General features: G+C 40.5%; 3 protein-coding genes across 3 annotated transcripts; 1 reads left to right on the top strand and 2 right to left on the bottom strand.

Annotated features, from left to right (window-relative positions):
• Nucleotides 1-33,942: 33,942 nt before the first annotated feature.
• On the bottom strand, nt 33,943-43,879 carry ATPSCKMT (ATP synthase c subunit lysine N-methyltransferase). The gene is made up of 5 exons (XM_014872320.2): nt 43,691-43,879; nt 42,993-43,264; nt 40,948-41,085; nt 40,157-40,207; nt 33,943-35,343 (listed from the first exon to the last, which is right to left on the bottom strand). Exons 2-5 carry the CDS (start codon nt 43,257-43,259, stop codon nt 35,146-35,148), a joined length of 654 nt encoding a protein of 217 aa, XP_014727806.1. The 5' UTR covers nt 43,260-43,264; nt 43,691-43,879; the 3' UTR covers nt 33,943-35,145.
• A 103-nt stretch (nt 43,880-43,982) lies between these two features.
• Nucleotides 43,983-52,060, top strand: CCT5 (chaperonin containing TCP1 subunit 5). The gene is made up of 11 exons (XM_014872321.2): nt 43,983-44,213; nt 45,166-45,226; nt 45,318-45,482; nt 45,974-46,172; nt 46,923-47,115; nt 48,011-48,160; nt 48,487-48,606; nt 49,003-49,188; nt 50,153-50,290; nt 50,664-50,844; nt 51,776-52,060. The coding sequence occupies exons 1-11, from the start codon at nt 44,109-44,111 to the stop codon at nt 51,901-51,903; spliced, it is 1,626 nt and encodes a 541-aa protein (XP_014727807.1). The 5' UTR covers nt 43,983-44,108; the 3' UTR covers nt 51,904-52,060.
• Nucleotides 52,061-67,991: 15,931 nt separating this feature from the next.
• Nucleotides 67,992-70,334, bottom strand: LOC106850776 (serine/threonine-protein kinase SBK2-like). Its single transcript, XM_014872360.2, is given in 4 exon segments — nt 67,992-68,973; nt 69,215-69,417; nt 70,108-70,322; nt 70,324-70,334. Coding segments are annotated over 4 exon segments (999 nt in total). The 3' UTR covers nt 67,992-68,403.
• Nucleotides 70,335-72,089: the final 1,755 nt, after the last annotated feature.

The raw sequence follows: 72,089 nt of genomic DNA, 5'->3' as shown, positions 1-72,089 counted from the left end.
ATGGCGTTTAGCAGAATTACATCGAGGAAAATAATGAATTACACAATATCCTAAGCATAATTCACATGAAGATTTTCTCTACAAATTCAACCACAAAAGAACCTTATGGTAAACACTGAATAATAGTCTCTAATTGAAATTCAAGTTTATCTGTAGCACCCAAGTGATTAAAACTAATCTGATTCAGAATTGTTAAAGGAAGGCACCTATGCAGGATTAATACAAGGCACAGATTTCAGAAGTCGAAATCCATCATCAAGAAGCCAGGTCATTGCTGTGCTTCAGAGCAGCATATACATAAAAATGTTGCATATGAACGGAAATATTATTATATGGGTACCACTGTTAAGGGAAAAATATTGGGTTTATGTAAATATGTCGCTCCTTTGCCCCTACAAATGAAAAAAAAAAAGAAAGCCCCAGAGGCATATGAAAATAATTATGATATGAATCTTCTCACTTGTAAAGGCCCATAGGATTTCTTAGTTCTGATGAAGCTCAGAAAATCCTTCAGTCTATTAACCTCTTGCAGAGTAAAGAACACTAAATGCCTGAGAAGCAATCAACACAATTTATTTGGACAGCATTTTCTGCAGTCTTAAAGAACATTTCTACTCTAGACACAGAAGTACGTGTTCAGTAATGGAACCTCCAAATCTTGTTATTCTTCTTATTTATTTATTTTTAGAAGCTCTTCATCTCTCCTAGGAGTTTTCCCCACAGTAGCTGATGTAGAGGGCATTTGTACACTTCATGGGCATTGTAAGCTATGGACAACAGCAGGGAGGCAGGGTCTTCTGGCTGCATGGGTGTAACAGTGTGTCATCCCAGTCCATATGGAAAAGTCCCAAAACGTGGCAGAGAGGTATAAGCATCACACTGGAGACCACACGGAGCTTGGCTGCTGAGCACTGCTAGGAGCAAGAGGGCCAGTGGGATGCACCTTTCACTGCCTGCTGCTCCAGCAGGTTCTGGAAGGGTGGGAGCAGCTGCCTGTGGAGATGTATGGGCACTGCCAAGCCGGGAGGTGCTCTGGCCTGTCACTGGGTGCTTGTCATGGGTGGGGATGCCTGCCTGCTCCCTGCCAGCTCACCACCTGGGCTTCGGGAGGACTGCCTTTCACCCATCTTTGCATCCTGATCCAGTGCAGCTGGGGCTCTGCACCTGTCCAGCAGGTGGGGATGCTGTGTGAATTGACATGAACAGGTAACCAGGCTGACCGCCAAACCACGCCAAAATGCAAAGGGTAGATTCACCTGGTTACCTCACTAACAACGCTGGGCGGCACAGACACGCAGGGACACGGGCTCTGCTGGCTCAGCTCATCCCAGCAAACACAGACACACAGGGTCCATTTGGCTCAGCTCATCCCAGCCAAGGGCATGGAGGGGCTGCTGCCAGCCCCAATGTAACAAAAAGCTTTGCACACGCACATAAGTTTTTCACAAGGCTGCCTGACACAACTTCAGTACTGCCAACAGTGCCAAATACTATCAGTTCCCTGCTAATCATTTTATTTTACTGCCAAACCTCCAAATCAGGCCTTCTTTTTTCCATATATAAGTAATATAGATGTTTTTTGAAATAACTGTGATGTGAGTCCCTTCTAAACTTTGATTTGCAAAGCTGCCTGGTTTCTATCCCAAACTTCTCTGAGGGTTTTGGACCCTGACTTTAACCCATAAGCTCTGACTAAACCTCAACCTCAATTCTTCTCCAAAGACTCTTCTCTGTGCTTTCCCAAGCCATGGCAGGCCTTAGCAGAACTCCCTGCCTTCACTAAATGTTAAAGAAAAAGAGAGAGAAATTATCTTTATTACTTGTCAGCTATATGGACTCCCCAGATTGTTCCACCCTCTCTGCTCTTTTTGCTTGTGCTCCAGACAAGAGCACAGGACAGGGCAGGAAGGAAGGTGGATGAGTTCAGCATGTCTCTGTTGCAGACTTCATTTGATGCTTCTGCCTCCAAAAGTTATCAAGCAAGACAGCAGAAGGCACTTTAATTTAAAAAAAATATCAATTAGACTGGCTTCAAAAATTGAGAGACAAACTGAAGATACTTGTTCTGATTAACATCTCATAGATTTAAAAAATTCAAAAGCTACTCACCTCAACCAGATATTCAGGAAGCAAGTGTCAAATTTAGGTCTTCTCAGGAGAAGCAAGCAGGCTCATGGCAGGACACAAAAACATAGCCAGAAGCAATACTTCATGAAGCACTTTCCACACAGATCTGCTTTCATCCACAGAGCTGTGCTGTTTAGTGGCCCCTGCCTCAGGCAGAAAAGGATGATAAAAGAAATAGCACAACATTCAAGAAAACAGGGAAGGAAAAAAAAGACCCAAACCACTTAACAGAGCAAAACTAAGACACCTGGTGATAAACACTGAAGAAGCAGTGCCCTGAAAATTGGTTAAGGCAGTTTCTCCCCCTGTGTGCTGAAAGGCAGCTATCTGTCATCTTCAAGGGGCATATAATGGCTGCTGCAGATACCATTTTTCAACAGTAAGGTGTGGTTAGGTCAGTTGGGGCATTAAAAACGAAAAAGGATAGGAGGGAAGGGGGGGTGGAGCTCCATCATATCAAATATTTCTGTCTCATTGAGTCTGTGAAGACAATATTACATTAAATTCAAATAGTACATTGCATTTCAATATGGCAGCTAAAAGTTGGGGAAGGAATAACTGAGGAAGGAGAAATTTTAAAAGGACAAAGAGCTAAAGAATTGAATTTTTGTACAAAAACTGAGCTGGCTAATGCCTGTGTAGGAAAAAAAAGTCTTTTGTTAATGATAACAACAATGCAGTCCAATAAATCAATGAAAAGGGCAACTGGTGGAGAGTTTATAGAATTTTAAATTGAAAGAAAGCCCACACAGGGAATTACCCAAATTTCCCTGCAAAATGTACACCATTTAATGCCATGTTATGCACAAAATATGCCATTAAAACTTTTCTAAACTATCTTTGATTCAATATCTGTATCATATAGCTTTTGCATTTGTGGATATCTTTAAGAATTTTATTTTGGAATTTCTAAAATACTAGTTTCTAGTGTTTTAATTAAACTTCAGTCAAGTAACAGAACTAACATCACTTTTCTAAGACACAAGTGCACATTGATATGCTGTATACATCGTTCCTTTCAGTCATTCAGAAAGTTGGGCATCTGAAACATGAAGTAAACATATATTTGAGATAAAACTGGAATTGGTAGATTTACATTTTAGTTACAATGCTGCACTTCTGTACTGTGATCTTTTGCTAAAATATGTTAGTATTCTGCCCATTTTCAATAGTATGTGCTTCATTTCACTTTTAAATTTACTAGTGTTTACTCTTGTAATTCAAAATAAAGAATATAGAATTGCACAGGAGCACTCTGAATAAATTCAGGATCATTTCTTGGTAGAAACATGGAGAGAAATACAATTGTTGGCTTCTAAGAATGGTAAGTGCTTCCCTATTTTTGGTGGGCTGACCCTGACTGGATGACACTCACTAAAAGCTGCACTGTCATCCTCTCCTCAGCTGGGCAGGGGAGAGAAAATATGACAAAAGGCTTGTGGGTCTAGATAAAGGCAAGGAGGGATCATGCACCAGATACCACCACAGGGAAAACAGATGCAACCTGGGAAAATTGATTTAATTTATCACCAATCAAATCAGAATAGGATAATAAGAATAAACCCCCAATCTTAGAAACACCTTTCTCCTGCCCACTCTTCCTTTCTTCCCACGCTCAACATCACTCTTGAATTCTCTACTACCCTTTGGTGCAGGAGGACAGGGAACGGGAACTGCAGTCACTTCATCCCATGCTGTCTCTGCCATTCCATCCTTCTCAGCAGGACCCTTCACACTCTTCCCCTGCTCAAGCATGGGGTCACTCCCATGGAAGACAGCTCCCCATGAATTTTTCCCGAGTGGGTCCTTCCCACAGGCTGTTCTTCAGCAGCTGCTCCATGTGGGTCTCTTTCCTTCAGGAACAGGCAGCTTTACTGTGGGTCCCCTTCAGGGTCACAGGTCCTGTCCTGTAGCAAACCTGCCACAGCATGGGCTCCTCTCCCCACTGCCCCTCAGGTCCTGCCATGAGCCTGCTCCAGCCTGGGCTTCCTACAGGGCCACAGCCTCCTTTAAACATCCACCTGCTCTGCTGTGGAAACCCCCACGGGCTGCAGGTGGATCTCTGCTCCCCTGTGGAACTCCACAGTCTTCAGGGGACAGCTGCCCCACCATGGTCTGCTCCAGGGTCTGTGGGAGAATCTCTGCTCTGGTGCCTGGAGCACCTCCTGCCCCTGACTCAACCTGGCTGAGGTCTAACTCATGGGCAGCAGCACTCTGAGACCTGAGTTCTGATTGCAGTGTGTTAAATTAGGACTGAATTCTTAATCAGTTGTTATAAAAATTAGTTCTCAACAACATTCTGAGTAAAGTATCCGTTTCCCCCACCCAAAACACAATTGCTTCTGATGCCTGATTTTGGTGTTCAATGTGCCCTGCGTTGCTCTCCTTTAGACTTAATCACTGTATGCACATACACAAATTGTTCTGAGCCTAAAAGCCCTGCAGCTAAATGCTGAACCATTCCAATACTCCTTGATAAATAAAAGACAGACACACTACAACAGATGTACTACGTTTGGGTGGCCAGTAAAATTCATTCCTTTGCTGAAACCACAATCGGAAAGATCGCATTTTCTAACAGAATGGCCCCCGTGTCATTATACAAGTAGTATATGTAGTTCTGGAAAGTAAGAGTTTGTTCAGGAGGGAATGAAACCACAATATATTAAGGAGAAGCATGAAAATAGTGAAAGGATTTCACATTATGCTATGAACATTGCAATGTTTTAATCTGTCCTGCTAGCAGATAAGTGTGAAAATGGGGGACAGAGGGATGAGTGTTTAGCTTTGATTAAAAGACCCCCCAGAACAAACTGAACTTCACAAATGTCTGTGAAATAGCATGAATTTTAAAAATAGATATATGACTACTTCAGACACAAAATTCAATTTATTGTGCTACCTGAAGAATCAACAATATAGAAGCTGTTGCAAACTATTTATTTTAAAAAGCTGTGAATTAAAACGGCAAGAAATAACCTCTGCCACAAATACAGAGGACTTGCAAGAAGCTATTTCAAGTAGGACAAAAAAACATACATTTTGTTAACAGGAAAGAAATCTCATATAACAGCTTATGAAAATGAAAACAAAACCGTGTCCAAGGGTATTTAATTTGTCTCTTTATTAAAATATACAAAAGGGATTAATAGCCATTCTATTTAGCTTTTGAAATTAAAATATTAGTACTGCTGTGATATCTTCCAAAACCTAAATGGAATGCAAACTTAATAGTGCTCCTCTGATCAAGTTATGTTCAATTACACATGCATGATACACCCATTCATAGTTAACAGGAATAGAATAAATTCTGCCTAAATTACAAATTGCACGCTACTGTTTCTGCATGTTATGGATTTTCATTTAAAAATAGCCCTTCTTGTGAGAAGAGTAGCCAGCTAAACAAGAGCAGATAAAAGAAATTCAAAAAGGAAATAAAGAAGTCAGGGGAAAGGTAGAAGGAGGCAATCTATTAAAATGCTACACTAAACCAGTATGCAAGTAATTTTCCCAGTGAGAAGATCCAAGATAGAACAACTGGGACTGGAATTAAAAGTCATCATGTCCTGCTCTGTGATAAATGTTCTATTAACTTTGTAGGCTTTAGAGCAATATTAACGGCTGCAGAATAGTGGGAAGATAAGAATCCTCCTACTCAAAAACAAAACCAGAAGATCTTGAGGATGAAAGTGCTGATGCAAATATAATTGCAAAAGGTGTCAGATTTTTACACTTCCAGTAACAGCCTTTTGCTGAATGAGTTCTTGTCACACATTCGAATCTTGCACAGAAATGAAGAAATTTTCACTGTGGCACCACAAAAGGTCTGCTGTTTCCAACTAGAGAGCTCAAGAAATTGATCGAGTTCCTGCATATTAGGAAGACCTATACTTGTAGAGAAAATTGACATCAATATTTCTGTTGCTTTGAATTATTTATCAAAGAACAGAAAAAATAATTTTAAAAAACCCCAAACCATTTATAACTATAATGTGTGTAAACACTTGCTTACCCTCTTGCATAAGAATCTCCTTGTATGAAAAAGCAAGCAAGCAGAGCCTGGAAACGGATGAAAGATCAAGCCTTTCCAGACGTCATGAGGGAGCAGCCCTCAGGAGCAGGACAGATGGCAGCTCAGCAGAAGCAGCAGGTCCAGGATGGCCAGGGAAGCCAGGCTGCCATCCAGCAGAGGACACATCAGAGCAGACCTGGGCCAGACTTCTCTGCAGCCACCCCAGATATTCAGGCTGCCAGGCACTGCTTCCCTCAGATGTCCAGAGCAGGAATCTGATATCATTGGCCTCTTTTCTCAAAGAGATCTGGAAGGAAGACTGCAAGCAGCAGTACTAATGTGCTATTTGAGGCTATTCCCTGAGAATGAGGTCTAGCAAGAAGGCTTCTGGTAACACCTCCACTGCACACCTTTGTAGGACATTAGACATTGTAATCCCTTGGTTCAAACCTGATGCCTGGGCAGCTGCAAAATTCCTGGTTGCATCAGTATTGACAGCAATTAAGTCCAATGAATCTGTTGTAAAATGTGCAAAACAAAATACTGCGAGCAGCCACGTTCTTTCATTTCTCCTCACAGGATAGCTGGGAATCTCAGCTAGCTGGAACTGCCCACAGAGCATCCCAGATGAGCCAGTTTCAACAGATGTTGAACAGGTTGTTCTGGTTATTATGTCATTTGGATAACAAAGGTCCCAGGGAGGTCAAGATAATGCTCTCAATGACTTTGTAAAGGAGAGTTCAGCCATTATTTTAAGGTTGTTCATATAGGTGCTACATGTGGAATTGAGTAGATGGAAAACGTAGAATGAAGGGGAGTTGTTTTTTTCCAGACAGATACATTGCAAATTCAAAGCATACTATGGCACTCGGAGAGAGCTGGGCGACAGGATATTTTCCCTAATGTGCACTTCAATAAATTCATGTACACATCAGAAGAGATTGACAGTGTTTTCTTTAGATGAATAGTTTAGTAAGCTGCACTTAAACAGAAATACAATATACTAATTACTGGGGAAATTCTTGCTGAAACATTTTAGCATTCATTTTGAAAAGCCTGGCCATAAGAAGAAACAATGAACTCAGACCAATTTATAGCGTTTGAATTACACTGCAGAATTTCCTCAGTATCAGAGCGTTGCTGTAAAACTGCATTTAGTCAGACACCACAAACATAGCAACTACAATGTACTATTCTCTTTGCATCATCTCATTTATTGCATTTCAGTGTTGAAAGTCAAAAAAATGGGAACACTAATCAATGAAGTGACAGTGCTAATCTATCTCTTCTTCTGAATTTTGAACAGAGTATACCTCCAATGATTACAGGCTCACAACTTTACTGTTACTCAAAAAGCATGTATGAGATAGTACATTAATTGTGATCTAGAACTATCCCTGTAAACCAAGTGTCTGTTTTATAATTCACTTTGATTTTGCTAAAAGAGAAAGCAAAGTGCATTATGCAGCAAAATCTCTAGCTTTTTAGAAGTTTACACTCATTTACTAGCATTATGTCAAACTGATAATTAAGCCTGGAATAACAGCACAGCATTACTGGGCTGCCAGTCCCAGTACTGTTTAGTAGATTGGCACCTAATCATCTGTATGTAGCTCCCAACTGTGCTCCATCAGACATAACTCTGGTCTAAAACTCAGGACACCTGGGTTCATCTCCTGACCTGGGGCAGTGCACTTCCCATTAATGCAGAATGAAACTAAAATTGTCTACTTTTGAGAGATAAGATTAGAAGAAGACAGGTTAAACAGCAAGTAGGCAGCTACACTTGTTAGCTCCTTTTCACTTCAATCTCACCAAACTTCAGACTATTTCCATGCTGCATCTCATCAATTCCATGCTTCAATCTCCTACAGCTTCTGCTCTTCCCACTCTTGCATTCAACTCTAACAAGGTATCATTCAGTTTTTCTGCACCTCTCCCTCATTCCAGAGGAAGCCTGACTTCTTCCATGCACACAGTGGAAATATTTGTATCCTGGGAGTCACTCCCTGCAGTAGTCTTCTCTCTGTAGGATAACTACACTCTTGGTTTCTGGACTTAGGAATGTTTGCACCAAATGAGTCCCAGAACTGCAGGAGGCAGAAGGATGGTCATATGGCTAAGGCAGTTCAATGCCTTCCTCAAAGACCTGACTTTTATTTGGTCTTTACCTCCTCGGTACTGGAGCTCTCTTCAGCAAACTAAACTCACAGCTGATCACTGGACATTCTGTGCATCCATTTGCTGAGATCCAGTTTTACAGAAATGCTGATGAATTTGCTGAAATGCAACAAGATACATCCAAAGACACTACATTTTCATAAGAAAAAATAGAAATAGTTCAAAGTACTCTGAGTACTTAAAAGAACATACAGAATTAGAGAATTTTAGGTTTAAATCTCTTTGTACCTTGCTTCATGCTCTGCAAAATAAAGACAGTTTATTTCCTCTCTTAGCATATTTTTTTCACTGCATCGCTGTGATACTTGTGAAACTCATTCTACAGTAGGAAACTTAGTTTTAGAAATTGTCTCTTCAGGAGAATATCTGAATTATTCATTATATAAGGAACTAGATACAGTATGGAGGGTTTGCTATATATTTTTTTTAATTCTTGCCATTCAAATATAACTCTCAGTGCAGAAAATTCACTTCTGTTTGCTGAACATTTTAAGGTTTGTACTTCAACATTATCCTAATGCTGAAATAATTTTCATTTCTCTATTTCCTAGTTTTTTACTACTTACACTGCCCCTCTGCTGTCATAAAGCTCAGCAAGCTTTATATCACAGGAAATAAAGATATAAAATGGCATTGAAATGAGAAATCTTTTTGAATATTATAAACTATTGAGTTTAGTTTCAAGTTCAGATTAAGCTTTCACAGTAACCCACATTTTATGTGCTCCTACTCATCCCATCTCAATTAAAACTTGTACATTTGCCAATAAAGATTTCGAGATCAACAGTTCATTTATCACATTTGCTTGAGTTACTGATGTCTAAATCACATGCCCATTCCAGCTACTTACCACACAGCCATTGGAAGGACTGATTAAAGACCATGGTTTCTGTTGCCAGTGACAACTATGATAAAAGTGCTTAAAAGAAGGAAGAATTGGATCTAGTGCCATGAAAATAATGTGCTGAAATATAGCAAAGTTTTTCAATCTCAAGATGAAAGTATTTTTTAACGTGACAGATGCACTTGCTCTGATAAAAATGAAATTACAAAAATAAAAGCCTGGCTTGCTAAACACAAATCCTATGAGTTAAGAAAAGACAAACAGCGAAGTACCTGTTTAAAATGAAAAATGTTAAATATTCCAGTAGCCAAGAACCGAAAAGAATATTCGGTTTGTTTTTACTTTTCCAAAGAAATGTTGTCTTTATGTTCAGAATTGCCACGAAAAATAATTACAGGAACACATGGCAGTGAGCAAGGAAATAATATGCAAAGAGAAACAAAACAGTGTGCTGCAGAGGTAAGCATTCCTGTGATCATACTGACAGAGTAGTCCAAACCTGCTTGCTTCAGAAAACTCAGTGCTCAACTGTGAACAACTCTTCCTTCTTGCTTGCAAGACTAAAATGTTTGAAATGTTGGAAATCTATCTCTTACATTTTTTGGTTAAGCTGGTCATGCCTTAAGCAGCTGCATAGCACATTTAAAGAATGTAAACCTTTCATCCCCTTTGGCAAAAGCTCATACTACAATGACTGAACACTTAAGCAAAGAGGAGAAATCAAATAATTATATGTGACTCTCCAAGAGAGTTTCCAGGATAAAATGAAGTCTGCAAGATTAGGAGAATTCACACAACCTGTTCAGGGAAAACTCTTGAGATATTTGTAAATGAATGCCTTGAATGAAAATGCCTTATTTTATTTTTTTCTTTCACTGTAGAGGTATCAGGAGGGAATAAAATGCACTCCCTCTAGAAAGTGCACATCTCAAGCATATTTTTATTATTCAAATAGACATTTTCTGACCTACACCCTCAGTTTCCTATACTTAGCAAAGTTGCTCATGGCTTCACTGAAGTTTCTGCCTGCAAGTAAACATGTGGAAACAGCACACCAGGAAAGTTATGTGACAATAATAGCCATGGAAGATAGCTGAAAATCGTCCAGTTAAAAATTCCTGATTTTAAATGGAGCACATGGCATTTTAGTAATTGGGTCACGATCATTGAGTGTTTAAAGAAAGGTGTGCCCATATGCAAGCTTTTCTGCATGGTTGTTTGGTTTATTGCTTTACCTTTACCCACAACAACAAAAAAACCCCTAATCTTAGATCCTACAACGGGTTAAGAAAATACCAATTTTAACAGTTACTCTTTGTTACTGTCTCTATTACTGTGTGGACAAAGGTACAGTTCGGACTGAGAAACAAACTCAGAAAAGCAAGTGCTCATTTTAGGATTTACTTCTGGTGAGAGGACTTATTCTTTGTCAAATAACATATGGCAGTGTTAGATTATTTAGTCATTGGTCCAAATATACTTTTATAATATTGCTCTTTTTTCATCTGCCAGTAAGGCATTAGCTATCCACCTCCATGCTCAGGACTCAAAACTATGTTTACTGTACTGGTGAAAGTTTTTGGCATAACATCAGTGTGAACGTACTCAAATATTTATATGCCAAAGTCCTGAAGGCAAATACAGACTATGACTTATCCTGTGGATGCAATTACTGTGTCCTTAATTCCGTGCTAAGCTGTGACCCACGTACGATTATCCGGCCCTTCTCTCCTCTCCCCTCCAAGGTATAATTGAAGAAAACCAAGCACATGGACCCAAAGAAGTTGGAAAGGAAGAGCAGCACGCCCAGGCCCCCCTGCTTTTCAGTCCAGACAGACAATGTTTAATAGTGTATTTAGACAAGTAACTGAGCTATGTGAGCAATGTGGGAAAAGAATCTCTTGGCAAGGATGAACTGCATCTACAGCCAATAGACTTTGCTAGTAAAGTCAGTATAGATTAGATCTACATATCTCTTTCTTTACCAGTCCTCTCTTAACTTAAATCTGCAGTCTCAGGAGATTCTTAAACTTTGTTCAAATGCGAAATCACCTCTTGAAATGTGGACTGAGCAGCCCAATAGAAAAGATGTATGCTTTGCTTGGATCTCCTTTTTGCAAAGGAAGTGTCTGGGGCTACCTGCAGCCTCAGAGGAGTTTGGTCAGCTTTTAAAAACTTAATGCAAAACCAGAAGAGAGGAAGGAGAAGGGAAAATGCTTTTCCCCCCATGTGGTTAGACTAATACGTCTGAACTCAAACTTTCATCTCAGCAGCATTTCATGAACTAACCAAACTGTAGCATTTTTGAGCAAAACAGAAACTTGGACTCATAGGAAAAGAAAATCTGCAGTTAGAAATTGTAACTGGAACTCAGAACCCAAGAGAAACAGAGACATCCAAAAAAATTCCTACAGAGTGAATTGTTCCTTCTCTAAACACCCAATTCAGAAAGCAAATAAAAATGCAACATTACACTCTAAATATTTTCCCTGTTAAATGTTTCTTCCAGAATTTGATGTCAGTTTTGGAGAGAAAGAGGTTTCTCCTATCTCATTTTCCTTCTTCAGATTATATGAGATTTGTCTGTTTCCCAGTCAACAAAAGGGTCTTTCTGGTAACATGAAACCCACTGGTAGCATGCAACAAATAAATAAATAAATCACATTTATATGAGTGTGATTGATTCAGTCTTTTGAACTCAGATAAGGAGACCTTAATCCTAAAGTAACAAAAACCCAGGGGTTTTACTATTTGGAGAGTGGAGCATTCAGCCAAGGATCAATGAATCAATTGATCAATGACCAATGAATCATCAGTTCTTTAAGTAAGTCAAGCCTTTTAAAGACCATATGGGATCTCCTAAAAAACCACCAACAACAAAATGATCAACCAAAAGCCCCCTCTTGTTAAGTCTAGAACTTCTTGAACTACAGAGATGAACAAATTCCTTGTAACTTATTCACTGCTAACAGTGTCTCAGGATATTTAAAAACATGTCCATATAGGAAAATATAAACCTGCAAAAGGTGAGTTTATATAAATAAAACTCTATGTTATTTTTATTATGTCCTACATATTTTGAAGACATTAATTTCATCAAAGTAAATCTGATGCTTTGTCCAGGAGAATTAATGCTCCAGGAAAGGTCATAATTTGTTGTAATTTTGTAATAAATTTAAATATATTTTCCCAGGCTTTCAAGTAGAAAAACAAAAGCAACATAAAAATATATTTATTGTTCCATTTAATTGCTTTAATTAATTATTTTTAATTAAAAAATAATTAAATCTCAAATTTATTTGACATGTTATCCAAATAGAAAATTAGACTTTTGAAAACAGGCAAAATTGAGATTTCCCAAAATATGAGTGTGTAACATCTCAAAATAGCTTTTCTCATTACTATAATTTGCATTTCAGCATTTCCCAAATATCTTTTCTTATATCTCTATGTTTTTACTGACAAATCTGGATAAGGACAAGCACAGTTAATGACATAATCAACAAGAGGAGCACCAGTAGAAGTCAGACAGTTAACAGGATTTGGATTTCAGTGCCTTAGGTGTCTAGCTCCTCCTGAAAAAAATGTCAGGCATGGAAATTCATTCAAGAGCACGTGTCAAGGTTCTTAATATAGATCTAGACCAATGTAAGCCATATACAATATCATAGCATTTTAAAACACCTGATTAAAAGAACATTCTTAGCCATCTTCAGTACAGAAAGATAAAGAATTAAAGTTTACCTTACATCCATTTTATACTCATTTATGAAATTATGCCATTAAAAAAATACCTTGATATAGAGCTGTTGCCTTTTACTTACATGAAAGAAGAAGGGGAAATTTTGGAAGAAAAAGGAATTAAGGCATTTCCCATTGTACAAGAAACCAATGATCAAACACAAATAAATAGCTTGGCTCCAGCATGCCCAACCCTACCATAAAAGTGAAGTGGAGAACTGGGGAAATCATTCCTTTTCCCTGCCCACGAACCATGTGCTAAGTCCTCTTTAGCTTTCTCAGGGATCCACAGACTTTTTTTTACAGTGTACAGACTCTGGAAAATTAGCTATACCTGCCTTAATTCACAGGTTTGTATTCTACCTTCAGCATAGAATTGTATTTATCTCCCCAAAGCTGGAAAATAAGGCTAATGCTGCAATAAAATGCATCCATATACAAGCTAGGGTCTTTGTTTGTCTCTGCTAGAAAAACAAATTGAAGCAGTACTTTACTTTCATAAAGTAAAACTCGGGGAGGTTTACATAGACCTTGATTTCCCTTTCCTCCATATTTTCCCCTTTTCCTATCAACATGTTTGGATTGCTCATCAGAGTAATGCTCTCTCCAGATAGCTCAGAACAAGCTTGAGTTACCTCAAAAGCAAAAGAAGCATTTTACTGAATAAACAAACAATGTCCAGGATCTTTCTTTATGGGAAACATTGGGCTGTGTAAACATCTAACATCATCAGGCTTTGTATTCAAGACAATAATTAGAGTGGAATAATATTTAAACTGTGAGACTATTTATCTGTGCATCAGATTTTTTTTAAGTTCAACACAACTGAGCAGTGATCAACAACAATAATACATACTGGTCACTAGGAAGTTATGCAACAGCTTTCTGAAGGTAAATCAGCAGACATGCAGAACCACCATCAATGCCAATTAGTAGCAGCCTGGTCATGTGTTTGTCCCATTGTAAGTGGCACTCTAAAGGATGCTGAGCTTAATAGTTGCACAAAAAAAACCTTGCAAATGTAGCACAGAACATTTCAAGTAAAATGGTAACTTCTTCAGCTTGAAAAGATACTAGAGAGTGAGAGCAGAGCAAGGTTTACATAGCCATGATCTGCTCAGTACAGAATTTAATGTTAACTTTGTATTCCACTGCTAATTTTACAGCACCAGCAGTGCCATTCTCTGCTGTTAAATTTATGTCTGATAATTCAGCAAAAACAACTAACACATCCATTTGTTATGCTAGCCAATAGAAGAACAGGCAAGTGGGTGCACTTAAAACTTTACAGAATAGGAAATTGAGTTCAGAGTACCCTGATGTCATAAAACACCTTTATGTTCTTTTCTGAGAGAAAAGGAAAAATATGTCAAAAGCATTAACTGACCTTGTGAATGCAAGATCCCATACCAGCAATTACAGAAGCCTACATTTTTTTCCCCCATACTTACTAAAATGTAATTATCGGCTGTAAACACAAATATCCATGACAATTTGAAAGATGAAATTTTTAGACAAATAAGTAAAAAGCCCATAATACAAAGCCATATAAATGCCACTAATATTGGTACTAGCTTCATTGCTTATGCTTAATAATTAACTAAAGGTTTGAATTGTAATTTAGCTTTAATGGACACAAGCTTTAGGTTGGAAAAATACTACTGAAATAAAGGGCTTTGGTTTTGTTTTTTGGGTTTTTTTATTTTTACAAAAAGCTTTGCTTATGTTGTCATATTTATTACAGAAAGCACTTTACCCATTTCAGGGCTGTTGTTGAATTTCAATAGCTTGGACAACAGAGACTTCTAAGGAGTTTAAGGTAAAATAATGTAAGTTCTGATCCCATCCATCACACTTTCCCCACAGGGACAATATCAAAAGTTCAATATCTATCCATGGGGGTCTAACTGTGATTTGGAAAAGTTCATGAGATTTTTGAGAAATTACATTTTCTTCAGTCTTCACCACTTTCAGATTCTCTTATACAACAATTTTATTTTTATGAAGTTAACTACAGTTGTGAACTGCAAGCCAATCAAATCTACTACTACTACTACAAGCTGAATTAATCAGCAAATGCCAGAAAGCATATTCATCACAGCTACTGGTTTGCATTCTGATACCTGCATGATGGTTTGATATTTATTCTTCTGATCCATCAGCTGGCACAACATGCTGCACAACACAAAGGCTACATTCGGCATCTAAAATGTTGAGGCAAACATAATTAAGTATATGCCTTGTTTGGCTTGACCCTCAACACGCTAAATTCAATCCAATATAGAGACATACAGCAGAAAGATGGTTCAAAGAAGCATTTTACTGAAATAGGCAGAGTAATTATTCAGCACACAATCATCTTGATAAATTTATATGACCTATCAGAGCTGTCTCTTCAGAAATGGAAAAATTATGGGAAATATGGAACGTAGTGCAATGTTCAAATAATATATTTAAATGCAAAAATATGCTGTGATTCTATGCATTAATCTAATTGGAAAGCTAAGCATGTTTCCTTTGTTTGATGCCAAAAATATATTATTACATAAGAACAATTAGCCATTACCAGAAGACATTGTTTTCACAGAAGAAAATGTGATCATACAATTACCCAATCTTCCCCTGCTCACATCACAAACCTTTTAAACTTTCCAAACAATTAAGTTTTTTAATTCTCTGAGCACAAGCAAAATGAGGTATGTCTTCTCTGCCTCTTCCTATGAACATGTTCATGCAACTATTTAGAGAAAAGAAAGATGAACCAATTTGGGGGAAATTTAAAAAAAACATGACACCACTCTGAAATCACATATGAGGAATCTCAGACCAAACATAACCTTTTGTGGAATTTGGACATTTTGGAGTTATAAAAGATATTCTCTTCACCTAATATTATCGTTTATGCCATCAATGTTAACGTGTTGTACTCCTCAAAAATTAGTTTTTGGTGCCAGACAATGGCAGCTCCTGGTTTGGCTTGCAAGTGTGGGTGTCACAGACGTGATTTTTGACATGTAGAGGAACTTAGGAGCCAAATTTCTACTAGTGTCATTACCTTACTTGAAGCAAACAAAGATGATGAAGAAATGAGCTCTACAAACACCTGAGGGAAGCATTTAATGGTCTCCACAGACACATAGCTGTAAGAGAAAGCAGAAGACTGAAAAGTATTCAAGAGAGATTTTTAGATGAAAATGTAAATGTTTTGGAGAAACCAAGGTATTTTGGAAGACAAAGATTCAGAATCTAAGCAAAGAACACAGAAACAAGTAGGAATGGAAATTACAGGAAAACAGGAATATATTATAAAAACCCAAGAGTAAAACCAGTTGTAGAAAAGGCAAAGTGCAAAGAGACAAGTCTCTTTGCATTCCAGCTGAATGCTGGTTGCAAACAAAATAAGAATAGGGAAAATAAGGAAGCTAAGTTAGGAAAATGAGTTTGCTTTCTAAGTATAAATTTGCCCTTTCTCAAGAGCTCAGGAATACTGAGGTTTCTGCAATCCCATTCCCGTCCCACAAACAATGATCAGAAAAATGCAGCGAGAAAGCTGCGGGCTGGGCTGCAGCTGCTCTCAACATTGAGTAGCAAGGCAAATGAAGCCTCAGGCAACAGCACTGCACTGACAGAAAACTAAACGGAAAGTGTTGTATTAATTACCACGAAATAGATATGTTATGGGAGTCAACGATGCCTGCAAGATCCTGTCATTCTCTGGTCCTAGGCAGTTAAGTGGTTCAAAGATCTGAGTGCATCTGCTCTGTCTCATGCTAACCACCACTAGTAAATCTTTCTAGAGACCTTCAAAAGGAAAACTCAATTAGAACATTCTAGGTTTAAGAGGAAAATCTCAACATTTCAACAGCACAACTTTCAGCTGCAAAGAATTTCAAGAACCCTTCCCCTTCCCATGACAATCTTCAGAAGAAAAAACAAGAGCTGAGCTGGGCTAAAGTTTCTGCTAAAATCTGAGCCACTTCTCTTAACAGAAGACTACATACAACAGACTAATGTATCTACAAAAAACAAATATATATATATAAATGCATTTGGCAATCTTTGGTGTTGGCTCACTCTAATTCCTTGCTGCACACAGTCTTAGCACTGCCTTCAAGGCCTGGCAAATGGCCATGGCCTGGCCTCGATGTAGCTGTCCCATTCTCTCAAGATGCACAGAAATGCCCAGAGACACTTGGTTACTGACTGAGTAGAGTTGGAGGCTCCTTAATAAAAGGCAAACTCAGTAAAGGAGAAAAACAATGGAGAATAATATAAGAAGTGAAGGGCAGAAATTTTGTAGTTAAATTCCTGTTACCTGGAATTTAATAAAATATCAGTGAAATGGTGTTAGAAAATACATCTTAAGAAAAAAAATCAAGGTAATTTTAAAAACTGTACATGCATGAGCTATGTAAAGATGTCTATCATTAGATTTTGCTGGTAACAGATCAGAATTTACCTTCTGTACATTTAAGGAAATAATCTTATATTGAGGCAATGGGTTTTGCTTTCCCAAATGACTTTTTTTCCAGGTACCCATGTTTTAAATGAAGATTTGTTTGGTAAGGCAGTGCTTCCCCTTGACTATTCAAATTAATCCTGAACCTAGTTCCACTGGGCAAGTAAAATTTATAAAATATGTTGTATTTAAGACTGAGTATTGGTTTTCACAGTTTCAGTTGATTGTCAGTGGGAGCAGAGGCACCCTCATCCTTTCAAAGCAGTTCATACATAGCTCTCAATAGAAGATGAGGATCATTTGCAGCCTCTCTAAGTACTTGACAAAACATAAAGCTCTTGGGGACATGTGAGATTAAGCCAAGCACAACATTTAACATATTATCATAATCAACACAGGAAGACGCTTGTCTAAATATAATTGCCAGACCATTTAGTCCTACACTTAAGCCCAGTGTCCGAAAGTTTTCCAGTTTTCAAATCTGTGTATGACAGGCTGTGTGCCCCCCACATATCCCATGGTAACACAACAGTATCAAAGAGTGGGCAGGAGAAACTTCGGAGCAGACTGTTAAGTGACCAAAGCAAGAGGCTTTCACAGAGGAGACTGACAGAGCTCACACCACAAACCAATGGTTGCCAAAGAAATGCCTGTAATTCACGTTGGATATGTGCTATCCAGATTTTTTACAGCAGTCAGAAGGTATCGTGCAGAGTTTACAGCTACTGTAAAATCTCCTTTAATGCTTATGGCTCCTGAAGAGGATGCTTAACCTTCGATAACCTTTGTGTTCTTCCCTCTTTTCTGCAAGTACCACTACAGTTTACAATGTCCAAAGAACTGCCAACTATCCTAACAGAGGTCCAAGTAAAATAAATTCATGACTGCATAAGAAAAACATTGGACTTTTATAGAACTATTTAAAACATAAGTTTTGAAAAAATGAAAGATAAAAACTTATGCAAGTAGTTAAGTATTTGCTGTTCTGCCTTTTGGAGTTATTTGCCCACAGCTGAAATTTAGGCCTTTAAAAAATAACGAACCTAAGAACTTCAGTATAATTTCATCCATACTTACATAATTAATTTCAAGACATATGAAGAGTAATTATATTTTTTAATCAATTACTAATTACTATCCTCTCAGACTACAAATTGCCAGACATAACACTATCTCAGCAATTATCTGAATACTATTAATGGTTTATTTGAAGTGCATTCACCTGCCTGCAGTAACATAATCTTCCATCTTCATCTTTAAAAATAAACTAAACTAATAAAATAAACACAAACTCAGTATTCTTATACCTTATTGGCAGTTTACTGAGTTCAGATGATGACCTTTATTCACTTTTCGAATAACCTCACAGAGTTATCTCTTAATTTACTTATAAGCATTTTCCAGTCAAAGATCAAACATGCTTCAAATGTTCTGAGGATTGCACAAAAGTATAGAGCATTAACACAAACAAAAGTGCCTTCTGACAGACATCCATTTTGTTAAAAACAGATGATATCTCTCACTGTCTAAGCCCATATCTCCAAAATACAGCTAAAAACTTTAATTTCTGGTTATATCAAAGATTATCCTCAAGCATACTAAGAAAACAACAGCTGCTGTTATAAAATTTGCATTATTTAGAAGATATTATGATAAGCTTCTATAATTCCAGGAAAAAAGCTTTAAAGTTCTTATTTTTGTCCTCTTTATAATGTCATCCTTGTTTTTTATGGTTATTGCCCATTCACTTTTTTAGAAATGAACATTCTTTTTTAAAAAGTACAAAAAGTAGCTTGACGAAAATTTAAAGGAATCTCTGTTTTTTCTGCAGAGAGAAAATCAACAATTCTCTCCAATTTTTGTGCTTACAGTACAACAATACTAGAAAGAAAAATCACCTTGCTGAGATTGCTCTTCAGAAATAACAATCCTTTATTTCCCTGCACCAACATCAAAACAGAGATCTTTTCTTATGTATCAGATTTGAATGCAGTAAATTGTTTGATGTCAATGTGGTTTCATAATTTCATGGAAAAGAAACTACAAAAAATGCAACTGAGCAGGCAATGGTTGAAATCAACTTTTTGCAAGTGTATGTATACATAACCTCAGATCACTGGTGTTAAGGCAAAGGTTTCCTCAACATTTCATTCTGGAAAAAGCTATTTAACATAAGACTAAAACATGAGGTGATAGATTGCATGAATAGTTCTATTTTAGAAATACATTTACACTTACTGACTTTCCATTTAAAGAAAAACAATCCAAAAAGTGTAACTGCTTGAAAACCTTGCAACTGCAGACTTTTATCAATAATTACAGCAAAAAATATGATTCTGTAAACAAATCCTCATTACTTTTTAATGATGTGCAAATGCTCAATGAGAAAGTCTTTGGCAGGATGGGCAAATTAAGTGAAAATATTTATGTTACAAATGGATTTACACAGGAACACTTCATAAGAAAAAGCAAACAATATAACACACAGGAACTGAGATGCAAGATTTATTTTCAAATTATAACCTTCTTGGTATTATTCTGGTTTTGTTTTCTTATCATTTACATTGATGCGACTAGCACATTTACTGCACTCTGAAGTTCTGTTTGTTTCACAGAGTCACTTCATTGCTACAATAACTGCAATTTCAAATGTTAACACACTTCTCATTCTTTCAATTTTTACCTCAAACTCTCTGCTCTTTAGCATCAGGGTTTATTACTTTTCAAATAACATCAATCTTCACAAAGCAGCATCATGGTTTCGAGTGTCGTTCAATCACAGATTTGAATTCAATTTGTGGAAAGGAATTGATGAAACTGTTGAAAGTTTTCAACTAAATTACATGAAATATTAAATACTTCATTCACCTTCTTGCTATGAATGTAAGATGCAAACTTGTGTAAATAAAAAACAGGCACCCTAATTCCACCTACTGATCAAGCATACTTAAACAAAATTCATCACTCTCTTGTCTTAGAAAAGACTAGTTAGATATTTGATAATATCGTTAATAATTTTAGAGATAAACTAACATAGACTTTTCAGTTAATTACCACAAATTACAATGTTTTCAGCTGTAACACCGTAGTAGTTAAAGTTTTGTCGGGTTTTAATCTTTGTCATCCCAAAGCACATTAAAAGATAAAATATTTCAAAAAGCAAAGAAGAAATTCCTCATATTTAAAATATAGTGGACAACAATAAGTATATGAGCATGATATTGCAAGTATTCACTGTGCTACAACAGAATACATTACTGAGTTATACATTGCAAGACACTGTAAAACATCATAAAGGACTACATATTAAGAAGCTTTTAATAGTGTTCCATATTTAAGTTTTTATATCAACTATTTTATTCATACCATAAGACCAGGAGATGGAGATAACTTTTCCAGTTTAAACATACCACATAATTGGTAGTCAGAGCTATATGGATTTAGAGCATGATCCAAAGCGACACTTTACTGGACAGCAACACATTTATCTGTCTCTTGTTGCCACTTAAATCAAAAAAGGAAGATTTACTATGACAGAAAACAAAGCCTTAGTGTTGCTTTAAGTGTTTACAGGCAGAAAATGACCAGGCTTGGTTAGACCATGGTACTAATAATGCCATGGTTGTGAGTCTGATCCTTGTATGGACCATTCAGTTAGGAGCCTGACTTGATGATCCTTTGGTCGCTTCCAGCTCAGGATGTTCTGTGATTCTGTGAATCTCCTCACACAGCCTGAACAAGCAGATTGTGCAGCTCTGTGAATAGCCTCAGGAAGAGGTTTGTCCTCATCACCAGTGGCATCATTAAAACCTGAGGCCTGAACAAAGCAAGGACAGCCACGCCCAATGTTGGCAGTGATCATTTCCTTCATTCTTCACCCACCATGGCAGTGAAGTTTTGAGGAATAAGTGTAGTGGGTCCCTCCTTGGATTAAGCTATTTGAAAGATCTGGACATTTGAGACTCTGCTGAGGGAAACCTGGGGTTGAGCAGATAAGGAAACCTGGTCTGACTGAGGGTGTGGGGTGTGTAATGGAGAAGGGACCTCAGTCCCAGTCAGATGGTGAGATAGTGACTGACAGTGTGAATCCTGGATGATCAGACAGGGAAGTTTCCCTAATGTGATGGAGGACAGTGAGCAGACAGCAGTTCCTCAGTTGGAAAATGCTGGAGCAAAGCCTTTCTAGGATGGAGAAGTTTCCATATCCCTTCTATACCACAATAATGCATGGACAGCCCTGAGCTGCTGGAAATACGAGGAACATAGGGGACATGAGAGTGAAAGATTACTCCTCTGGTGGCAGAGGAATTGCTTCATCATTGGTTAGGATCTTTCTGCCAAAGCTGTCCTTCAGTACCCTGAGATGTGGGATTCCCAATTTGTTACCGTTTCATTGAATCCTGACAGAGTAATTTGAGGACTTCACTATAGCTCAGTAGGATCCAGCACAGCTGTGTGTGATCCTGTAAATCCTTACACACAGCAGTTGTCTTCAACCTTGGTATTGAGATTAGCTTCAATTACAATAGGCCAAAGGACAAGGAACTGTTCAATCGGCTAAAAGTCAGCAAATATAGAAGAGTATTAGGTCCAGACCAATAACACTTCAGGGGGATTTATCACTAGGAAAAGGTAATTAATACCTTGAGTCCCTCCACCTAGATGTATTTCAGGAGATAGAAAGCTAATTCTCCTTTGTAAGTCACAAGAACACTGCCAACTATAAATGTCTTGCCAATAGCAAGTAAAAGACTCTGAACCCACTGACATTGCCAGCCAGTTCTGCTGCATGGACTTTAGAGAAGGCTGATCCTTCTCATCATATCTTATAGTATTTGTAACCACATCTTGTGTTTGGATTTGGCCTGCTCACACACACCTAGCTTGTTTCAGAAAATAGCAGTAGACAGCAGATAAAAGAATTTGATCCTTCCAGAAGAGGCAGATGCCCATGTGAAAAAATCCCTGTGTGATCAAATGGGTTCTCCTTAGTAGTTGGATATGCACTGGACTGAGGCTTTCAGCTGCTCTGGCATTTTTTTAATGCAAATTGTAGGACTTTTTTTTTTCAGATAGTCTTTATCAGCATAATCACTTACTATTAAGGAATATCTTTATATAGTTATAATAGATGGTGTAACAACTCTGTAATAAGGAAAACACTTTAAATAAAAGAGATACACATTTCTTTTCTATCTCTGTTCAATAAACATTTTGAAAGCAGCTACCATAGAAGGTTCTTGCTCTTCAGGGAATATTAATTGTTTCTCAATTCAGTTGGCCTTTTTGCATTGCCCATTCCACTCTTGGCCCTGGCTGAAATAGCATATTGATTTTTATTCGATCTTAGAGCTCTGGCTGTACAAATGTGGCATGACAGAATTACAGGCTGAACACCTGAGTGATACTATGGCTGGATAACACCACCTAATTGCCAGTAACTACTGTTCTTCCCAGCAATTTTTCCTGTTTAATGTAATTCTAGTGGTATTAATTACATTTATTAAGATATTGAACAAAAATAGTATTCTGCATAAGGTGATGCAGAGGGAAGTCTTTCAGTCTCAGGGCTAGGGAAGAGTTGTCACAAATTTTTCAATTAAGGGGAAGAAAACCCAACCAAATAATTCATGTTACTGTGTAGAAAACAGTCTCAAGCAGCCTTTCTTATATACCCATTCTGAATTCCTTTTTTATTTGGCATGACTGATCTAATTTTGTGATTGCTTTTGTGATTCAGTGATCAGATGCAGAAATCAGCAATGCTGTTTATTGCATTGTTGCTGCACTAACAAACTCTGTGTTTACTTAACTAATAGACAAGGTATTTGATTACCACGACACAGAGGTAGTGTACTTGTTCATGCATTGTTCACTACACGTTTTCCTGGGAGTGGTAAAGAAGGTATTTTGTCTTGAGTTTGCTCATATTTAGAAATTGTGTCAAGTTGTTGTCTCTTATTTTAGAAAAATCAGACAAAGCAAATAATCCAGCCAGATTCCATGCATGATGTCAGCAGCCTGTTTTTCAAGTGCTGGTTTGTGACAGTTAAGCTGATCACTTCTGAACCAGAAGATCAAAATAGTAACTGTATTTAAAACTGATGCTCATGTCAGGTAAAAATGAGTTTAGGATTGTCATGATAGAAAGTTACAGCAGCAGGAGCTGTTGATGAGTCATACCAACACAAAACTTTTCATTCTATTTCACGAGCCATTTTGACAAAGGATAAAGTTATTAAGGCCTAAGGAAAATATTTCTTCTCTCAGATCATCTCATTTGTACCCATGAACAAATATAGAAATAAAAATGAGTAGTAAGAACATGTAGGCTTACTAACATAGGCCATGACAAATCTAATGACATCATAAAAATCAAGTTTCATTTAGTGAAGTGTCCTCAGGGTATTAAGACACAGCCCATGAACAAAGGCTCCAAAAATATATATATAATGCAAATAAAATGGTAATATACAAAAGTCACAACACCTATGCTAGATTGGAGACAATTTATGTTTAATACTGCCATTAAAAACAGATTTAAGTCTGGAACTTTTCTGTCATAAAAGATAGAAATCATCAAAACAGAGAACCAGATCAAGTTTCACACAAAAATAGACCAGGATGTAGTAAGAAACACAAAGTCATATACTTCAATACAAATAATATGTTTAGCTGTGGTGTGTCTAAACAATGATAGAAGGATCCAAATGCAGTTAAAAGCAGAAACTATGAGACATCAAATACAGCAAGAGCTAATAAAAAGATAAGACCAAAGAAATAAAACCATGGTCATGAATCTCACACAGACAACCACTGTAGGTGATATGTCTTATGTAAGCAGTAAGAAAGAACTACGTGGCATAAGGGAGCATCTTCCCCTTCCATCTCTGGCTCCATCAGTTGTGAAAGCACACAGGTACTGCCACCCTCAGGAGCAGCAATTTAAAAAATACATTCTTCCAGCTGCAGACACAGGCATGCAGTTGCTGGCTTCATTAGAATCACAGCATTGGCACCAATTACTTTTGTGGTCTTGAACAAATTAGTTCTTTGCTACAATTTTTGCAGTTGTAAAGGGTGAAGATAATATGAGCCAATCAAAAAAAAAAAAAAAAAAGTGTTTCCAGATTTATTATTCAGTAGCAGTTTGAAAATAAATACTACTGTATAAACATTGCATTTTACTTCAGGGCTCAATGAAAACAAAAAACTAGCATTCCAACTTCTATCTTCTATATCTACATTTATTTCTTTTAAACCCATGCAAACAAATTCCCTAAAGCTAATAGGCTTAACACATACCTACTGAAGGGAAATCTAGAAATGTCATTCTCCAGCCTAGAAATCTCCATTCAGTAGCATTTAGCTTGGTCTGTTCCCAGAGTATTTGTATCAGAAGATTATTCTTATATTTTTATTATATCAATACATTATGATATTTTTACTGACCTAGAAAATAAATTATGCTATTGTGAGGACCAAAACTTGGTTTTCAACAGTTCCCCAAAAGGCTAATAGATGAAGTTCTGCTACTCCAAGACTCCATACCAGAGCCAGTATCAACCCCCTCGGACTAACCTTAAGCCATAGATAATTATAGAAAGTCTTGGTGGAAAATCAAGATGTTCCTAATTGTGGTCCTGACAAAAAGCTTCTATATCAACAACAGGAATTAAAGAGAAAGTGTTCCCATCCCTACTGGTACAGGATCTTTGTGCTGCTGAGAGGTTTTCCAAAGAGGAAGGGAAGTCCCTCAGTCCAAGAGCCTTGCGCTTAAGTTTGTGCTGAAGAGGAAGGATTCCAAAGTCTTTCACTCTAGTGAAGGAAAATTTATAAATAGACTATGCCAGAAACTAACAGCAGTGTAAAATTAAAGAACAACATTCTACCACTATTAGTCAGAGAGTAAAATTGAGTGAATTTATAATTTGCTTAGCAGAATTCCTAAACTGGGGGAGAGAGAAAATTCAGCAGCACTAAAGCAGTCTTTGTAAAAGCCTGTGAAAAACATTGGGACTGTGTTCCATCAAGCTAAGACAGCAAGCTTCAGGAAATCTTCAGCACCCTGAGCTTGCTCATTTTAGTGCCTTCAAAGACTTTGAGGATTTCTTAGGCAGACCCCTGACTGAGACAGCTGAAGCTAAAACTGAGCCTACTCACATCAAAATGTAAACTGAGCAGATCTCAGTAGGCCCATGGCCTAGACAAAGCTGGAAAAGAATGTGGTCATTTGTACCAGCAGCGGAACAGCAAATAAACACCTCCTGATGGATGAGGTTAGGGTGGGGGGCTGTTTGTTCAGGGGGGAGGAGGGATGGGGTGTAGTGATCAGAGAGGACCTAACAACAGTAAACACAAAGCAAAGTTCAATACTTTTACTGAAATTTGCACATCCGATTATCTGCTGTGGAGCTTGAGCTCCAGTATCCTGGGTTCAGTGTTGTTTGGAGCACCCCAACAGGAAAGTAGCAGCATTCACAACACTGGTACTTACAAGCTCAGACACTGAATGACCTGTATATCCAACACCAGGACAGAAACACTGTCTCACCACAGTAATAAAGGTACTCAAGGACAATAAAACATCTCCTGGGTATTTTGCACAGAAACTGAAATACACGTGTATTGCCAACATAGATTCTTCAGACATATGACAGAATAGAAAGATGAAGGATAAGCAACATCTGGTTTTATGCCTGTGGAAATTAATTTTTTACCATTCAGACTAAAACAATACTAGAAAATTGATCACTATTGATCACATATTCTGAAACAGATTAAAGGCATGCTTCAACATTTAATTTGTCCTTACATATGCAAGTATGACCCAAGTGGAAAAATGTACCCACTCCAATCATCTGATGTTCACAGTCTCTCAAAGTACAGACAAGTATGAGGAAAACAGCTGTAGATAAAACTTTATGAGAGATCCAGCATTCAGGTTTCCTGTGCATGGAAAGTACTTAGACTACTTAATATTCCAGCAGTAGACAAATAATCCTGAGAAGAGTGTTATTTGATCACTGTTTTTATTAGAATAAGCAAACAACCTAATTCAGAGTGTATGCCCAGAAGACTCACAAGAAGCAGTAACTTTTTCGAAGTTACTTAAACCATTTGTAAAGTCATTCTGGATCTGACCTATGCCATATTTAATGCTCTCTGATAAATAAGAGCCAGTTGCTGAAGCTGATAACTTTTTTCATATTAAAAGCTGTTTCCTTATATTTAATTTCTGAGAATGATAAAGGCAGCTTCCATTTTAATATGGCAAAGTTGTCACTCTAAATGACTGTTGTTTTTTGGGGTTTTTTTCATTTGTGGGGTGGAGGAAAGGTCAAAAAATTATCTCAATTGTTTATCTATTTATTTACAGAATCAACACTTCAAGATGCTCATTAGCTACATTAGCTCAGCCAATAATACCCTCCTACCAACATACTCTTTATCAGAACAATAACTGTACTGAACAACTTAGATGAAGGCAGAAGGCAGTCTGAAGACAGCTTTAAAAATAAATTTCTTTTAAAGCATCCCACATAGTGCTGTTTTGCTACTAGCCTTTCATTCCCTGACTTGGCTTGACACATCAGACTGCCCACTGAAATTAAAAGTGCCTCAATGGCAGAAGACTCTACCATCACCGTCTCTAAGTAACGCTAGTATTTTTCCATGATGATCGCTATTTCTCCCTTTCCTGTTCAAACTCTTCTTAGAATTGCTTCAGTGTGAGACCTGTGCTTGCAAATAAACTTAATTGGTATTGATCACACCCACAAAGCTTATTTATGTATTGATATAAAGGTATTCAGAGTATAAGTCTGGTTTCTGTGTACTGAAAAGAAGGAAGCAGCAATAAAATATACATGAACAAAGATAATGAGGGTTCCTGTGCACAATTCAGAGAATGGCACATTTGGAGATATAAATTACTTTGATTTGTGTTCACTCTGAAAAACTTGAAAAAAACAGGAAAGAAAGAAAAAGAAGTATACTTTCAAGAAGACCTACACAAAATTCAGGGGAAATAAATTAAAAAAAAGGACATCAAGCCTTAAGGGCTGGAGGGACAGAGAAGGCTCAGATTTTGGCTATATCACTCATATTTTTGTCTCGCAGAGCTCACACTGATTCTCCTCCTGATAACTCCTTTTGTGTCTTCTCTTCACATCTACATTGTCCAAAACATGTCAGGAATCAAAAGAGCATATGCAAGAGAGACACACATTTCTGCATCTCTGAACCAAAGCTTTGACATGGACAACTGCTGACATTACAGCCTTAAGGAGTGTCACGGGCTCTGTTGGCTTTTTAGACAGGCTTCAGTGGCAGTTCATAAGGTGTTTTGAAGATGTAATTTTAATGTTTAAGCAAATTCTAAACCAAAAACTGTAATTATCTGAAAAGCCAGAATTATTAGAATGCAATGGGAATGTGCAAAACCATGAGGCTGTTCTCGTATAGCAGAACAAGAAATTACATGCTCATCAGAAGAGACAGAGAGGCTCGTACACTGCAGAAGTTCAAAGCTCAATAGTCCAGGCAAGCAACAACAGAAAGAAGGAAAAGAAAACGCCTTCTTCATTTTGATAAGCTCATTTCCACTTAGCTAGTATCTTACGTAAACCCGTATTTTTAGTTCAGGGATTCTCAAATGATGATTTCAGACACATTAAAATTTTCCAATGGAAGAACACAACCACGGGTAGCAAATAGAAACCTGCTGATAGTAGATCTATTTTTTAAATTACTTTTTGTGGATTCCTCAGAAAGTAGCCACAAACCTCAGGTTGAAAGCCTGTAATTTACTGCTTCTGACCTTGCAAAGACCTCTTTGTGCCACAAGTTTTATATGACCTTCAAGAACCTCCTTTACTTTTAAAAACCACAACATACACAGTAAGCTGAAAAATATCCCTGTGCATTTACTGGTAAGCAGGCTTCACATAATTTTTACCAATGCCAGCAGTTCATAGGAGTATATCACAGTGATTGTTCCAGCTCTACACACCAACTTGCAGAAAAAAACTTTCATCTGACATTTCAACCAAAGCCTCTAAATAGAAATACCAACATTATACTAAGAGAAAAAAAAATCAGCAAAAGTCACACCTGAACAAATAACCCAAATCCAAAGAACTACCGAAGGGATAAAAGGCCTGTATTCATTTGCCATGTGATGAAATATAATAAAAATGTGAAATTAGGTACTTAAAACTACTAAATAGCCAGAATTGTTGTAGACCAAGGCTGTTTTTCAGCCTAAATACCATTGGTGTGGATGTGTTTTTCTTTCATATACTGGAAACAAATGTCATGCTATGTCAGCATAGACTACTAAATAAATCAAGGTTAGTTAAATACATGTTAAAATGTTAGAGAAAAATAACATTCCTTAACATATTTAGTCTTCCTGCAAAGTGGCTAGGAAAAAAAAACCAAAAGGAAACCAATTTGCAGGGAAAAAAAAAACAAAAAGGAAATTTGAAGACTGATTAATTTATGAAGTTAGTCAAATTGTAAAAAGACAATATGAAAAATCAAAGCAAACACTTAAACACAAAGGAGAATTCAGGAAAAGGATGGGGGAAAATGGTAGTTATCCATGTATGTCTTCCTCAGTAAAACATACGAGGATTAACAGAATGATTATCATGCATAGATAAAAGCTGCAGAATGAGTATTTTCAGTCATCTTGCACAAGGGTGATTTTTAAGTTAAACGCAGATGCCATACTATCTTATCAAGGACTCAATAAATCTTCTAGAAGAAATGTATATTATTTCTGAAAAGCAAGTTGGGGCTACATTTTAAAACTACAGAACTGCAATCTTAGCAAATGTAAAAGAAAAATAATTCACTCACAGCAGAATTTTCTGGCATTAAATCTGATGTTAGGCTGCCCTCTTCAACCACAGAATCATTGAATATCCTAAGCTGGAAGAGATCTGCAAGGACCACTGAAGTCCAATTTCTGGTCCTGCACAAGACTATCCAAAATTCAACTACAAATTTGAAGGACTCATGTCCTTTTTTGAATAAATGCTTCAGTAATTGTAAACTACAAAGGTGAAACTGTAGAAGTATGAGGCAATCTATCAACAGTGTTCATCCAAGAGCAATGGCATCAGACATGAACCCATTTCTGAGTGAATGCTCACTACAGCCAAGTCATGGCATGGATTCTCTGATGCAGTGAGAAGTACACGCAGATGATGCAAGTCTGTCAAACTGCTTTTGAAATAGATCGAAATCTATTGCCCTACTTGGGCTATAAGATCCCCTTTCTCCTCTCGTCCCTTAGCTCCAAATATAAATGGTAACCAAAATGCTGCCTTTGCTTACTTCTTCTACAGTTCTTAAAATGGTATTACAGTGGTGAAATTTCTTAAAGAACACACACTAGAGAAAAGCAAAGCTCAAGTCATTGATAAATTATGCAGAATTCAGGAGATCTCTGCTGCTTTCTGAGCTGCATCCTTCATGAAAGGTGAAAGACTTCTCCAAAGCCTGGGATTTGGAACTCTTTCTCCACAGACCATGTTCATTCAACTGGCTTAATTTGAAACTGGATTCTGTATCTTCTTACCTGGCTACAACTCATGAGTCAGAAGAAAACAGTAGCTCAGAGAAAGAGAACTAACTTCCTTGGTGCAGTACTAGATTAAGTAGCAGCATATAATCAGACCAGAGGATAAGCCCAGAACTTCAACATGTCCAGTAATACAGAAATGCCTACAACCCACAAAACGTGTACATTTCCCAAACAAATCTGGTCAAGTTCGGTTGACACTGCTGTGTGGCTGTAGTGACTGTGCAGTTTACTGAACAAGATGCCTGTCACACGGCTGTCTCACAGCCATACCTACCTCCTTCTCTCTATAAAGCCAATTTCTGCAAAATGGAAATGGAAAACTACAAAATTAGAATTGCAGCACTAAGATGCTGCCTTTATTCAATTCATCTTGCATCAAAAAACCTGTTGGAGCCAGTAAGTCAGGAGTCTCTCCGATTTCATCAGAAAGAGATCAGAGTGCAGGGATTGAATTGAAGCCTTTGGATGGAATGAGTGAGTATATGGAATGAGTAAGTAACTAAATGGAATAAGTTTTAAGTGCTTTTAGTAAGTAAAAGGTCTTAGATGCCTGAGAAGCAGTACATGTTCTAGTGAAGGCTGATAAACATACTAGTGTTTCCTTGGAGGCTCCAAGAACCTAGCTTCAGACATAATAGAGTTAGAGTTAAGAATATTGCTTACATTTTTCACTTAGAACAAGATAGGCCATGTACATAGTCTATACATAGTCTGGCGTGCTAAAAAATTAGAATTCTAATAGGTTAAGAAGTAGTGTTTGGAGTTTGTGTCTTAGCTAGTTGGAAGTTTCTATAAAAAAAGATGCATCAGGGAGAGCGGGGGCTCTATGCCATGGCTTTATGCCATGTGCATTTTGCCACTGCTTTTTATGCCATTGCTTTTGTCACTTGCTTTTATGCCATTACTTTTGCTTTGTTTTTGCTTTTGAGACTGATGTGCTTCTGTAATAAATAACTTTATAGCAACTATTAGCTGCTTTGCTTTTTAAAGAAGAACATAACCCAACAGTGTGGGTGCCTCAGAGCACCTGGAGGTCCACAAAACCTCACAAAACCTGTATAAACCTAATGTGTCTCAGTACAAAAAAAAAAAAAAAAAAAAAAAAAAAGGAGGGGGGGAAAGAACGAAGAAAACATTCGTAGGTGTGACCCTGACCGTTACTATTTACAAACAAATTAAATTCTACAGTATTTCAGGAAAGCATTAAACATTCAGTAATGTAACGCTTTTTTTTTTTTGCTAAAATCTGGCAGGACAAGGAAAAAAATAAAACAACTTCCAAAAGTGTTTCTTTCCCAGAAGTGATTCTACTAGAAGATACAGAGATAAGCTATAGGTTTTTCTGTGTATCTAAATTACTTAGGTATTGAATAGCATGTGTAGCTTGAACGTTTCCTCCTTTTGGCTTCAGACCTACACTATAATTTGATTATGGTAATTTTCTTTCCTAGTTTTCAGAATAAACAATTTTTTATTCTGAAGCACCATATCAACAAAATCATAATACATTACCTTAGCAACTGGAAGTGTATCAACATAATAATCCATACCGTGATAACTAAAGTCACAGTTAAGTATTTAATCTTGAAAACTATCAAATTAATATAGCAAGTGATAGAAAATGACAATATGTCAACAAAATGATTTCCCAGTCCTCCTGTGTAAATTAGAATACTTTGCTTTCCATTTCACACTTAAGCCATGGAAACAGGAAATACAGCACATTTCCTTATATCATAAGGAATCCCAAACCTTCAGACTACTGCCTAATTCAGTGTAGGCCCCCAAAAGTAAGCCAGAGCAAGAAACAGCCCTCTGCTTTACTTTAAAACAATCATAAATCTCTCCTTGCCTGAAGGACAGCACTAAGTACTCCTAAAGCTCAGGTCATCATGTCATTAATTCTGTTGTGTCCTCCTCAAAAAGTATTCCTGGAGCAATAGGTGGTAACTAGGAAGCGCACATCCCAAAACCTTTACCACAGGCAAAAATGAGAAATTCAGTTTTACCTTTTAACAGGTAAAGGTTAATGCAATAGAAAAATATATAGTCAAACACAGGAGAAAAGTAAATAACTGCTTAATTCCCTACAAACTAAATTAAGTGAAAGCAGATTGTAGAAACCTGGATGAAATCACTGTACTGCAGACGAGTCATAGACAATTCAATGTAGCAAAATATTTTGCCTCCTCTCTTATGATCATTCAGGGAAGAACTTTGCTTAATTAGCTAATTTCCCCTTTGTTAGTATCTTTATGTTAGAAATTATTTCAGATTTACTTTGTCTGAAGTTCCAGTTTTATGGCCTTGGTATATTAAATTCAAGGCATTTTAGATAAGCCACTCTATCCCTGTCCTGTCACACTATCTCTGTGTAATGATTGTAACACTTAAATTATTATAGGAAGAATTTAGTGCAGTTTTTATAAGATGCTTTATGCATTCTTGCAGGGAAAAGCTGCAAGACTGCTTACCAGACAGTGGTGTTTTTCAGTACACACAGTCTCCATGTTCACAGTTGTGCCTTGCCATGCAAGGCTGAAATCAGCTCTCCTTTGCACACTACTGACACATTTGCCCCTTTCTTCTCCTGCTCTATGTACATTTTCAGGGCAAAACCACGCTTCATTTCAAATCCTCAGTGTAGGTTTATATTTAACTTCTTCCTGTCCCCTCACATCCAAAACAAAAAGCATTGGTACAAGCATCATTGTAGACTACACATCCCAAATATCACCCAACTTCTCTTCAAATCAGATTCTACAGACCAGCCAAATTTGCTTTCCCAATCTGATAAAACGTCAGACTTTGTCTTTACCTCAAATTGTAGGGTCTCAGCACTTCTCTTGGACTGAGCTGATTTTAGTTATGGTAATGACTGCCTTAAAATCAGGCGACAATTGTCCAGCTTGTTTTAGCTTCATTCTATGGGTAACATATATGCAAAGATCTGAAAAACTTACATAGTTACTGCTTAACGAAAAGGCTGTATGTTAACTGAGGCCAGGGGAGGCTAACCAAGAATTTTCACTAATTGCTAATGGGTGAAAATAGTAAAACTTTACCTGAGAACCAGAAAAAAAGAATGAGTAAGCAGACCATTATACAACAGAAAGGTGGTGTAACAATGGCAGAAAAGGAAAACACCAATGCAGTGACAGTACCCCACTGCAAACCAGTATCAGCAAAAGGACAGGGAGAACTTGCTTCACTTAAAAGGAAAAGACACACAGTGATACCATGAGTTTCTGAGATCTCATCATATAGAAAAATAGAAAGGAAAACAAGTCTACTTGAAAACCTTCCTTCTCAACTCACTATAAATTAAATGAAGTTTAATCAGATTTAGCCAAACTAGCCAGAACAACTAGCTCTAGAATCAGAGACAGCCTTCACGTATTCAAGTGAGCAATTCTCATCTGTATCTTTATCCAAAGTTTGAGCACACAGAAATGATGGCACTTCACTGAGAAGTAAATGACTTGAAACCTTTCCTAAATCAGAAAGATTAGAAAAAATCATGGTCATCTGCAACAGCTTACACCAATAAGAGTTCGGTAAGAGCATCCTTCTGCACTTTCGTGTTCACATAAGTTGTCCCGGTTGCAGGGAGGAGTCAGAGCTCAGCACCATGACCAGGCTGCTACTCTGCACCATACATGCCATTGGTGGAGGGTATGTTTTCTGAAGGAAAACCCTGGTGCTCCACTGGGAGTTGGCCATTTTGCCTGCCCAGCCACCATGCTGCCTTTGCCTGAGGAAGCCACATAGACATGATCTTATTCATTGACCATTATTCTTGTTCCAAATGGTGAACACCCATTTTTGTCAGTAAAATGCCTTCTTTTTGTATCCTTTTGCTACCAATATTGCTGTTGTTACTGTGCCCTGTCTTATTCTTGCTTTGTGTTTTCAGTAAATTGCTACCTCAACCCGTAATTTCTGCTTTTGCCCCTCGCTTACTGAAAGAGGCAAAGGGCTGCAGCTTACTTGGAGTTTATTTTCCAGCTGATGCTAAAATAGAACACAAGTTAAATAAAAATACATTAATATAATCAGAGGCAGCACTTGTATTAATGACCAAACAACTTGTTGTATTTGTCCATTTTGTCATACTCAACTTTTAAAAGTACACATTCAAGGCTGCAGTGTGAAACATTGGTGTCATCATCATATTCCATCTGGATCAGTTTTGTGTATGCAGCATTAAGTACTTGGCATACATAATTCAGACATTTTGGAAATACAGCTCATTTGAGGAGCCACTTGCACACCATTCCAACACCAGTACCAAATACTCTGTAGGGTCAGAAAGAATGTACATATTAAGTTCACAAAATTGAACATTTGAACTTACACATATATTCCTCTTAACTGTAGTGAATGATGTTTTAACTCCTTTTCCATAGTGAAGTTTTTCCAGGTCTATAAAAACTTCTTCATAATTTTTGACTAACTACATATTCTGCTTTCAGTTGGGAGTTAATTTTCTTCCTATTAGCTGGTACAGCGCTGTGGTTTGGACTTAGAAAAGACTAATTCTGATAACAAACTAATGGTTTTAGTTGATGCTGAGCAGTGCTTATTTCAAGCCAAGGACTTTTTAGTTTCTCATGTTCTGCCAACAAGTAGATCTGCAAGAAGCCAGGAGGAAGCATGGCTAGGACAGCTGAGCTGAACTGGCCAAAGGGATATTCCACACCATGACCTGTATATAAACTGGGGAGAGTTGGCAAGAAGGGACCAGTCACTGCTCTGGGATGGGTGGGCAACTACCAGTGGGTAGTGAGCAAAGGTATTGTGCTTGTTTTTCTTGGGTTTTACTCCTCTCTTGGTGTTGTTACTATTAGCAAATTTATTTCAATTATTAAACTATTCCTATCTCAATACATAGGCAGGGGTATAACTTTTTTTTTTTAGTTTTCCTTCCCATCCTACTGGGGAGTCTAGGGGCTGGGATGAGTGAATATCTGTGTGGTACTTCACTGTTAGATGGGGTTAAACCAGAACACCATATTAAGCCTTTTAACTACACCTTTCAGTAACCTTTGTGTGCTGTCAGACAACCACTGTACTTTAGTTCTTATAGTGAATACACATCTTCATATGCCAGAGCTCTGTCCATGTTAATCTTATCTTCGACAGGTCCAGTCAAAGCTAAAAATTTCTGTAAGAAATTAGATTTAAGATTCTGTCTCCGGTGTAATTTCCAAACTTTTTGTTTCACATCCTCTAGAATGTTTCAAATCGTAGGCCCACACAGTGTCTATTCCCTCTCCAGTGGTATGATCTGGAATCCAGCAAGGGAAAGGAAAGCGACAAGCAATGATTCTGGTATTACATTCAAGTTCTTCTTCCAGCTTCTTCTCCAGCTGTGGCATCTGTTGAATTACAAGAAAATACTCTCAGAAACAGTAAAAAATAGGAGCATTCTCTTTAGAATCTAATTCAGGTGTTGAAGAGAAATTCGAGATTTGAGTAATTTTTTTTTTGAAAAGTCTTAGGAAAGAATTCATGAAATATATATTGGCTTTGATGCCTTAACAAAGAATATCAAAAACCAGAAAATGGTTATTGTGCCCCAGCTGGTGAGATCAAGGAAATAATAACTTTAAGATCTAAAAATTAAATTAAAACTCATAAATTATCCCTTAAATTAAAAACAAACAAACAAACAAAACTTTTAAAAAACCCAAAAACTCAAAAAATCCCTAAAACTTCAGGGAAAAGACTTTGCATGTCCCAATTCACAAGTCTATTCAGCGGGATTCTTCTCCGAGGGAATCAAAGTTCAGCTCCCTGAATTTATGCTATTTATGACACCCTACGGTTCATGAGCTACTGTATGATACTCAAAGGTCATCACTGTTCAAAATTCACAGTCTAATCCCAAAACTGATCCTGGGGCACTCAAAACATCATATAGACAACAACCCAAAGCAAACATTCTGCTGTCACTCTATGGTAAAATAGTGTTATGTTAAATAATACTGAAATTGAGCTTAGTTGAATCTGCACCATATATATGCACATGAATCCCTTCAACAGCATTCCATGAAACAGAATGTAGAATCCTGGAATGGTTTGGACTGTAAGGGACCTTTAAAGGCAATCCAGCTGAATGCCCCTGCCATGGGCTGGGACTCTTCAACTAGATCAGGTTGCTCAGAGCCCCATCCAGACCCCATCTACTGCCTCTCTGGTCAACCCGTTCCAGTATTCCACCATCCTACTCATTAAATTTTTCTTACTTATATCTAATATGAATCTGCCTCTTCTAATTTAAAATTATTACCCTTTGTCCTGTACCTACAGGCCCTACTAAAAAGTTTGTTGCCACCTTGTTACAAGCCCCCTTTAAGTATTAAAAGGCCACAATAAGGCCTCCCCAGAGTCAAGTCTCCAGGCTGAATAACCCAATTCTCTCAGCCTGCCTTGATAGGAAAGGAGCTCCTCTGAACCCACTCCAACAGGTCCACATCTGTTGTGTGCTGGGATGCCCAGAGATGAATGAAGCACTCCAAGGGGGGTCCCACCAGAGCAGAACAGAGGGACAGAATCCCCTCCCTCCCCTGTTGGCCACTGTGCTTTAGATGCAGCCCAGGACACATTTGGTTTTCTGGGCTGTGAGTGCCCATGGCTGGGTCATGTCCAGCCTCTCATCCACCAGCACCCCCAAGTCCTTCTGGGCAGGACTGCTCTGGATCTGTTCATCCTCCAGTCTGTGTTAGTACTTGGGATTACCCTGACCCAGGTGTAGCACCTTGCACTTGGTCTTGTTAAACCTAGTGAGATTCCCATAGGCCCATGTCTTGTCCAAATCCCTCTGGATGGCATCCTGTCCTTGAGGCATATCAACTGCACCACTCAGCTTGGTGTCATCTGCAAAGTTTTCTGAGAGTGCACTCAATCTCACCATTTTATGTCGCTAATGAAGATATTAGGCAGGACTGCTCCTAATAGAGACCCCTGATGAACACCAATTGTAACTGATCTTCATCTGGACATTGAGACATTGACCCCCTGAATGCAGCTATCCAGACAATTCCTTATCCACTCAACAGTCCATCCACCAAATCCATCTCTCCCCAATTTAGAGAGCAGGATGCTGAGGGGAACCATGTCACATACTACCATGCAACTCTCCTTAGTTGAACATGTACAGTCCAGCTTTCCTCCATTCACAAAAATTGAGATTATATGAAAGTCAGGGGAAATATAACTACTTTTCTAGAACAGAGCAACACCCTGACCAGTCAGATGTTCTTTTTCTAATAAGTGCTTTGCAAATTCTGCCATGGATTATTAAAACATATAGACTTAAAAGAAATTTCTTTTCCATCCAAGATAGTGATTATGTTCTAGGAAAAAAAAAGAAACCTAACAGATTTAGCCACTTTTGTCCTTTAGAAAAGTTTGATGGTATGTTTAAACAGATCAGCAGTGCACATCCATTTGGAGTTTCTTTTATTCTTACATATTGTAGCTATCTGAATGAATAATTTTAACAGCAAATTCTACGGGCTACTTCTGTTACATGTAAAAAACTATTTACTTTAGTTATCATGATGCAATGTTTAAATATTTAAAAAATTAAAAGGGCAGTAGTTATCTACAAATTTAACTGAATTTAAGTCACAAAGACAAAAATAGGTAGAATTTCACCAAAAAAGATAAAATAAACAAAACCAAAAGAATATTATGAGAAAATAAGACTGACTAAAGAAAAGATATTTCCAAAGGCTACAAAGAGCTTCCACTATCACATACATGCAGGGTGTGCCTTTGATGTAATATCCTATTATAGCTACATTTAAGCTAACAATGGAATATTTTAGGAAAATTACAGTCATAGATCTAATATACAAAAGAGTTACCTCCAAATATTTTTAAGGCTCTGATTTCATCCACACTGCTAATGCTTTGAAACACTTTTGCTGCCTTAAACACCTAGAAAAATAAGCCTACTAGCACCTTAAACAAACCAGAAAAATAAGCCCACTTTGTTATCTAAAACTGAGTTGAGACACTAGAAAAATTTTTACTACAGAAAATATAAATAGAGACATGGACTAATTTTTTAGGAGTAATTATGAAAATTAGTGACACTGCATGTCCATATTAGCACAAATTAGAAAGCATCATTAATAGTTCAGCCAAGTTTAGTCAAAAAGAATTATATGCTTTGAACCAGTCAAACAAGTTTTTAATCTAAATATATCAGTTACATTAGGTGTTACAATCATACTGTATTTTATGTGAAGCCAAGGATGGGGGAATTTTTTGAAGTGCCAACATAGATGCATAGCTTAGTCAACCTTTTGTACAGTATATAATCAGTTGAAATACACAGGAGCTGCAAACATGAACACCTGGCAAGAATTCCATCATCCTAGCCTGAACAAGTAAGTCTCTCTCCACAATAACTCAGACATAAACACACCTTCCCCCCAGATGCTTGCAAGAACAAGAGAGGTCTTAGTCTTCCCTGAAGATCAATAAATTCAGGTTTTTAAAGCTAATCTTGGATATGAAATAAAAGCACTGTGTGAAAGCATCAAATCAGGCCAGCATTATTAAAAAAGCAAAAGAGATCTGTTGTTCCTCAGTAAAAAAGAATAAATGTTCTAAGGTTTCTAGAAAATTAATTTAGTCATTCAGGAGGCTGAGCATTAACAACTTCCAAAGTAAATTTAAAGGGGATCATAAGCAAATAAATGCTCAGGAAATACAGAGGTTCATATGTTTGCATCTGTTGCATTTATGACAGTACTTTTGCTGAAAGAATTTAACCTAGTATTTACTGGATCTACAAAAGTTATTCTGAGCCCTATAGCTACCCTTTCTATCCCAGCTGTTACTAACGTATCCCGCTTTATTACATTCAAAAGTTAATTCAGTATTTCTGCTGGGTTTACTCACAATTTTCCCAGGGCATTTGTTTATTCGTAGTTTACAAAGTCAGCTTTCCTCACTAGCACTTTTCCCTTCGGTGCAATTCAGAATTCCGGACTGCAAATCCAAACGTTTCCAGTGCCCCCTGCCGGAACGCAGGCAAGGGGAGCACTTAACACCCAGGGCTGGCAGCGTGAGGAAGATCCCAGTGCTCACTAATATCCCACCCGTATCCACTTCAGCTTCCAATATGGGTTACAATTGGAATCTGAAGTAGAGTTTTACTTCTGATGCTGTTGAAAGAAACAAACAAACAAAAAAAGCACAGAATAGGAAGTGCTTTCTGCTGCAGAAATGTTTTCAGTGTACGCTGTATGGTATGGCATCACATAAAGCTCTTCACTCACTGCATCCTACACCTGCCTTAGCAAAGGAACAAGCACAGGCTGACAGAATTGGGTTTGTCCAGCCTGGAAAAAGAGAAGGCTTCAGGAGGCAGCATCTCAGTACCTGAAGGAGCCTTCAAGATGGAGAGGGACCATCTGCCTACAAGCACATGTAGTGACAGGACAAGGGGGAAGGGCTTCAAACTGAAAGACAGTAGGGTTAGATTTGGTATAAGGAAGAAATTTTTCATATGAGATTGGTAAGGCATTGGAAGAGGTTGCCCAGAGAAGTTGTGGATGCTCTAGCCACAGAATTTGTCAAACCAGGTTGAATGGAGCTTTGAGGAACCTGGTCTAGTCAAAAGTGTCCCTGCTCATGGCAGGGGCATTGGAACTAGAGAAGGTTGCGTGGAGACCCCATAGCAACCTTCCAGTATCAGAAGGGAGCGTACAGGGAAGCCCTAGAGGGTCTCTCTACCAGGAACTGTAGAGATAGGACAAGGGAAAATGGATAAAAATTGAAAGGGAAATTTAGGTTAGACATTAGGAAGAAATTCTTTACTGTGAGGGTGGTGAGACAGTAGAACAGGTTGCCCAGGGAGGTTCTGGATGCCCCAACCCTGGCATTGTTCAAAGCCAGGCTGGAAAAGGCATTGAGCAACCTGGTCTAGTGGGAAGTACCCCATGCACAGGGGGGTTGGGACTTGATATTTAAGGTCCCTTCCAACCCTTAATATTCCATGATTCTATGATTATTACTGACTACCTTTGACCATCTGCAGGTTGATTCATTTTGCAGATTAACATATTAACGCTGAATGCCTTAGCATTAAAATAATTAAACATTGTAACAAATAATTAGACCATATAATAAAATTATATAATAAAAATGAAAAATAAGCAGTAAGCTTACCATCTGAGGTACTCCAAAAACAACAACATTTCTATAATGGGAAAAAGAAACCTAAAATAAAATTTGAGAACAAATCTTATTGAAAATGGCATTTATAGTTGGAGAAATTCTCACCATTCTTTTCTCCTAATCCCTCTGGCTGCACTTCTTTCAACAGAGATTTAGACCAAAAATATGTAAGGAGATCCCTTACCAACTTTTCATCACAAAAATGTCCACATAAAGAAAACTTTATATTGCTGAACAGCAAAAAACTTCTACCGTCTGGCCAAGAATATGAAATAGCAATTCTAGAAGCACAGAAAGCATTAATTTAGAAAATACCTACATGACTTTACTAATAACCAAAGGATTCTTTTCACAACTCCTGTATGTGATAAAATAATGTATGCTTTAAGTTTGCCCTTTCTTTTGTTAAATGTTAGCTAGCTATCAAAACTTTCTAGGCATTTTAATTACTGAGTTCTTCCACTCAGTGCCATGAAGTCCTCCTATGCTCCTCTCTGAACACAAACACCCCCACAGCCAAAAAAAAAAACCCCTCCCATATAATTCATCAAGCCCAGGCTTGCTCAAGGAGCCTCTACTGATAAAGGAAGCACTTGAATAAAGCACAAAAGCAGAATAGCATACTGAGCCATAGAAACCAGATTCCTAGCAAAAGTACTTTGCTCAAAGCCCAATATAGCACCTTGTGGTCAGACAGTATTTAGCTCTTTCAGGAAAGTATTTCCAAACTTATAAAATCTCTCAATCATCCCAGATTCATTCTTACATAATTCACAACCTACCTTCCATAAGTCTGAAATATAAAATTTGGTGTTCTGATGTACTCCATCTCTCCAGGCACGATATCTGGAGTACCAGACTAGCCAGGGATTCAATTCATAACCAACAGCCTGGAATCCCTTTTTTGCAGCTGCTATCACCTACATGGAAGAAAATAAATCTTCACTTAGAAACATAAAAGTCTATTCACCTAAACAGGAGTACACAGTTATATTTAAAATATAAATCAAAGGAAAGCACTTTTCTAAGTCACCCTGGTTTTAATGCCCAACAGATTAGCTGTATAGAGAACAAAAACTCGAAACTACATTTTACTATTATTATTATACTAGCCCAACTGAAATATAGTCAGGCATACAGAATGAAAACAAACATTTACAGGGCAAAGCTGGGAGCTTGCAGTACATTTGTGATTTACATAAATTTTAATTTAACACATTCATGACACTGTCTGGGAATTGAAGAGTACCAACACTGATCATGGAGAGAACAGCGATCAAAAGCTCAAAGTTAGACCACTTGTTTGAAAAGCAGCGAGGGACAGGCACTTGAGCAGCCCCTGAATCAGAACCAAAATGACATACCAGTAGAAAGAATCTGAAAGTAATCTGTTGATCTACATTTTAAAAAAATTAAAAAAGCACTGATTTCTACAATCAGGCTTAAGACATAATTTAAAAGGTTACTGCCAACTTCTAATCAGGAATCACCTGATGAATTATCAATTACAAAACAAGCAAGGTAAAATCAGAAAGTACACATTTCTTAACAGAACTTCTCAAACAGCCTTACCTGGACTGTGTATTTCACGCTGTTAAAATAATGCATCTTCCATCACACACAAAGCACTTGCAAATTCACCAAAAGAATCTGACATTTTTACCACACTTGGAAATGTGGTAAATATTTTCATATTTATCCACCGATTATACCTGAGTACGTGCTAAATAATTAAAAGCATCTGAACAGACTTTTTTCAGAACAGATGCATCAAGGAAGCACCAAGCATTCAGTTTTAGGCACCTGGCTTTCCAAATAGTCTTCAGTCTCCATTTAGGCATCTATATAATATATCAGAATTAATGACACATTACCTATTGAAGTTAGATACCTCTAATGAGAGTCAGGAGCCAGAATGATGAACAGAGAGGACATCAGAAACAGCAGTTATCTCATGCCTAAGTTTTTTGGTCTTTTTCCTACCCAGGCAACAATTCAAGCAATCTGCACAGATTTGGGATTCCAAATAATTTTTTTTTATATGGACAAATAGTTGACTCATTCACATAAAACATGGACAAAGGCAGCATTCAAGAACTTGCATGTTTCCATCAAAAACGACCATCCTGTTGCTAAATCTGACTTGAAGCAGACAGTTATGAAAAAGCACACAAAATGTCACAGCAACAGAAGAAAAACCAAACCACACCATTCTCCACTGTATCCTCACCACATTTCACAAACTGGGGCTCACACAATACCCTGGAAACACAGTACCATTTTTTCTTTCATGATTCTCACAATTTCTCTTGGTGTTTATTCTAGTTTCACTACGTGGATTTGGAAGTGAGGGAGCCAGCACTGCACAAAGGTGTGAAGACTACAGTTTTAACCACACCACTATTTTTATTTTCGTAATCCAACTTTCATTGTTCGTTTCTTTTTGCACTTCTATCACATTTATCCATTAAGCATCTCACAGTTTGCTGCAGCTACACACTTTGTGGAATTGAAGCTTTGTCAATCAGTACCAAGACTCAAAAGATTGCATCTTTTCAAGTGAATGCACTGTGGTTCCCTCCAGTCACCACAATGACATTTTGTCCACTACCTTGGTCAAGCTACAGGTAAGACTGCAGCAAAAACTATTTATTACTCATCAAAACTGAACATAAACTTTTCTCAGCTTGAATCCATTTTATAAGACTCAGACACAAACCACCAGATGCCAGAGACAACACATCTTGAAGTGTGAGAAAACGCAGCCCCAGTACTTTGGCACTTTTTTAAGAGGTGATGTAAAAGGAAGGCAACATCCATAACTTACAATGCGGCCATCCCCGCTACCAATGTCAACTAGGGAGCCGCTTCTGTTTTCCAACATTTTCAGGACGTTCTGGATCTGAGCGGCGGTAGCAGGAACGAAGGGCAGGCACACCTTCCTCAGAGCCGGGGTCACGAAGGGGGTGGCCACAGCATAGAGGGCCACCAAGGTCCCTCCCACCCCGGCCGTGACCAGCAGCCCCCAGCTGCTCCTCCGGGAGCCTCCCTCGCCCTCCTCCCGCGGGATCTCCTGCGCCAGCGCCGGGGACATCGCTCCTGGGGACGAACACACAGTGTTTTCGCTCACTTGATACAAATCGGTATCTTGTAGCAAAAGCTAGGTCGTAACAGAGGAAAAAGACTGCCGTATACCGCTTCAACCGATCGCAGGGAAATGCTACAGCTGCTGAAAAGCTGAGGCACGAGGGGGCAGGAATGCGGATTTCATTTGAACCCCTGGCCCTCCACACGCGGGCGGGCAGCAGCGCGCCCCAGAACAGCTCAAGGGCGGCGCAGGCAGGAACTTCCCCGCCACAGACCGCCCGGGAGCCGCGACGGGGACACGTCCACGAGTTACTGCTCCTCCTTTGCGGAGGAACTTTTCCCTGGGACATAGCGATATTCACCACCACACACCCCAACTTGCCAATAACCGACCTAGGGTTATGCCTGGCCTGCAACACTTATAGGGAAGGGCCGTACCACTTCGCTACGGAGGAGTGGGGGACTGAAACCTTTCCGAAGGCGCTCCGGAGAGAAGCGCCGCGCACGCTTTTTCCACTGGGTGTCTGTCTTCCCTCCTTCGCCCTCACATCACCCGGCGCACCCGGCTGCCGCCTCGCCCTGCGCCCATATTCCACCTCGTTCAGTACATCCTCCCTTCTTCCCTCCCCGCCCCGCCCCCGAGAGCCGGGGGTGCGGCCGCAAGCGCCGCGCTCCTCCCCCGGCGCCGGGCGGCTTCCAGAAGGCTCCGCTGGGGGCGCCACAAAGGTCCCGTCCGCGAAATAAGGCGCGAGTGTGGCTGCTGCGCAGGCGCGGGGCCGTGCGCGGTGTCGCGACGGGCGCGGCGGCTTCCGGGCAGTGCGCGCGGGCGGCGACGATCGGAGCAGGCGGCGCAGCCATGTCGGCCATGGGGACTCTGGCGTTTGACGAGTATGGGCGGCCTTTCCTCATCCTTAAGGACCAGGAGCGCAAGACGCGCCTCATGGGGTTGGAGGCGCTCAAGGTGAGCGAGCGGGGTGGCCGCCGGGGCCGCCCGCGGGCCCATGCAGGCTGGGCCGCGGCGCGCCATGCCGTGCTGTGCCGTACCATGCTGCCGCGAGAGGCAGGAGGATGGAGCCCCTGGGGCGAGGCGCTGCCGCGCTCAGCGCCAGCCCCGCCCGAGGCGCAGGGCGGATGGAGCTTGGACTAGGCCCGTAAGCGGGATGAGATGGAGGAAGAGTGAAAGCATCGCTCTGGGGCTGGGAATCCGCGAGACGGCGTCCGTGGGGTGTCTGTGATGTGGATCTGCCCCGGAGCTGCGGGGCTTTGGGGCCGTCACCCCCGTGGGTGCAGCGCGCCCCTGCCCGTGGCTCCTTCCCAGCTCCCCTTTGCTCCATGCCTTAGACTGCCGCATGGAGCTCGGCCGCTGAAGGAAGGCCGGGGCTGAGTGCGGGTGGTACAAATCCCGACGGAAGAAGGGAGCGGACACTGGAACAGAGAGGCTGTGGGTGCCACATTCCTGGCAGTGTTCAGGGGAAGGTTGAATGGGGCACTGAGCAACCTGGTCTAGTGGAAGGTGTTCCTGCCCCTGACAGGGGTTGGGACTTGGATGATCTTCAAGGTCCCTTTCAAGCCAAACCATCTTGTGATGATTCTGTGATGGGTAAAATTAAACTGCCTTCTCTTTTTAGCTTTGCGAGCCTCTGTTGCTCCCTGCTTTGAGCGTTAGGGCTGTCATTTGGCTGCTTTGCTTTTGTATGCTTTAGCAGAGCCACTGCAATCAATACAAGAGAAGACATAGGAAATGTTACTGTCATGAAACCAACACACACATACTGATTCTTTTTCAATCATAGTTGTTATCAGTTAAATTACAGCATTTGAGTTACTCACTGTGTTTTCCTTAGCTTAATATTGTGATTTTGGAATGCATGATAACGACTTAACTTCTGTCTTTATTATCCTTTGTTTTACAGTCTCACATAATGGCAGCAAAGGCTGTAGCAAGTACTCTGAGGACATCCCTTGGGCCCAATGGTAACAATGAAAAATTTTTAGTGGTTCTCAGTAATTGTTGGAGGGGGGATTTTCAAAATTTTCCTTCATCCTTTGAACGTATGTTTTTCAGGATTAGATAAAATGATGGTGGACAAGGATGGTGAGGTGACTGTAACAAATGATGGTGCTACCATCCTGAATATGATGGATGTGGATCACCAGATAGCCAAACTTATGGTGGAGCTGGCTAAATCTCAAGATGATGAGATTGGGGATGGAACTACTGGAGTCGTTGGTAAGAAAGTATTTTAAATTTAGCTTCCCTTTTTCAGGTTTAAAATCAAGCTGCTTCAGGTGGAAAAAAAGATGTGAGAAATAATAGCTTTTCTGTAGCACTTCTGTGGAGTATTTCTTGTTGCAGTAGTCCTGTCAATTCTTGTAGTAGACGTCTTCTAATCAGGAAGAAGTCTTCTGTGCCTTTTCAAAGTCTGGTTACATTTTAAGGTAGTGCTGAGAGCCCCCTTGGTACTTTCAAAAATTTTCTGCATAATTTTCTTCTCTAATCTCTTTGTCTTGCCTTGATGTCTGTACTTCATTTTGTTCTTAACATAATGTGGTTTTCTTGCTAAGCAAAGCAAGTAGGGGTTTTTAATGTTTTTTGTTATTTAGGAAACCTTGAGCTCTTAAAATATTGCAGAAAAATCAGAAAGTGTGCTTTTTTAATCTGTTGATAATGTACTTAAAATTATGCTCCAATCAAGAATAAAACTGGTTTTTTTTTAATAGTTCTGGCTGGGGCATTACTGGAACAGGCTGAGCAGTTGCTAGATCGAGGCATTCACCCCATCAGAATAGCAGACGGTTATGAGCAGGCAGCACGCATTGCTATTGAGCATCTAGACAAAATCAGTGACAGCTTCCCCGTGGATCCACAGAACATTGAGCCTCTGATCCAGACAGCAAAGACAACTCTGGGCTCTAAAGTGTAAGTCACAAAAACTGAATATTGAATGAATATTTACCCTTCACTTGAAAACTCTCTGCATGGAAAGGAGAAATCCTGGTGTTTGCTGGATTATTAAATTGTTCGTTGCTGAAGTGCTGCTGAAGGCTCTTCTATCTTTTGGCTAATTCTTCAGTGGACTCCTGTCACAGGATAAGAAATTGTGAATCGTTTGTCTCCAAAGGGTCAATTCCATGAAGTTAAAGACCTGCAGCATCAATTTCATTCTAACCTGTTAGTTCCAGGTTTCTGCATCATAGCAGGTTCCAAAAGTAATGTGAATCTGTTAAAAATAATAGCATGTCATCTTTCGAGTTTTCTTCTACTAGAAAAATTTTAACTTAGGATGGTTCCATAAGTTCATTTTCCTTTATGGGTTCTATGTGTAGTTCATAAATTCAGATATTGGAAGGGCTTCTTTTCCAGGGTTGCCTTAATGTTTCTTGAATGTTCTTTAGTAGTTTAGTTCTCCTGAGTTGTTCCAAATCTGTGTTGAGTTTCCATTGACAAAGGTTCCTCACACCAACCATATTGTATGCTCTGTTTTCTGCCATAGTCAGCACCTTCTATTTCTGTGAACAAACAAGCAGGACCCCCTCTTTTAATATAGTGTGCAAAAGTTGATTGCTGTAGTGGTACTTCTTGCTGTTTTAAGGTTGATTGATAGAATTATATCTTTCTTCCAAGTTATGCAAATAGAGTACGACTTGATTGTATTTTTTTCCAACCTAGAGTGAACCGCTGTCACAGGCAAATGGCAGAGATTGCTGTGAATGCTGTACTGACAGTAGCAGACATGGAACGTAAAGATGTTGATTTTGAGCTGATAAAAGTGCAAGGCAAAGTGGGTGGTAGACTGGAAGATACACAGTTGGTTAAAGGAGTGATTGTGGATAAAGACTTCAGTCATCCACAGATGCCTAAAGTAAGTGATGTCCTTGTGTGTGTCGTTTGTGTGTAATGGCTTAAACAAGAATTTCTAGCCTACCTCAAATGTCGCCCTAGCAATTGTTAAGTATTTACAGTCTTGTGGCTTGGCTTGGCTTTTCACCCATATATCAACAGAGGAAGGGGCAAGTAGCAGGAATTTTTTTGTATTGGAAGAGAACAAGTTAGAATTCACAACAATACTGAGAAATTGTGATGGAAGAGAGGAATTACTGTACTGCTAAGTGAGGACAGGTGCAGGGTTCTGTGTTACGTAGAAATATTTATCCCTGGTGTGTCATATGCTTAATATGCTTAGTGCAATGCAGTGTCGAGATTCTTAAACTTTGTGAATTGCCATGTTGTCCTGTTTGGAGCACCCCAGAAGCTGTCCTTGTTTTATGTTTGGCATAGGTAAGGTCTCCAAGTCTTTGAGCAGTGTACTTCAAGAAAACTTCTACTGTTCTAAAATATTTATCTAGCAAGTAACAGTGTTAGTCTTGTAAAAAGGAAGACTAATGAAAAATAACAAGCCATGTAATAGTTAAAACATTACAAAGATGAGTAGTATTCACAGTGGTCACAGTGGATAGGGATGGTTTAATTGAATTTTTCTTTTGTTTTTTAAACATTAAACCATAAGAAGGCATGACTGGTAAAGATTAAGGGCTTAAACAGTGTATTGGAGCTTTGGAATTTGTTCTAAATGGTTTATTGAGACTATTGACAGAATAATTTAGTTATACTTAGTTAACTTTAGAATAAGTCAGATGATCTTCACATTTTCTCCTGTATTTGTGTTTATAAAGATCCATCTGTATGCTTTGCAAATACAAGAAAGAGCTATTAATGAGGTCAAAAATCATCTCTTTTTTTTTTTTTTAATTGCCCAGGAGCTAAAAGATGCTAAAATTGCAATCCTTACTTGTCCATTTGAACCACCTAAGCCTAAAACCAAACATAAGCTTGATGTCACATCTGTGGATGATTACAAGGCACTGCAGAAATATGAAAAAGAGAAGTTTGAAGAGATGGTGAAGCAGGTATTCTTTAGGATTATTTCTGTTTTCTTTGTCTTTCATAGCCTTTAGCAACAAACAGCATAGTGCATTGATTTATTCCTGTAAATGAGCTGCTAATCCTTGTGGGAAGTAACATAGAAGCAGTTGTAATTGTATGAATCAAAGTTAATTTAATGTAAGAAAGAGATACCAGCTTGGTTTAAGATACATTTTGATCTCTGTATGTGCCAGAGGGTTCTTCTTGATAATTGTCTTTTGAGAAAATTGGGAGAATTAAAAACATGAAGAGTGTTTTTAATTCCTTTATTAGTTCTGATGAGAAGGTTGATGATTTGTGTTGCTTTTAGATAAAAGACACTGGTGCAAACCTTGCCATTTGCCAGTGGGGTTTTGATGATGAGGCAAATCACTTGCTGCTCCAGAATGAGCTGCCTGCTGTGCGTTGGGTTGGTGGACCTGAAATAGAAGTAAGTGAACTGGGCTTTGTACCAGTTGTTAAAACTTTTATGAAGTAATAGGCTGTAACAGCTGAAAGTTCAGGCTTTCTGGGTGTAACTGCATAACTGAGTATATGGGTGGGTATTGGAGAAAAATCATTGGGGATTTGGGAGAAGAAACTACCATTAAAGGGGTTGTGGTTTATAGGACGATGTGTATGTTTCTTAATAGTTTTAGGTGTCTAGGAATGTTTCTTCTTTAGTTCTGCTGTTTGCAGAAACAAAACATTGGCTGAAGTACTTTTAAGTGATGGCAAGATAACCTTTTGGAGTAGGCATTTGACAGATGCTTTTCCATTAGTTTTATATTCTGAAAAACACCATGGAAAAATCCTATTAAAATAACTCATGGCTGCTTGACTTCAGTTAATCGCCATTGCGACGGGAGGGCGCATCGTGCCTCGCTTCTGCGAGCTCACGGCAGAGAAACTCGGCTTTGCGGGCGTCGTCCGGGAGATCTCCTTCGGGACAACCAAGGACAGAATGCTGCTTATCGAGCAGTGCCAGAACTCCAGAGCTGTGACCATTTTCATTAGAGGAGGAAATAAAATGGTGAGATCCTTGCTTTAAGACATAGTTGCAGAATGTGTAGTTTCTTTGTAAAGCGTCTTAGTGTGGGTAAGTAGGAAGGGGTAGTAAGGCTTGTAGGCAGTTAGAACTGTGTGTCAGAAATAAGTTGTTAGATTTACATCTTATGTTTTTAAATGAAAACTTTAGTTTTCTCTCTATTAGACCATCTAGTTCATAAATATAGAGATAATTTTACCTGTGGATGCTCTTAATTTTTTTTCTCAGGAGAAGGTCAGTTTTAGGAGTAAAGGCATATTAGCATCTTTGAAAGATTTGGTTTTATTGTAGACCTGGTTGTATCACTTCTGATTTAGTCAAAATAATTTCAAATAAAACCCCCAAACTACTGCAAACTATATATCCTCACACCCTATATCCCCCCCACTCTCCCTGAATTGGGACCACTTTAAGTGCTCATGTACTTAAACTGGGTTTTGGTTGCACTATTAGTGTTAAATTATATTTACTATAGGTCAAGTCCTACTTTAAATTAAAAACCTTTGGAAAAAAAGAGCATACTCTAGTCTGAAATTTCAAGAAAGCAGAAATACTACTTTAAAGGTTAGTGTTTTCATTAAATCTCCTGCATTTGTTCAAATGAGAAGTGCACAGATACTGCAGTCTGACAATAATGTTGGCATTTAAAGTTCAGTGTTTTGTGTCTTGTAAACATGCAATATTGAAAACCTTCCCATGTAAGTTTTTTAATTTCAAATTACAGATTTAACAAATAACTGTATTTTTGTGCATATTTTTTATTCTTTGCCACTGTATGTGTAACAGTCTCTGTTTTTAAGTAGTATAACATAGCAATAATAGAGCTGCATTGGAGCCATGAAAAAAAACCTTAGAGTTTATTTGCAGTTTCCACATCTGTATTAGGAACTACATCTTCACAGCCTTCAGAAGTGTGTATTGTCCAGCACGTGCTGTTGTGTAATTGCAGATCATCGAAGAAGCAAAGCGCTCTCTTCATGACGCCTTGTGTGTAATCCGGAATCTTGTTCGTGACAATCGTATTGTGTATGGTGGTGGTGCAGCTGAAATATCTTGTGCCTTGGCAGTCAGTGAGGCAGCAGATAAGGTAAGAAAGGAACAGTTAAAACTTTTCTTTAATGCATGAAGGATTGAGCCTGCCTTAAGAGATTCCAGGAGAACTTCAAAGATTTTTCAAACAGTTCTATAACATGCACTTGCTGACATTCCCTGATAAAGAGTGTTAAAAGTTCTTCCCGTCTCTGTAAAAAATCATTACCAATACTTTTTTTCCTTCTGTATTAGGAGCAGTTTAATTTTTTTTAATTCTCAAGTAGTTATGATTCAGAGATAGTTGTTCAGTTACTGTATTCCAAATAAAATCTGCTTATTGTTTGAATGTATTTTATATCTAGTATGAAAATCTGCTCTTACTAACACTGGAGTTTATAGGTTATGAATTTGAATTTCTTTTCCTCTAGTGCCCATCTTTGGAACAGTATGCTGTGAGAGCTTTTGCAGATGCCCTGGAGGTAATTCCCATGGCCCTCTCAGAGAACAGTGGTATGAATCCAATACAGACAATGACCGAAGTGCGGGCAAGGCAGGTGAAAGAAAACAATCCTGCCCTGGGCATTGACTGTTTGCAGAAAGGAACAAATGGTAAGAACTGCAATGTTTTTAGGAGAAGGAGGAGCATAAAAGCTTTTCTTTCTCACAAGATAAAAATGTTCAGTGTGGTTTTTTTTAAACCTTTGCATCGCTTGAATTATTCTAACTTTTGTGCCTTGCCATAATAAATGGGAATGTGTTTGGAGAGTAAATCTATGTCTAGCATGAGGAAAATGTATAATTGTCTGAAAACCTGTTCGGTGGCAAGATTAGTTGAAGATGTTGACTGATACTGTAGTACAAGAAAGAAGGCTGCTCTTCGGATGAGGCAAGAAGGCTATGCTTTAAATACTGCAGTTTTAGTGAACCAGAATACACTGCAGTCCTAAAAACTGTTGTTTTGAGAAACAGATTGTGAAGAAGTAAACAAAAGGCTGGAAATCTTTGTAGACAGTGGCGTTCACACCAGTATGTCTGCATATATAAACCTGGAGCAAATATATGAAAACTAAGAAGCCAGTGTATAAAACCTTATTTTCAACTGGATCTACACTTTTCACTTTCTCTTGTTTTTTTCAGAAAATGATGTGGTAAACTGTAATTTGTACATTCATAACCCTTCTTCGATTAGGTATTCTGTTTGATGGCATTTGACCTTTCACTTCTTTAGCACTTGCTCAGCCTTTAGGGTGCTTTTATGTTTATGGAAATTTTGCTTTTCACCATTCTGCATTACTTTTTGAAAAGCACAACCTAGTGGGGAAAAGAGTTCTATCTTAATGTCCTAAGATCTTTGGTAAGAACCCAGATGTAGAATTCTAGTTTGTGCAAACTATGTTTGTAAACCACAGTGGCCAGGAGTAGTAATTTCAAAATGTTCTTTGAAATTATGTGGAATTTATTGTTACTAATTACTAACACTTACAGGTTAAGTGTTCATGATTTCACGAGGGTGTCTAATTCATCTGCTTCTTTTTGGCAGATATGAAGCAGCAGCATGTTATAGAAACCTTGATTGGTAAGAAACAGCAGATTTCTCTGGCAACTCAGGTTGTTAGAATGATCCTGAAGATTGATGATATCCGTAGACCTGGAGAATCTGAAGAGTGAAGGTTGAAAAGCAGGAAACATTAAGGGGCCACAGCAGTAGCGAAGACGGTAGTATTCTGATGCTTCATCTTCAGCTATTTATTCTGGACACTTTTTGTTTCACATACTGTAACGGCTAGTTGTTGGAAATAAAACAATTTAGCACTGGTGATTTCAAGACTTGTTTCAGAAGTATTGTTGCATCTTTTCTTAAACAGGTGTGAATATTCATAGAAAATAGTTCCTGAATGGTATAGGGGGAAAAAAAACACAAATAATGCAGCCATAAAATTTAATGGGTAATTTTGCATTGTTCCTTATGGAGAAAGCCCACAGATTCTCATTTTAAGAGGTCTGTCACTATTTTAATTAATTAATTAAGTATTAACTAATTATTTTAGCCTCCAGTAATTCTCATATGTTAAATATATTAAATATGAAGTTTCAATCTGAAGATTTAAAGGAACTGTATTCCATGCTTCCAGTTGCTTCAGTTTTTTTTCTCTTCTTGTTCTGTTCCTGGTTTATGAGGGTTAGGGAGGGATTTTCTTCCAGGCGTATGTATACACATTGAGCCAAGTGAGGGTTTTTCCCAGAACTTTGTCTGTAGTACCACATTTGAGTGCACTTATTCAAGTATGATCTTAGAGTGCTAGAGTAAAACTGATTAGTAAGGTGCCTTGCCTGTGAAACAATCAGCAAGCAACAAGTGGTAGACCAGAACTAATGCACAATTTCTTAGAAAGATTTCAAAAGGAAGGGAAGTGTTACAAATACCATCTTGGTATTACTTGTGTTACATAGGGCAGAGGAAGCTCTTTGCTGGCCACTGTTTGCTAGCAGGTCATGTTCTGATTGGTTTTTGCTGCAACTACCTCGCTTGAGTCAAACAAAACCCTTCAGTGAGTGTTGATAGAGGAAGAAAGGTAGAAACAACAAGTTCACTAGTTACAAGGCTGCTTTTATTTCTAGAACTGTTTGAGGATAAATGTGCAAAGCTTTATTGTCATTGATAAAAAATTAGGCGTGAGTGTTTCATCATTACTCTTGCCTGTTCCCAAATTAGTTTCATTTAGATGCAGTTCGGTGTACAATAAGAGTTTATCAGTTTTACTGCTGCCAAGCTCTGGCATTCTGAATCTGTTCAGGGTTTTGACTAAAAACCCATAAATACCTGGGCTCATGTAGAGCCATCTCTTACTTTGTTTGCTAATTGAAAAGGTAGCTAGAACTCAATAGGGAGCAGTGTACTTGTACTAATGTACCCCTTTCACCTCATAGTGAAGTGTGTGTGATAGAAAGGATGTGAGAAAACAACTATTCCAAGTTTACTGTTTTTTTCATCTTTTGTTCCCTGTCGTGGTTGAACCCCGTTCACCATGTAAGCCTCACATAGTTACAGGTTTTGGCTGTAAACTGCTGCTTAATACAGAAGCCCCTAGGAACACAGGACAAATTACTTTGAAAATTGAAATTATGGCTTTACTGATCTGGCTTGAGGAAATAAAAATTTCATGCTCTATATATAAATATTTGTTAATGTTCAACTAGATCTTAGTATGGAAGTCTGAAGCTTGGTAATGGAACTCTGATAAAATTGTAAGAAATGGAAGTTGTTAATTTTTTCAGGGGTTTGTACTTCAACATAAATGTATGGCATTAGCACTGTCACTGCTGCATAGAGGCAGCTGGAGGACAAATGGCTTTCATCGCAACATGCAGCTGGAACTATTAAACCAAATTAATGAAACAACTGCAGCTCAAACTGGTACACTTTCACAGCATGAGTAATTAAATTTGTGCTTGACAGAACAGTGGGAATACCCATATTGGTAATTTGTGTGCTGTCTGGCTCTGGTCAAACAAAACAGGAAGAATCTGAATAACAACAGGGTTGGGGGAGGGAAACACTGATCTTCAAATTATCATGGTGCGTTTGTAACCACTGGGCAATAAAAGCCTGGCCTGGTGCTGTGTTTGGAAATGAGGGCCATGAGCCCTACTGCTCCTATGACTCCTAGGAAAATGCATGGTTCACCACGGGAGGGCAACATCCACCCATCACTGCCGTAGCAGACTGCGTCTGGATTTTTTAAAAGCAGGCTGAGACAGCCAGCAGGTCTTTCCCAGCATCACTGACATGGTACATGGTTGTCATCAGCAAGACATGAGTCTTTGCAACTTCCCCTCAAGGGCTCACTTACTTGTGCTAATTTCATTACTAAGTTCCATGTGTCCTCTTAGATCCAAATTTTCACATCTTCCTAGATCCCTTAACCTAGCCCCGCCTGTATGTCCTGCTACTTCTAGTTCCCCTGTTACCAGCTGCCTTTTCCCAGCCTCGTCTGTTGGTCTCTCCTGCTGCGTTTCCAAGCCTGGGCTCCTTTCTTCCTCTGCTCTCACACTTCTGTGCTGATGCACTTGTCTTTGCAGAGGCACAAGGCAAGGCTGCCAGGAGCACAGCACACAGAGTCCTCTTGCTCCCTTGCGGTCACACTCAGACTGCAGCAGCTGGGGGAGGTCCGTGCCTTCAGGGCTGAGCTTTTTTGACTTCAGGTGCACCAGAGTCTGAGTGGATTTTTTCAGGAATAGGGTTAAGCAGAGCTGTGAAGCAACTTTCTTGTTTCTCTACAGACACTTTTTAATACAAGTGCATTCTTCCTCTGTTGAGGGAAAAATTCGCTTTTTGATCATTTCGGCATACTGCATGGGGAAAGACGCCTTATAATGTGAACAGTTCCCATCCCAATGATCCAATGTGATCAGTATATGGATAGGATCTTAAGTGGAGTAAGTCAATCAGGTCTTATTAATCCACAGGTCTGTTTGCTCTCCCTCTAATATCAAGACATTTGGATATTAAGATACCTAATTAAGTTACCAAATCTAATCTGAGTGTCTCCAGAACCTACCTGGGCTGTATGTCCTTATGCTAAATCAGGTCTCTGCGGCAGGATGTCAGGACTGTCCCTTGGAGTATTAAAAATTGCTGTTACCTAGGCTGTGGAGATGGTTATTACATCCTATGGACACATCATCATCTGAGGAGCAATGATTCAGTTGTGAGGTTTGGGTCTAGGAGACTAGCCTTGTTTGTCCTCCCTGCGCAGAAGTACCTCTCCATGTCATGTCTTGGAGGGTTTCCCAGGAACTCTCTTCCAGGAATCATTTCTCTCCATGTTAAAGAGCTAATTAAATGGACTGACAATGTATGCTCTATAAGCAACTCACCTGTGTGACACAAGAGACACACTTCGCTAAACTCAGATTATGGAGTAAAACTGTAGTACATCCTGTGTAAGACATCAGCTCTGTGATACCTGCCTGGTGTACACGCACTAGAATCCGTGTTCCTTGTGAAATTCCTCCCTGACCTATTTGGGACCAGTTTGTGCTGTGGTGAGGCTCCTGGTTCACAGCAGCACAGGCACTGAGAGAAACAGGTCTGTGCCAGCTCTCTGGTGCCTGGGTGCTCAATGAAGAAGAGCTGAGGAGAAGCTCTCCCTCTTCTGCTCCAGAGCTGCACTTCAGCTCAGCCCATGCCCTTTCTTCTTGCCTGAACTATGTCATAGCTATGCCTGTGCATTGATGATACTGATGCTGGTTTGACTTTCTGGCTTGTCATTAGTCTTCTTGCCTGGTGATCTTTTCGCTGACCCTGGCTGGTCACTGTGCCTGAATCTGCTCTGCTTTTTTTTTTTTTTGTCTGGGTACACTGAAGCCAAGGAGCTCTGGAAGAGAAGGGTGGCCAGAAGTCTGGAAAGAGAACTTCAGAAGGCCATTGAATGAGTCCTCATTCTTTGGCATGAGCAGCTCTCCTGCAGTGTATAAGCAAGAAGGTCTGTTCAAGCAAAAGTAGAGTGAGCAAAGGGAAAATGGGAAACCTCAAGGAAGTCAAGATCTGTTAACCTGATCACAGGGAATGGTGAGCACTTGGAGCTGAAGTCAGGATGTAAAGCAATATATTAGAATTAGGAAAATAGATGTCAGTATGAGTAATGCTATCATGGGCTGCTAAAGGCATCAGCTCTGCGGGATGAGGTACTAGCAGAAGCACTTTGTCCCTCCCAGAAAAGTCAAGCAGCTGAGTAACACCGGATTTTAAACACTTGGTGTGTATTCTAACTCTTTTTTCTGTTTGAAGTAGGGCCCATTATGGGATACAGTGGTTTTTAACAAGAAAAGTTAAGGACTTCTTCAGTATCATCTTCAAAGTATTCTAATGCCGTGGCTAAAGAAGGAGCAGCAATGAGGGACTTCCTCCTCTGCATGAACCAGCTGTGCTGCCAAGGATGATATTTTCCCTTCCCTGGACTGCAATATATAGTGTCATTCTCAAATCCATGGGGGAGAAAAAAATCTATTAAGGACTGCTACACTTAAAGTCTCCACCTATCTGCAGACTCCTCCCTAGTCAAAATCTGCTGAAAGCTGGGAAGTGTCTTTAAGGAATTGTGACTATATGCTTGCCCTGTTCTTATAACTATTTTTTTAATTTATTTTTCTTGAGACAAGATGTTGGATTAGGTTAAACTGTTGGTCTAATGTGGAAATATAACTGTGTTGAGACAAGCTCTTCAAACTTTGTGCTACACATAAAACTAGCTGATGTAAAGAGCAAGGAGTAACTAGCTGACACTGGTGAACTGGCAGATTGTTTCTGATTCTCACAAGGCAATTGTAAAAACTATGAAGCTGTCTAAGACTTTTTAAAGAGGTGCATCTAAGACTTTTAGATGTACATCTTTTCCTGGAACACAGCCCAAAGTTACAGGAAGAGTACATTCTGCCCATAGCCTAATTTCTGTGAGAAAAAAATTAATTTTTATATTTGAGTCAATCTTGTACAAGTTCAATAACAAAAAAACTTTAACTCATTAAAATTTACATAAATGCCACCGAAGCAGCATTGTTTTCCCACTTCAAATATTTTGATTAGTTGGATGTTACATGAATGGTCTTGAAAAGATTTTCCTGAATTCACATTTAATTTGAAATTATTTCGTTTTAAAACAAAAATAAATATAACTCAAATATTTTAAAATCTGATTTGAATTTAAAGATTTAGTGATTTCTGATGCAGTATGGTGCCTTTTTATGCCATGTGAAGAAAATTGTCTGTTTCTCTAAAACTCATAAGTAACCAAGCTGATTCCTAAAAAATGTCATTTATTTTTTCACTCCAGATCATGAGGGAGTGGCTTCCCTGCTGGCACAAGCAGAGCCCATGTACACAGGGAACTATCTAGTGTCACCTCAGCTGCTCTGATCTCAAGGCATCAGGGTCTCACACTGTCTCAGTTTCAAGATGTGATTTATTGCCTTATGGCACCTAGTTCTGAGAGTATCATTAAAAAACTGCCTAACATTAAAATTGCTGAGTTCCCAGTCTCTAAACTGGACTGTCTCGTGGTGAAATTCTCTACCACCTGCTTGTCCTCATCACTCACTGACCGTTCTCATCACCCAGCTCACAAGTGAGAAGTCCTCTGCAATCTCCTGTCCATTTCCCCACGTGTGCACCACTGACTCCCCAGCTGCCTGCTGCCAGGTGTGTGTACCCAAAACCCACCAGCAGGACCTGACAGTTCCCACCCTCAGCTGGGTTCTCCAATGAAAATAATGCTTCTCCAAGGACCCTTGAACCATGTCTTGATGTGCCCACTCCCGGTGGTCATGGATTCCCCCTGCTCTCTGCTGCTCTTTGAATTTGAGTCTTGCTCGGAGCTGACGTTAGCCGGTTTCTGTTTTCCACATCCAGCTACTGTGCTGGCTGGCATTTTGCAAGTGCCTTGACTAGACAGTTAGACACGAGGCCTTCTCATTAACGTGTCCGCCGTAATTGGAATGAGGCCAAAGGCTGGGAAAGGCAAGTATCCAGCACTGCCTTTGATTTAAGGGCAGCACTAATAGTTAAGGTTAAGTGAGTGCAAGTGCTAGTGACTGGGAGTGGGCACAGGGGGACAGAAGGTGATGTACGGTGAGCAGTGGGGAAGAAGGAGTGACTGAAATGACTGAAAATGCCCTTAGGAAACACCCTGAGCTGAGTAACTTCGGTACAAGGTTGCAATGGTACATCCTATTAACCCTCGTTATGCTGCCTTGCTTTGCAGCTACGTTGACTTGCTCCTAAGAAATGCTACTGCTACAAATCCCATGGGAGCTCCATTTCTGACTCCCCAGGATCAAGACCACTCTCTTGCTATTTCATGCAGGGATCATGTGAGTGCCCAGGACAGATCACAGCCTTACCTTCTTTTCCTTGACAAAGAAAGTTTGCAGCATTTTCTTCTCTTTTCCTAATATAGAAAATATGTAACCTCCAGCTCCTGATTGTTTAGGAAGAGCAGAGAACAGAGGATGTACCTATTCCAAAACTGAACAGTGAATATTACTGCTTTTGAGTAGAAGTGCAGAAGCTAACAGGGACAATAAAGTTCAGAGGCTGTCACAGTGATTTCATTCCTTGGCTTAAACTAAGTATGAGAGAAGATGAAACTCAGCTCCGGAGGGGACACTTTAGAGCTGGTGGAAAACAGGTCATGTTACTAAGTCCTGGGCAAATCTGGATTCCTGAGGCAGGAATTATAGTGGGTGTTTGAATCCTTGGCATACTCCCAGCACTGGAAGCTTCAGCTACTGCAATGCAGCAGTGTGAGCATCCAAGGGACTGAGATGTGGCAGTGAGAATTCCTATAGTGAAACAATCCCTTTAAGGTAAAGCAAAAAGCACATCATACCTTGCTCCAAGAAATCACTCTGCAGATAAGGCAGAATGGGGACAGGACCACACACTATTGGTAGTTAGTGTGAGAGTATAATCCTTTTTTCCAGATCTCAGCTGTAGTCTCTGCTCCAGGTCATTAAAGGAAGTCGGGCCAGCTCCTATGAGGGTTTAAGTAATGCCAAAGATGAGATAGCAGAGGTCTTGTCGAGCACACAGAGGGTAACTCAGTGGATCTGGTGTCCTGATTGTCCACATCAGAGACCTGGTCCTGTTGGCTTCTACTCTGTGTGACAGGATCTCTGTGGAAGTCAGGACCTGAGACACCAGTAACAGTGCACATTCAGGCTGTGCTTCATCAGGGAGGAGGGAAACAGAAAGGGTGAGCAGGAAATAATTTGCACATACCCCAGTTTACATGCTACTACAGTTTACCAGCTCCTAATCTAATGCTGAATTTATCTAGTGTTCCATTTACTCACCTACAGTAAACATGTACATTTATCCTCTCTGCATACTAACATAACTAAATCTTGGAGAAAAATTGTAGGCCTGAAAATTGAGAAGGTTTGAAAAGGCTATAAACCCCTTTCTCAGCAGCTATTCCCAGTTATTCCCTTATCACTAACCTAGTGATAGACTATAAGGAAATAAAATGTGTGAGTGTGAAGAAAATCCAATAAATTCTTCTCTGAGGCTGTGAAGTCTGTCTCAAGACATGTATTGCCTGATTTTCTATTTTTAAATGCTTCTTTTCAGGCCCATGACACAGGCAAGAAATTGTCTGCTTGAGTGACTGCCCAGATATGACAGGTGTGCAGGTGCTTGCCTGGCAAGCTATACAGAAGGGTGAGATTTACTCCTCTAATCTAAGCAATATGTGTCTACCTAAGCTCTTCCTTTGTCTGCAGCCTGCCAGGTAGTAGCCCATGCCTCCTAATTGCAAGAAAACTATCGGTCAATGAAATGGTGACCAGATTTATCTCTGAAGTAAATATGTGTTCAAATCATAAAGACAATGAAGCTAAGGCTAATGAGGGAGATTTTCAAAGCAACAGCTTTGTGGACAGCATAGAAATTTCTTCCAGAATCCCATGGGACCCCAGAATAAAGGGAAGAGCTGGAAAAAAGAAGTGCAACAGTATCCAACTTAAAGTGAGCCATCTTTGCAAACGCTCTCATTTTGCTCTTGGTAAGGAAAAGCTTCTTTCCTCTACCAGAGAGTTTCTAATTTCTCTTTCTTTTTCTTTACCATCTGATTAGAATTAATTATGGGAAAATAGCCGTTTCCCCATGCCATTTTCCTCAAACCTTAAGAAGAAGCTGAAAATTTAGAAGCAGGGACGCAAAATCCAGCCTTATCCAACCTGAGCATTGGTCCCAACCTGTTACTCTCCCCTGCATAATTCTAACATAAAGATGATACCCAGCCATCCTCTCCTTGCTAGCAAGATGAAAACAGCCCCAAGAGCCACTAAACAACAACAAAATCTGTATCAGAGCTTGTCAAAATGAGTAGCCAGGCCAAAAACTGGAAACATAGGAAACAGGACCTGGGTCCATGCAGACATTATTGCCCTTACTTTCCCTAACATGAGGTAAGAAGGGAATAAGTGGAAAGGAAAATGAGCAGTCAGACTTACAATTCTCTGCCTAATTCTGGAAGAACAGTGATATGTCTAATGACCAATGAGACCTGAAGTCAGGATTACTAAAATATTGTTTCCAGCCTGCTAAGTGACCCACGTTGCAGCTCAAGACCTTGCTTTGTATCCAAACTGCTTATTAGGGAGGCTTCCACTCATTGAACCAAACAGATTTGTGGTGGTGGTAAGCTACCCTCTTGAGGTGCCACCATTCCTTCCACCAGTGCCACTTGGCAGCCCCCACACACCACATGCCATAAACTCATCTCTCTGCTGTCACAGAAAGAAAGGAAAGGACAGGGGCATCCTGTTACAGCCAGGATTCTGCCAGCCCTATCCAATTCCTGACATGCCCTTGTGTAGCCAGGAACCAGTGGGAGGGTGGCATGCTGCTCAGGGGTAGGGCAGAATGGCTGCCTATTATGGCTCCTACTTCATCCCCAGATTTCCATTATGGAGCGGTACAGAAGAGACCAAACAGTGCAGCAGTTCCTGGGGCAGCCCAGCAACAGCAAACTCAAACAGAGATTGGCAATGGATACCTTCAAAGACATGAGAGAATTACCAGGAGATCCAGCTTCCCTCTGCACTCACCTCCTCCGGTGCTGGGAATAGAAGCCACCCAACTTGCCTGCTGAAGTCCCCTCCTACCCCACTAGCAGCAGTACCCAAACAGCAGCTGCTCTTTGTGCAAGTGTCCTCTTATGTTTCCAGCTGAGGGATAAACAGTCCTGATGGGATAAGGGCACTGCAGCCCTCTCTGAAGTACGATGAGCAGTATGGATGTGAGAGAGGGGAACCTGAGGACACGAGTGCATGCTGCTTCTTGCTACAGTCCCCAGATCAGTGGTACAAGGAGATGAACTGATCCAAATGAGTGGCACCTCTCCCAAATCAGTGAAAGGAGTCACTGAGCTGTACAGTGAGTGCCCTGTGCTGCTTCTTGAGAATATAAAATCTTCCAGGGTTTGGTATAAAGGGATATTTCATTTGCACCAGGATGACCCCAGCAAGGGGAAAATGTGGAAGGGCAAGTGATACAGAAACAGGGCTGAAAGACTGAGAAAGCTTGAAAACAATGCAAGAAAGGGAAAGAAAATAAACTGTACCACAGAAGGAAAATCCCTGAAAGTTCTTCAGAGATGAAGGAGGAAAAGAGTCCCTGGTAACTTCCTTTCTTTCAGTGTAAGAGATGTTAATCCACAGCAGTGTGAGCACTTTTACCAAAGCCATCCATGGAGCAGCTCTCACCACTCACATGGGATAATCTGTACCTCTGAGGATAGCACATCTATTCCTGTCATGCCTCTATGATATATGCGTGGGTGTATGCCATAATGCTGAGTCCTGGACTACGACAGACGTGTCTGTCTGTAGTTTGATTCATCATGTAAATCTGGTGTATTGTAAAATTCCTGCACTTAATCCATATTGTCCAGTTCAAAGGCATGGAGGTCTACCATTTGCTCATCTTACTCACTTCCAGGGCTTTGGACAGGTAAACAAATCCACACCTCAGGGAATTGACCTGTAGGCAACAAAGGGCTTATCAATCATAAAGGTATGAACAATTAAATGTGCTTTGGTTTCTTCCAAGAGGGTTCAGCAGCCAAAAGTCATAAAGTAGCTGCAGAAAGGGATCCAGGATAAAGCAGAAAGAGGCTCTGCTGAAGGAGTTGTCAGGAGTTAAGCCTGTCCAGGATGCCCCTGGGGAAGACAATTGTGAGTTAGCTCTGCATTTGGCAATCTGTGTGAGATTTACTGTCCTGAAGAGGAAGATGAAAAAAATATCTCAAAGCAAATGTCAGCTGCAACAACTGTTAGTGACAGAACAAGGGGATGTGAAAGCTGCCACTTTTCTCTACCTGAACTTGGAAAGAGCAGGTTCAGCAGATGTCAACCAATGCCTGGACATTTCTGTCCTTGCTCTGCTTCCATTGCCTACTCTGCCAGTGGAAGGGAAGACAACCAGCTGTGCCAGGCACTGGGCAACACTGGGGTCAAGGACACAGGACTACTCAGGCAGTGGTTTGAAGACATCTGCACCACCTCTAATCATGGTAACATGACTGCTTTGCTTGAAGCCAGCTCTGTATATCTAGACGTCAGATACACACTTAAAAAACCTAGTATTTTACCACTTAAGATAAATTTTCTTCTGAGCACCTCACTTAAATAAATCTGTTCAGTCATGAATCATTTTTCCTGCTATCCTCTAGGAAATATGTCAGCAAAGTACAGGTGGAAGTTGCAATTAGGGTTAGTACACAGAAGGTGGGTACCAGGGAAGCTGGGGCCTTGTGTGAGTCTACCCTGAGACGCAGGTGCCAGCCAGACACACGAGTCCTTGGTAGGGGGCAGCTTGTAAACAGCAAAGAGGGTTAGAAGTGCAATTAGTCTGTGTGACAGCCGTGACCGCCTTCTGTCACCACCCTGGGCCGGGCCAAATCCCCTTTCCTCCCTCTCTTGCACAAAGCTGAGCCAAGGCACAGGGCTTATAAACATGCCCAGCTGCCTGTCAGCCCAGGGGAAAGAAAACAAATGCACCACAGCAACAGGCAGACCTGTATATGGGCAAGCCCAGATTATTGGCTGGTGTGCCTGGCTGTCAGACCTTGGTGCATCCTAAGTAGGGAAGTTTAGGGTGCTGACTGATACAAGCCATTAGGGGATTTAGTAGTGGTCACTTTCTTTTTGTGGTCTGCAGCAACACAGCACAGCACAGCACAAAGGGAACTAAAATTACACTATGGGTAGCAAGGTACTGTGCAAGCTACAGGATGTGAAACACACCTAGGCATTCCTTTGATCCTCTGGTCTAAGGTATGGTTTCTGCATCTCCACCCAGGGACGCAGGATAGATAGAGGTAAAAAAAGGCTAAAAGCTGAAACTCCATGTCAGGGACTAGGTATCTTGTGCTCCAGTCACTTTCAATCCTGCATCTCTTTGGCATGACAATGGCATTTTATGATTTTTTCATGGCTTCTCAGCTACAGGCAGCCCTAGAAGACATCAGCTGGGTTGCAGTTGTCACCAACAAGCCCCTACATGAGTAAGAATGAAAGGTAACAAATTCCACCATTTGTATTCCTTAGTTACTTTTTCTTCCCATCTCTGTGCTCAGGAAAGTTGCTCAGAACAGGGCCATATTTTATGGCTTTTAACAAAGCTCTGGCCTGCTTTGTCTTTGAAGTGAAAGTCAAAACTTGAGAACAAGCAGTGTGGGAAGAGTTAGGCTCAACGTCATGCAGTCCTGCATCTACCCTATCATATTCCCTGGCCTGAGATGCTTTTCCCCACTCGTTTTTGGTAACTGGTGCTCAGTCCTTTTGCAGTCTCAAGCCCTGGCATTTGCGTGCAGAGTGGGAAGGGTCACACAGGGTGGTCAGCATGTGGTCTTGTTCGGGGAATGCTGGGGATTACCACCCTTCCTAAGAAACTGATTCAGTCACAGTAATGATACTTAAGGAGGTTTAAGTGGGAAGGGATGGAAATAACATAGTGTTAAGAGTTGACAAGACAGAAGGAAAGTTATATGCAAGCTTCTAGAAATTACTCCAGAAGCCTAACTGCTATATCCCTGAAGGCTGGGTCTCTACCCTGTCTTTAATCACTGCTCCAGCTTCCAATAGAGTGACTTTCATTATTCTTCCTGTAGAAAGAGGAGATGACATTGACTCCACTATGCACTTTGGTTTTACCCTGCCTTTTATGTCCTGAGTCCAGTCAGTGTCACAAAACAGACTCTTATGTTGCGGACACTGCTGACCTGTGGTTAGCCCAAATAATTTGCCTAAAGGCTCTCTTTAATATATTCAGTATTTTAATTCTCAGATGTCTCATCTGGGGCACTGTTTAGCCATTATCACAAATTGGGTCATTACTTTCAAATCTGCCATCTGAATTTTCACATCTCTGTCTAGCAAACAGCTTTCACTCTCACTTCTTCCTAACAACACTTCTAACTGGAAGAAGAGTTACAAACTATCTGTTCAGGTCACAGATCCAGGCTCAACCCATCACCCTTCCACCTGATGTGCTGGCCCTTCTTTCCCAACACCCTGCAGTCTCTGATCTGCACCACATTCCCCAGGCTGCTGCCGAGTGTAACTATTGAGAAGTTACGTGGACTGCACAGTGCAGAAGTGGAAACAGAACCCATGGTGTGGTGCACGAGGGGATCCAGAAATACAGAGCATACATCCCACCAAAAGCCATGAGATCCATGCTCCCAGCCCATGCGTGCAGTGTGCTGCAGGCATCAGGCCACCAGGGCCTGGATTCACACTTCTTGGACCTGCAGCCAGAACTCGCATAGTGTGGTGAGCTCGGTAATTACCTGATTTATCTCTTCATTCCATCCCAGAGAGGAGCAAAGTACCACGTTTTTCCCTCCTCTTCAGAGCCACCTGATGCCCCTTTGGGGCTGACACCAGATCCACCCCATCCCTGGTGCCTACATGAGCTGAAGTGTTGCCCTTTACAGTGCTGGGCTCCTGGCCAGCCCTCCTGCAGCCAGAGGCTGCGCATGCAAAGGGCCGGCGTGCTTGCACACAGCTCCGTTCCATTCAGCCTCTCCCAACAGCTGCTCCGGGGGTGATGGGGGCAAATAGATCCTTTTCCTGACCTCCTGGGGATAGGCTTTGCCAGGTCTGTTTATTAATTGATTTAAGAAATCCAGCTGCAATCATGAACGAGCTACCAAGAAAAGAAGCCTGAGCTGGGGACTTGGCTCAGGACAGGTTTTTTTTACTGTGCTCAAATCTGTGCTTGCTTCATTGCAGCCCTGTCCCCACCACCACCACATGCATGATGCAGTCACAGTGCTGATTTCATCACTTCACTATGCATCACACAACTTTATGGCAGCAAAAACCTCTTCTACCAAAGTCTCAACACTCTGTGACAAATTGCCACTTCTCACTGCCATTAGCCTGTCATATTGCCTTTGTCAGGCAGCACTGAATCCCTGATCCTCATTGGCATAATTGGCTCCTGCAAAAAAACAGCCTGGGTCTTGATGGCATGGGACGGCTTGAACTGTTTCCCCAAAGATGTCAGTGTCCCATCAGTTCAGTTTTACTTTAATTTGGAATAAATTCTAAAATCTTACTAACCCTTTCTTGTCAAGCCAGTTTTGCATTTGGCACACAGCTTTGCTGAGACCATGCTGTGCAATTCCAAAGGAGAGACATTTGGGAGCCCTAAACATCTTTAGCTACCACACAGAGTGTCTTCAAACGAAAAAATGTTGTGGAATCACAGCATGGTTGATAACAGGCAGAACGTATGTAGATTGCCTACACCAACTTCCTTCTCAAAAGAGAGACAGCTAGAGAAAGTTTACCAGAGCCTTGTCCAATCTCTTTTGAACGTCTCCAGAACCATAGACACACAACCAATGTTACAAAGTTTGGCCACCATCACTATAAAGCCATTTTTCTTTTGTTTAAATGCCTCCCCTCTCACAATTTATACTTGTGCCTGGAAGTATAAAGAGATATAAGATCCACCCTGATTCTTCTCCTTTCCAGGCTGAACATTTCCCATTCTCTCATCCTCTGCTCATATGATGGTTTCTTTCAGTAGGCAAGAACCTCACTACTGGAGTGTTTGGTTTCAAGCTCTCATGGTTGCTCTTAGATTGTTCTCAAATTAAAATAGGTCATTAGTGGCGGAATTTTCTTCTCAATATTCTACACCATAATAAATTCACCATGCAGTCTTTCTATTTTAGATAGTTGAGCTTGTTAGTTTTTTTTAAAGGCTGTCTTACAGCCTTAAACCACAGTCCCACTGTGTTTTTTTCTGAGCTGTCTCCAGTTTCCAGCTTGCCTGTAATTGTGGTTCCCTAACCAGGATTTCTCCATGAGGTATCAAATACAGATCACTCACTCCTTCTTCCCACATTCATATTTAGGCCAGCAGGAATCTTGTTAGCTGTTTTGCTGAAGATTTGACCATCCCTACTCTCTGCCCCTCTTTAGGCATGCAAGGAGCCCATTTGCCTTTTTTAACAGTACAACACAATAAGAACTCATGTAATCTTGTGCATCCTCTTGGCAAGTTTTTAGGGGTCCTCTTGTAAGGATGGCTTTTATTCCTATGTGTTCCTACCTAATTATGTTTCTCCAGCCTGTAAGAAAATGTATTTTGTTTGAATATACATAGCTTATCAAATAATTCAGGTCTCTTTGAGTAGCCTGTTCCTCTTGCTACCACCCTATTCATACTTGTGTCATCTGCAGGGTTTTACCTGCTTTGTATTTTCCTTAAAATCATGGTTGGAAATGTTAATTAGTTTTCCTTTAACAACTGATCCCTGCAGAAACCAAATAAAATAGAGCACTCCAAGTAGACAATTATTTCTTCTGTCTATTGAAAGTTCTCAATCCACTTAATCTATATTTTATGGACTTTTCATAGTGCATCTTCTGAATCAATACAACATACCACAATTCTCTTTTTATCAGTAGGTCATGCCTACTGATACAAAAACTCCATACCATAACATTATGAATTTACTGTATCAAACACGACTGCATTATAAAATTAAATGTCTTATGCCAAAAAGCCACATTCCTGTTCTGTAGTTCTGCATTAGCAAGCACCTGTAACAAATTTTCCATTATTTTTCATTGGATAGTTGCCAGCTACTTGGCCTTATGTCCCTTGGTCTTAAGGCTTCTCCACTTTAAATACAGGGATTGTGTTGGCACCTTAACATTCCTCTGCTATTCCTACAGTAATTAAAGAGTACTTAAAGCCAAATCTCAGCAGGCTGGAGTTGAGCAGCATTTATTATGATTTCAAGTAATGAAACATTCTAAGAGATGGAAGTAAGCAGTAGAAAACTATATTGGACAGTGCGAACATAAAGGTAGGTTGGGGAGTTGGAAAGAAGACTCAAGGCATAAGAGATGTAGGGAGCAGGAACAGCACAAAATAGTAGTACAGAGGTGATGTTGCTGAGAGAAGAGTGAGCTAAAGGTGTTTACCAGGTGATAGGTAATGTTAGTAGAGAAGTTTAGTAATGCTAAAATGCCAGTGGGTGAGAAGAAGCTGGGAAAAAAGATCTGGAGGGTGGGGAAGCATAGAAGAAATTGTGTGCAGGAAAGGGTCTGACATGGAAAAAAAGGTAAAATGCTAGAAAGTATAGTGCTGGGACACATTTTTAGAGGTTATGAAGCCTTTGAGAGTGGAAAATGAGCTGTGAATGTTTCCAGCAAAAGACTAGGTTAAGTGGAGGAAAGGATTATTACCAACAGCAAAATCCTGGGGATTGAAAAGAGGTAGAAAAGTAAAAACCACTACTAACCCCTAATTCCCTCTTTGCTACTCCTTTTCAGGATTAAAATGTGCACCTAGGAGGATATTGGGGTATTAGGAGAGATGTGTGTCTAGGATAGGGTTAAAGGTGTGTGACAGGAAAGGGGGGAAGGAAGGTCTTCTAGAGGAATAACCAGGCATCTAAAAGAGCATGAAGGACATTGTCCTAGGACCTGAAGGCAGAACAAGGGAAGAGATCTGTTTGGGCTGGCATGAGACAACCTCAACACCACAATCATTCCCCCAGCCATCATCCATGGCCATGTCCTGGGGTCTCCCAGCCCATCCACGCCAGCAGTCTGAAGCCACCCTCCAGGAGTCCTGGTGCGGGCACAGGCAGCATTCCGGGATGGCCCCTGCCTTGGACAGCTTGTCCTGAGATAGCTGCAAGTTCTGACATGCTCCCTGCTTTCCAACCCAACAGTGGGTCCTGACAGGCATTTATTATGAGGGAAAATGAGCCACATACAGAAACACAAAAGTACATATTTTGATCTATTTTGAGACACGGCATGTGCTGCAGCCTAAATAACTCCCTGGAGTTTCTGTGGCTAGGAAACAAGTGGATGCCTCACACACAGTCATTTCCAAGAGAAAGATGTTTTCAAGCCACAAGGAGGTGGCACTGGGCAGCACTGAGCCATGGGGTGAGGACCATCAGCGTGGGAAGGAGCTTGACTCTGCGGCAGCAGGGAGAGTGCTGCAGAGAAGTCACTCTCTGGGTCACCATGGCCTCTCAGGCCCAGGCCACCACGGTGCCCACACCCCGAAACCCCTCGCAGGCCGAGACCCTCCTTCCCTCCTGCCGTGGGGAGCGGGCTCTAGGACTTCACGGCAGCCTCCTCACCGTGCCCATCCTCCAGCCGCCAAGGGCAGTGGACGTAGCGCAGCACGCCGCTGACGGGGCCGCGCTTGGCGGGATCGAGAGCCAGCAGGCTCCGCAGCATTCCCGCAGCCTCGGCTGTCAGGCGCTTCCAGTGCCGGGGCACGTCCTTCTCTAGGCCTGTCTCCTGCCACTGCATGAAGTCCTCAAAGAAAGGATCCTCTGGCAAGCTCTGCTCCCAGGGGAAGTAGCCGGTCAGCAGGCAGAAGAGCAGCACCCCGAAGGCCCAGGCATCCATGCTGCTGTCGATGGGCACCCCCTGGGCATCAGCGGTGTTGCTCAGCTCGGGGGCAGTGTAGGGGATCACCCCGGCCACCAGCTTCAGCTTGGTGCCCTTGGGCCTTGTGAGCCCGAAGTCCGTGAGTTTGACGAGCCGGCAGTCGGGGTCGAAGAGCAGCACGTTCTCGGGCTTGATGTCGCGGTACACCAGCCCCCGGCTGTGGATGAACTCCAGCGCGCTCACCAGCTGCCTGGCACACTGCTTTGCGGCCGGCTCAGGGATCCCATCCTGCATGGAGAGAGGCATGGTGGGATGGCTTGGCAGCCCTGACAGCCGGGCTCTCACCAGAATGCTCTGCCCTGGGAAAGACCTTTGCATTCCTCGCCTTGCCAGCCCAAGGCTGCTTCAGTGCTGCAGACCCCAGACAGACCCACGGCCATCGCCTTTATCTCCCTCCCTCTGACCCAGCCAGCCTTCAGAGGGGACAAATGCTACAGCCCAGTCCCCATGGCCTTGAAGCAACACTCACGCGGGGTTTGATGATAGAGATGAGGTCTCTGTGCAGTGCTGGTTCATAGAGGAAACCATAGTACTGGCTGGACTCAATGGCAATTCCAAACATTCCAATGATGGCAGGGTGGGTGGCAAGGGACAGTGCTACACAATACTCATACAGGAAGGTGTGCAGCTTGGTACTGGCTTTGGGTAGCAGCTTGAGAGCCATAGGAGTCCCTGGGGATGGGAAGAGTGAGTCACACACCACAGCACGACAGAGCAGCCACAACCACAGGGAGGTCTCTAGTGCAAAGTTTGTGTGGATATAGCCTGTGGACCCCAGGTCTGGAAATAGGCACTGCCAGGGGTGTGAGTTTTGAGCTCTGGGCTTGCACAAGAGCCCTGGGCAGAGTAGGGACATTCAGGATATGTGCGCCCATCAGCCTTGAGCTGGGACTACTGGGGAAGAGCAGTGTCAGGGCACTGATATGGCCAACCCAGGACCTTCATTCACACCCTCTGTCCATGGGCCTTAGGGCACCACTTCAGCACAGGCTTGGGGCTCCCTGACTGAACCTTGTGGGGGGACTGCTTTCCATTTATATCACATCCATGATGATGCCTATCTGTGAACTCTCTTGATCCTGACTTGTGGATTAATTTCCCAGCTTGACCTTGGGCCTGTCTCATCACTATAACCTTGCCAGATGTTCTGGGCAGCCCCCTGGCATCACCTGGTCCCTGGATAGATGTAATGGAATGATTCCTGGCTGGGGAGGTCCCCATCCTGCTGGTCTCCCTGGGAATCCTCCTTGCCATGCCTGGTGCCCGGTCCTGAGGTACCACCAGCCCACCCCACGCCCTGTCCCCTGGTGAGTGGAGAGCAGACAAGGCACAGCAGTTCACAGGGCACAGTCACTTCCTCACCTCTCTGCCTGTGGGTCACGAGCATCACGTGGCCATACTTGCCCCTGCCCAGCTCTCGAATGACCTCGTAGTGCTCAGCCACCTCGGCGCGCACCAGGCTCTGAGCAGTGATCTCCAGGAGCTCCTCTAGCTTGGTCGGGGCTGCTCTCCCTGACGCTGCTGCAGTCACAGCTGAGCTCTCGGCCATCGCTGAGTGCTGCAGAAACACCACAGCCAGTCAGGAACATCACAGCACACACAGAGAAAGCCAGATCAGACATGCAACACAAACCATGCCATGGCAGGGCATATTTCTGCTACTTGGAGCCTGAACACTCTTTGCTGCTGTGCTAGAGTTGAATTTGCACTTTTATACAGCACATCTCTGGGCAAAACCCCTCATCACAGAAAAGGTCTTTGTGTTGAAGAGAACCTCCTCCAGCCCTCTAATCCTTTAGCTTAGTATTAGGCAACACGCAAAACATTAGCAGAGTCCCAAATTTTATAGTGTGACCCACTCACCCCCCTTGCTCTCCTTAGCCTACTGCAGCAAGACCTCATCTCTCTACTCAGAATTTCACCTCTACTGCTCACTGGAGAAAGTCTTGAGGATGAGACAGACCTTTCCCTTAGGCAGAGGCACAGCTAGCACATGACAAAAGGCAGAGTGCCCTGAGGAAGCCAAAGGGAGCTCAGCACCTCACATGACTGACGACGTTTCTGACCAAAAGTCATGCATCTGTGCAGCAAAGTAACTTATACAGGAAGTAACCTAGGACATCTAGTCAGCTGCTTCAGACCCATTTCAGAGAAGTGTTTTTTCACTTTTCCCAGCCAGCTACAAGGCAGCATTTTAAGGCCTCTGTGGCAGCATTTTCTCCCTGTCTACCTCCTTGTGCTCTGAACAAGGCACTTCGGGCCTTGTGACCTGGCCTTGGAGCAAGGTCACAGAATCAGAGTCACAGGATGGGAAATGGCAGAAAGTACTTCTGGAGACCACTTACTGCAACATCCTGTTCAGAGGAGGGTTAACTAGAGCAGGTTGTCCTGTGCCAGCCCAGTTTTAAATATCTACAAGTTTGGAGACTCCACAGCTGCTGTGGGTGACCTGTTCCAGTGTTCAATCACCTTTGTGGTAAAAAAGATTTTAACTGAAATTCTGTTTCAGGCCCACTGCCTCTTGTTCTGTCACTCAGTATCATCTGATATTGTGATATGCCTGGTTGTGTGTTTTTGCAAGTACTTATATGCATTGATCAGATGTTTCCCCTCAAGCCTTCTCTCCTTGAGGCTGATCAAGTCCCAGCTCTGCTAACCTCTCCTCCTATGACAGATGCTCCCATATCTTAACTGTCTTCACAGTGGATTTGTTCCTGTATGTCCACATATCTCTTCTGCAAAGGAACCCCACTGCTGCTAAATCCAGCCATTCTTCAAAAAAAAGAAATTTGGAAAAAAGGAGTTATTTAAAACTGGGAAATCTACAACAAGGCTGGATTTCTATAGGAGCCTGGGACTATTGTGGGAAAGTTCCCCTTCTCTTTCCTTCCCCTTCTCCTAGACTGCATTTCTAAATCTTACCCAATTCAGAAGTGCCAAATAATTGGCCCTACTTTTCTACAAAGGCTTTGGCTTGCTGTGAGAGTCAACAGCAGTCAAATCTAGCACATTCCATAGAGACTACAACAATGAGCAAGTGCTTGCATGGGAGGGGATAAATGGAAAGCTGGGGAGAACTTACAGGGAATAAGAGTCTGGAAAGTATATTTGAGATTTTGCTTTGAAGTTCTCCTGTTTGCTGCCCAGCCAACAAGGTTTGTGAAATTCCAGACAGCAAGAGCATCTCAGAACCCACAAATGGATCCACCCTGCCAACAATATTTCCAAACTGGTGCTTCCTCATTTAGGTGTTATAGAGAGAAAAATTTAGGTGGAATATAGAGGAAAAACCTAAAATGTAACAGACCTGGGAAAGGCATAGACCTCCCTTTGATATTAGATAA

The sequence above is a fragment of the Sturnus vulgaris genome, chromosome 1 (assembly GCF_052056855.1).
Source record: "Sturnus vulgaris isolate bStuVul1 chromosome 1, bStuVul1.hap1, whole genome shotgun sequence".
Taxonomy (NCBI): Eukaryota; Metazoa; Chordata; class Aves; order Passeriformes; family Sturnidae; genus Sturnus; species Sturnus vulgaris.
Note: the sequence above shows the minus strand (reverse complement) of the source record. Positions and strands in the feature narration are given on the sequence as shown.

What these genes read in the sequence shown, in the direction of transcription:
- ATPSCKMT (XM_014872320.2), bottom strand. Translation starts at nt 43,259, where the DNA reads ATGTCCCCGGCGCTGGCGCAGGAGATCCCGCGGGAGGAGGGCGAGGGA. An exon ending in GTAGCGGGGATGGCCGCATT is followed by an intron (nt 41,086 to 42,992) that starts GTAAGTTATGGA and finishes TCTTCCATGTAG; the next exon opens with GTGATAGCAGCTGCAAAAAA. An exon ending in TTTTTGGAGTACCTCAGATG is followed by an intron (nt 35,344 to 40,156) that starts GTAAGCTTACTG and finishes GTAATTCAACAG; the next exon opens with ATGCCACAGCTGGAGAAGAA.
- CCT5 (XM_014872321.2), top strand. Translation starts at nt 44,109, where the DNA reads ATGTCGGCCATGGGGACTCTGGCGTTTGACGAGTATGGGCGGCCTTTC. An exon ending in TGGGGTTGGAGGCGCTCAAG is followed by an intron (nt 44,214 to 45,165) that starts GTGAGCGAGCGG and finishes TTTGTTTTACAG; the next exon opens with TCTCACATAATGGCAGCAAA. An exon ending in GACATCCCTTGGGCCCAATG is followed by an intron (nt 45,227 to 45,317) that starts GTAACAATGAAA and finishes TATGTTTTTCAG; the next exon opens with GATTAGATAAAATGATGGTG.